This window comes from Lagenorhynchus albirostris, chromosome 16, assembly GCF_949774975.1.
Source record: "Lagenorhynchus albirostris chromosome 16, mLagAlb1.1, whole genome shotgun sequence".
NCBI lineage: Eukaryota > Metazoa > Chordata > Mammalia > Artiodactyla > Delphinidae > Lagenorhynchus > Lagenorhynchus albirostris.
Genome location: NC_083110.1, coordinates 49,261,284 through 49,333,372, shown reverse-complemented (window position 1 = coordinate 49,333,372; position 72,089 = coordinate 49,261,284). Strand labels below are relative to the sequence as shown.

General features: G+C 41.2%; 1 long non-coding RNA gene across 1 annotated transcript; it reads right to left on the bottom strand.

Moving 5' to 3' along the window:
• Positions 1–22,560: 22,560 nt before the first annotated feature.
• LOC132506746 (uncharacterized) lies at positions 22,561–37,534 on the bottom strand. The gene is made up of 4 exons (XR_009535949.1): positions 37,438–37,534; positions 36,084–36,186; positions 35,597–35,718; positions 22,561–22,728 (listed from the first exon to the last, which is right to left on the bottom strand). It is a non-coding gene; the product is annotated as an uncharacterized LOC132506746 (long non-coding RNA).
• Positions 37,535–72,089: the final 34,555 nt, after the last annotated feature.

The following is a 72,089-nucleotide window of genomic DNA, read 5'->3' as shown; positions in this document are numbered from 1 at the left end:
TAATTCACATCTACCTTTTCTCCATTAAAAAAAAACCCCAGTGTATAAATGAGAAAGTGTTTATAGTCAGTTTGAAAACAGAGATGCCCCCTGACAATCAACAATGAGGGGATCTCAGTAGCAACAAATAGGCCAGAAATACATTTCTTCCCTCTCATCATCTAAAACAAGCAAGTTAACTTTATTCGTATGTAACACAATTATGGAGAATTAACTCAAACCACTGTAATGAACCTTTTATGGCTAAAGGGGAAAACTATTTGTAGTTTTGTAGGCATTGATAATCTCATAAGAAAACACTTCCATAACAATATCTAACGCTTATATTCCACTTACTGTGTGCACACTCTCTTTCAAGTGCCTTATTATAGTGACTTATTTATTCCTAAGGATCCCCCTAAGAGGAGGAGGGTACTCTTACCTCACAGGCTGGGCTCTCTAGGAAGCAGACTCTGTGAGGGTGATGAGAATTGCAAAATGTTTCTCAGAGAAGGGTCTTGGGATCCACTCTTGGGGAAGGGAGGAGAAGGAAGCAGGATTGGGCAGGGTGAGATGTTGAGGTTGAAGCCCAGTGAAGCCTTCAGTCAACCCCACATGGAGCTCTGGAGCTGGGAAGGCTCTTCCAGCTGCCCTGAATTGGGGTGAAGGTTCAGGCCTTTATACTCTTTTTTGCTCAGTCATTGGATGTGGGCTGCACGTGGAAGGGGGTGTGACCTTAGGAGAGACCGTTTTCCTCAGCCATGGCAATGCCCAAAGAGGGCTAATAGGTGAATGCCATCTTCTGGTAACACTCCAGCAGCTGAGAAGGGGAATCTGGGGAAGGGAAGGGGCAGGCACTACAGGGTCTACTGTATATCATCCCCCTATTTTACAGATGATATAACTAAGGCACAGGGAAGTTACAGAACTTGCAAGCTATACCACCAGTGAGTGGCGGAGTGGCAGGTTTTTGGGCTCAACAGTCTACGCCCTTGGCCGCAATACCATAGTCCCTCCAATAGTTACCCTCCTATAGTCCCCAGGTGCCCTGTGCACTGTTCCTTTAAGAAAAGAAAAGAAAAAGAAATCACTATGATATCTCTAACTACGTGCACATTTGGTCAGAGTTTCCTTTCCTAAACCTGAAGGACATGCGCACGGTTTCATTTATTTTCCTCATGAAAGATGCCGTATTTACACGGGTGATGACAATTGTAAAATGGTTCACCCATGGATGCCCACCATTGTTCACACTCAGGAACAAATTTAATACATCACTTTTCTTTGTGACTTCTATAACTGCTTGTTTTAAGGATGGAGCCATCTGTCCTATATATTAGTCTCAGCTCAGTAACTTTTCCAGGTGAGATACGCTCCCTGTCTTTATTTTGAATCATTGGGGCACCTGGTTGGTCTAACATAGTTTGAGTGTTCCTAAACTTCATTATTTTTCCAAAACGTAAGTTCCTGAAAAATATAAATACACTCTCACACACACACACACACACACACACCCTGAAATAACGAAGGTCTAATGTCTCTAATGTATCCAGAACAGAATTCTTGATTTTTTTTCCCCAAGAATACTGTTCCTCCATCACTCTTCCAAGGTAATTGGCACCAGAATCCCTCCAAGTTGCACAAGAAAACAAGGAATCCTAGATTCCTTGCCTTCTCTCACCTCCCACATTCAATTCATCTGCAAAATTTAGTCAGCTCCACCTTCAACACAATCTATCTGGAATCATTCACTGCTTTCCACTTTCAGTGACCACCCTAATCAAGCCACCAACCTCCTTCTCTAGACTGTTGAAGTTGCCTCCAACAGGCTTCCCTCTTTCCATTCTTGTCTACCTGTTGGTCATTTTCCACAAAAAATGAAACACCATTTTTAAGAATGTCAGTCACATGTCCAACCCCTCTTAAAACCTTCCAGTGGTTTCATTTTTTACATAAAACACAAACTCTTTACCCGGGCCTACCTACCATGGATGATGTCTATGCTCTAGTCTAACCTGGTCACGTTCTACCCTGGCTAGTCTAGCCTTTCTCTTCCTGGCATTCTTCATATTTGCTTCTGCCCCAGGGCCTTTGCTTTGCTTTTCCATGTCTAGAATACCCCTTCCATATCTTCACAAAGTTGGTTTTTTGGGTCAGTCAGATCTCATTCAAATAACACTTCCAGAAAAGAGTTTTCCTGGCTACCTAATCTAAAGTAGCTCACCCAATCCGTTTCTACTTTTAGCCTGTTTTATTTTCTACATAGTATTTAGCACCAGCTGAAATTATCCTGTATATTTCTATTTACAAGAGAGTCTGGTGATTTTTCTGTCTTGTTGATTACCATACCACCAATATCTAGAATAGTACCTGGCATGTCAACACATTATTTGCTGCTGTTAACAGTTTTTTATATACTCTTCCCTCTTTAAAAAAAAAAAAAAAATATATATATATGTATATATATATATATATAAATAAATGTGATCACATTACCCTTGGCCTAACTTTCTTATTTAAAAAGACTTTTATCTTGAAATAATTTTAGACTTAGAAAAAAGTTACAAAAATAGTACACAGAGTTTCCATATAATCCTTCACCCAGCTTCTACAAATGTTGAGAACTTATTTATATAGAACAATTATTGAAACCTAAAATTAACATTGATTTACTACTTTTTACTATTAACTAATCTACGGATCTTATTAAAAATTTACTAATTGTTCCACTAATGTCCTTTTTCTGTTCTAGAATCCAAGGATTCCACATTTCATTTAATTGTCATGTATCCTTTATTTCCTCCAATCTTGTAAAGTAGTTCAATTTTTTTTTTGTTGTTGTTGTTTCGTCTTTCATGACCTTAACACTTCTAGGTACCGGCCAGTTTGTTGTTGTTGTTGTTTTAACCAGAATGTTCCACAATTTAGATTACTCTGACATTTTCTCATGCATAGATTGAGGTTATGCATTTTTTTTATTATGAATGTCATATCTGTGACGTTGTTTGGCTAAACTTTTATGCTGAAAAAATTAAGGTAAAGTTCTCATTTTTAAAATGTCACTGTGGAATTTCCAACCACCTTGTACTACTTTTGACCAGCATTTTTATATTTTTATGTATGTTTTTGTGCACACACACACACAATTGAATATATGTATTCTAATCCTTCCACCCCTCCTCTGTAGAAGGTGACTAGGAAGCTCTGAATTTCATTCATTATCCTATCACCTTCCTTCAAGTTCATGGGATGACACTTGAATGCTGTGTTATCTCACTGTATCAGTTACCTATTTCTACCAAAAAAAAAAAAAAAAATTCCTGCAAACAACCTCAAAACACAGTGGCTTAAAACAAAAATATCGAGTTTGTAAGTTTGAAGGTTGACCACTAGGGTTGGGCTTGACTGGGTGGTTTTTCTGGTCATGACTGGGCTCATGTCTGGGAGTTGGCTGGCTTTTGGCTAATCTAGGATGACCTTGGGATGATTAAAGAGAATCTGCTCTGCACCACATGTCTCTCTTCTCCTATCTAAGCATGTTCTCGTGGCAATGGCAGTGAAGCAAATGTCAAATGGAAACATGCAAGTGTTCTTGAGTCCCAGGCTCAGCACTGGCAAAAAGTCATTTCCCTGCATTCTATGAGAAATAGCAATTCATAAGGTGAACCCAGATTTGATGGGTGGGGAAATGACTCTTTCATTTCCCCACCCATCACAGGAAAGTCACATGGCAAAGGGCATGGACACAGAGAGGTGTGAAGTATTCAGGCTGTTTGAGCACTCAAGAAACCAACATCTACTGTGACTTTTTTCCTAACAGTTTCATTGAGATAGAATTCACATACCATACAGCTCACCCGTTTAAAATGTACAATTCAATGGTTTTAACTATATTCACAAGGTTGTGCAACCACCACCAGGATCAGTTTTAGAACATTTTCATCACCCCGTAAAGAAACCCCATGATCACAGAACTCTATTACAATTTCTTTTTTTGGAGCCAAAGACTGTCTCTTAATCATTTTTACATCCCTAGTGTCTAGCACGGGGTTTGATCCACAGTAGATGCTCAATATATGTCTGCCAAAAAGAATCGAAGAGCTATGAGGTTTTGCCTGCTAAACCCCGCAGTTTGCCTGTAAATATTACTCAGCCTTCTAGCGTCAGCCAAAAGTATTTGTTTGTTTTGGTGCAACTTTCTGCAACTTTCTCCACCTGGCAAGGGTTGGGCAATTGTTCCCTTTGATGAATCATTTCCAGTTACTGCTGCTGAGCGTTCTTTTCTTTTCATAAAGGTCTTTATCAAATAGGATGACAAACTGTTGAAAGTTAAATTATGGGTAATTATGAAGTAATTGGGTGGCGTGGTTTGGTTCATCACTTTCTTAAAATTTGGTACATACTGCCCCTGGGCACCTCCCTTGTCCCTTCCGTTTGGTAATAACAGTAATGGGTACATTTGCTCTGTGCCAGGCACTTTGCATGCATTATCATTTATGCTTTCTTATCAGGGCCAAATGAAACATTTTCAGACAGCTTTATATTAAGCCCAGACATCTATCTGTGCCACTTCAAACTAGCAGCTTTTTGAGAGCAGAGGCTGTGCTTTCTTTCTTTTTCAGCATCTCCTATGGCTGCATGTGTATTGAATAAGATCTTGAGTAAAATATAAAAGCTAAAAACCATCTTCTCCTTTCTTATTAAAAAATTTAGAGTGAAGGAAGGAGTCAAACACAATAAATCCGTCTGATTCAGCTTTGATGCATTTCATAATGCTAAAGTTCACATGTGGCAGTATACTTTCTAGGTGAGAAAATTTTTGCCTTTTGGGAGTTCTCGAAAGGTTTTGATAGTATACACTTTAAAAGTGGAAGATTGTCAAGATTGTCAAGATTGTCAAGACTTTCACATATGTTATGTGAATGTGAAAATCGCATTTCAGTGTGGTAAGTTTTGTTCTTGGATTTGTCACTGACTAGCTGTAGGAACTTGGGCAAGTTGCTTCACCTATCCAAGTTTCCTTGTAGCTTATAATTCTATAAGTGTTAAATTGACAGATATTTGCAAAACTTTTATATGTATGTTATTGGAAAGAGTATATAGACTTACACATTTATAAATATTATATACTTATAAAAAGCAAAATTTTCAAAACAGGAATAGGAATTTATATATGGGAGAAATCTGAATCCTGTTACGGCTATATTTTCTTTTAAGAAAATAGTTTAAGAAAATTGGTGTATTACTTATCTATTTCTATTTAGCAATATTACCTCAAATATACTTAAAATGACACATTTATTATGTGTCAGGATCAGGAATCTGAGCTCAGCTTAGCTGCCTTAGGGTATCAAAAAGCCACAGTCAAGGTGTTGACTGGGGCTGCTGTCTTATCTGAGGCTCGACTGGGGAAGGATCTGATTCCAAACTCATGTAGTTATTGGCAGCATTTAATTCATTTCAGGTTGTTGGACTAAGGGCCTCAGTTTCTTGCTGGCTCTTAATCAGAGACTGCCCTTAGTTGCTGCCATTTGGCTCTCTTCATAGGCTAGCTCATAATAAATAGCTTGCTTCTCCAAAGCCAACCAGAGAGAGAGTTTCCTAGAAAAAAATGGGTTACAATATTATGTAATGGAGCCATGAATATGTGTTCATGTACATTCTGTCACATTTGCTGTTTTCCATTGGTTAGAAGCAAATCATGGGTATCAATACTCAAGGGGAGAAGATGACACAAAGCATGAGTACCAGCAAGTTGGGATCATGGGGACCACCCTAGAGTCTACTGGCCACAACTGAAAAATTACAAAATATATGTGAGCAGTAGATTAGGATTAAATTCTAGGAGCCACTCCATCCCCCAAGTATGCACACATATAAATCTTGCAACAAGGGAAGCATCCTGCTTCTCTCTTATTCTCCGTTTCAGAAAATGCTGCCATCCATAGCTCAGTCCTCAAACCTAGGAGCTATCTTTGACACTTTGCTCTCTCTAGCCAGCCCAACCCTCAATTCAACCCACGAATAAGATATCAAACAAACATGATCCTTTCTGTCTGTTTCCATTGTTTCCCCATCATCTTCAGTTACCACTGTCTTTTCCCTAACATTGACCACACCTCTCAACTGGCCTTCTGGATCCCACTCTTGCCCTCCTTTGTGATCCACCCTTCATATGGCAGCCAGAGCGCTTTTCCTCTCTTTTCTTTTCTTTTTTTCATTTTTGGCTGCGTTGGGTCTTCGTTGCTGCGTGGGCTTTCTCTAGTTGCGGTGAGCGGGGGCTACTCTTCACTGTGGTGCGTGGGCTTCTCATTGTGGTGGCTTCTCTTGCTGCGGAGCACGGGCTCTAGGCATGTGGGCTTCAGTAGTTGCAGCACGTTGGCTCAGTAGTTGTGGCTTACGGTCTCTAGAGCACAGGTTCAGTAGTTGTGGTTCAGGGGCTTAGCTGTTCCGCAGCATGTGGGATCTTCCCAGACCAGGGATTGAACCCACGTCCCCTGCATTGGCAGGCGGATTCTTAACCACTGCACCACCAGGGAAGTCCAGAGTGCTTTTCTTAAAACATAAATCAGATCATGTTATTCTCCTGCTTAAAGTCTTCCATTGGCTTCCTACAGAATATGAGTCAAATCCAAAGTCCTTTATCTGACCCACAGGACCAACATAAACTGACCTCTGCCTGTTTCTCTAACCTCTTCTCTTCTATGACATTTCTCTTTATACACATATGCATTGTTTAATTTGTGATAATGACATATATTTTAGATTTCATAACGTAAAAATAATTTAAAGTAAATAAAATTAGTATTTTTAAATAATCTAACAAAGAATATAACAGGGTAAAGTAAGTTTTAATAAAGCTAAGCATTTGAGGCTAAATATTTTTTGAATGAAAGAAACATTATTTAGCAATGGTGGCTTTATGGGTGATCCATTGCATCGTGTATCAGATAATTTGATCCAAAATGAGATATCCTAAATTAGATGAACTTCTGAGATAATATAAAATCCCAATTTAATCTACTAATATACACTGAAGCTAAAATAAGAGAGCAGGTTTATCTAAAAAGTGGTGAGTTTTATTTTTTGGGGAGAGGGGCAAGCAAAATTTATTATATAGGCAGCTTATTAATTGACCTTAATCAAAATAGGAAGTTATAAAATCATGTCCATAATAAAATCTAAAAGTAGGATTACACATTTATACAAGGTAATTTTCTTACATTTCTTATTAGTTAAAACCAGGAAAATTCACTTTCTAATTATGTGGGTCCAAATTATTCATTTATCATAGACTACCAAGCCACCTGGGTATGTTCACCCAGATAAGATACAGTGGGAGAGCATAGCCTTTAGAGATAGACTGACTGGAATTGAATCTGAATTCTACAGCTTGGTAGCTGAATGACCTCATTCAGTACATTCAAACTTTCTGAGCCTCAGTTTCATCATAAGTCAATGGATATAACAATACCCCCCTTGCAGAGTTATTTTAAGGATTAAGTAAACTTATTTATTGGCACATTGTAGGTACTCAGTACATGGTATTTTCTTTCTTTCTTTCTTTCTTTTTCATCACTTCTTGGCTAACAAACCCAAAAATACTATAAATTGATCCACTTTTTATTTCTATTCTCATTATGTTAGACCTAGGATCAACTTGGGCAGAAGAAAAGAATTAGAAAAGTATCATAAAGGCAGACTCTTAAGACTTGTCTGACATAGAGGAAGAATGAGGCAGAAGCCACATGTGAGACTAAGATTTCAGTTGGAAGTGAAAAGTTATCAATACATAGGAATGCTGAAGGAATTTGTGTTTGTGGCTGGGTAAATCATGGAAAATTACAGGACACTTTTTGGTAACTGATATTATTTACTTATTAAATAAGCTATGCTGCTGTCCCCTCCCCCACATTTTGAATGCAATACATATTAATTTGAAATAGAAAATCTGTGTGGCTGTTCAGGGTATTTTAGAAAAATTAATTGTAGAGTCTTGAATGTAATACAAATTCATGACTTATACTTCTCACCAGAAGTAGTTGTTTTATTAGACGACTATTCTTTCACTATCATTTCATTTCCAGAGCAACGGGGCCTTTGATTTTTTTCAGATTACTTTTGGGAGAGAAGACATTGCAGTGACTTGCAATTTAATGAAGGAAATTCTTTCATGGCTTCTCACTTTGGGATGCTGTTAGATTGTGTTGGCATAGTGTAGGGAGAATCTTATATTTATAAGTTCTGCAAACTCTTGGTGGTTTTAATGTTGTTACAGATTCTAAAATATCACTGTATCATTTGTATTATGGAGAGGCACTGTTTCATTAAGTTAGCTTGATTTGGTTAATAACCTACAAAACAAAACTCAATGAAAATGTTCACTTTCTTTGTTAATCCTAAATGCTACAGCTTATTCCTCAGTTAACCATGGTGGGAGATAACAGAAAATATGTATTGGTTTCTGCCCCCAGTTCCTGGCACAGAGTTTCTAAAACCTTTTGAATTCCCTTAGTAATTAGAGCATTAGGAGCATCTTTTATTCTAACGGGGTGACTCTGGGTGGCTCCTGGATGGCGGCTGGTCACCAGAAAGACCAAGCTATGATTAGAAGCTTGGAATTGTCAGCCCCACTCCTCATTCTCCAGAGAAGAAAGAGGGGCCGGAAATGGAATTAATGATTGATCATGCTTACATGAGGAAGCCTCCATAAAATCCCAATAGTATGGGGTTTGGGAAGCTTCCAGGTAGGTGAACACATCCACATTGGGAGGGTGATGCATCCCACCTCCATGAGCACAAAAGCTCCTGTGATCAGGATCCTCCCAGACCTCACCCTGTGTATCTCCTCATCTGGCTGTTCATCTGTATCCTTAAACATATCCTTTAATAAAAATACGTAAGTGTTTCCTGAGTTCCGTGAGCCACTCTAGCAACTTAAACCCAAAGAGAGTGTCATTGAAACCTCTGATCTATAGCCAGTGGTCAGAAGCACAGGTGATAACCTGACTTTTGACTGGCCTCTGAAGTGTGGGGGGTTTTGGGGGTGGGTGGGCAGTCTTGTGGGACTGAGCCCTTAACCTATGGGATCTGAGCCCTTAAACTATGGGATTCATACTGTCAGAATTGAGTTAAATTGTAGGACATCCACCTGGTATCAAAGAGAATTGTTTGGTGTGGGGGAAAACCTCCACACATTTGGTGACCACAAGTGAAGTGTTTTGTGTGAATAGTAAACAAAAATCACAGGGAAGAAACACACAGTACAAAGGCAGTAGACTAAACTGAATTTTTCAATACATGTGGACACTCATTCTTTCGCCCATTTGGGTTTATTGATAAGTAGGGTGACCAACTGTCCCAGTTTGCTCAGGACTGTACTGGTTTTAGCACTGAAAGTTCCATGTCCTCAGAATCCTCTCAGTCCCAGGCAAACCAGGACAGTTGGTCACTCTATCAGGTTTGCTAGGCAAAAATATTTATTGAGTACCTACTATGTGCCAGGCATTAGAGTTACAGTGATGAGCAAAACATACACTGTCCCTTCCCTCACGGATCTTAGAAACGTATAACTAATCCACCCACATCACATGGAAATAGTCAAGTCATCTCCATCAAGACTCCTATTTGCATGGGAGACTTGATTCCTGGGATAAATCTCGAAGCACCTTTGAAGCTGAGAGTCAGATTCTAGGATCCCTAAGTAGTACAGCTCAACAGAGAGGAGATAAAATTTCCCAACCTCTGGGATCAGTATGCCTCTAGGAAGGCAGAGAATTTACTGTGAGGAGAAAAAAATATACTTATGAGTGCTTAATGCATATGATGATGACTCTTAGGTCATCTCTCCCATCTCCATCTTCACTCTGCAGAACTTTCACCAAGTCCCTCTCCTGAGGGCTAAGCAAAAGAGGCCATTATAAGTGCTTAAAAATATTGGGTTGGCCAAAAGCTTCATTCATTTTTTTCCATAAGATGGCTCTAGTAGCACTTAGTTGTCTTTAACTTCATTCAAAACAATTTTGTTAGATTGTATGTGACAGCTGTCATATCAGTGTGCATTTAAAAAAAAGATATCAAAATTGGTGAATTTTTGTGTAGCCATTTTAATATTGAAGATGGAAGAAAAAAAGCAACATTTTCAGCATATTATGCTTTATTATTTCAAGAAAGGTAAAAATGCAACTGAAATGCAGAAAAAAAGATTTGTGCAGTGTATGGAGAAGGTGCTGTGATTGATCGACCGTGTCAAAAAGGGTTTGCAAAGTTTCGTGCTGGAGATTTCTCGCTGATGATGCTCCAGGGTCGTGTAGACCAGTTGAAGATGATAGCAATCAAATCGAGACATTCACTGAGAACAATCAACGTTATACCACGCAGGAGATAGCTGACATACTCAAAATATCCAAATCAAGCGTTGAAAATCATTTGCACCAGCTTGGTTATGTTAATTGCTTTGATGTTTGGGTTCCACATAGATTAAGCGAAAAATCCCTTCTTGACCGTATTTCTGCATGGGATTCTCTTCTTAAACGTAATGGAAACGTTCCATTTTTAAAACAAATTGTGACGGGCAATGAAAAGTGGATACTGTGTAATAATGTGGAATGGAAGAGATTGTGGGGCAAAGTGAAATGAACCACCACCAACCACACCAAAGGCTGGTCTTCACCAAAGAAAGTGATGTTGTATATATGGTGAGATTGGAAGGGGGTCCTCTATTATGAGCTCCTTCCAGAAAACCAAACAATTGATGCCAACAAGTACTGCTCCCAATTAGACCAACTGAAAGCAGCACTTGACAAAAAGCATCCAGAATTAGTCAACAGAAAACGCATAATCTTCCATCAGAATAATGCAAGACCACATGTTTCTTTGATGACCAGGCAAAAACTGTTACAGCTTGGCTGGGAAGTTCTGATTCATCCACCATATTCACCAGACACCGCACCTTCGGATTTCCATTTATTTCGGTTTTTATAAAATTCTCTTAATGGAAAAAATTTCAATTCCCTGGAAGACTGTAAAAGGCACCTGGAACAGTTCTTTGCTCAAAAAGATAAAAACTTTTGGGAAGATGAAATTATGAAGTTGCCTGAAAAATGGCAGAAGGTAGTGGAACAAAAGGGTGAATATGTTGTTCAATAAAGTTCTTGGTGAAAATGTGTCTTTTATTTTTACTTAAAAAACGAAGGCACTTTTTGGCCCACCCAGTAACTGTAATTGACTACTTTCTCAGACCTCAAAGACTGGATTAAAATATTTTCCCAGCTTCTAGAACTCCTTTAGTGATTGCAGTAAGGGCAGTAGAGCCCAGCACCAAAGGCACTGGAAGGCATGGTCGCAGTGTTGGGGTACAGTGGGCTTCTGGGCATGCATTAGAAGACGCAGTGTGGAATGACAACAGCCAAAGAACCCACCGGAAGGGTGTACATGGGGAAGTACAGGATGTCAAATATGGCCTCTTGAGGTGGATAGACACAAATGCCCTTGTACTTATCACCTGAGCCTCTTAGATGCAAAGATGGGTATAGTTCAGGGAAGCAAGGTCTACACAAGAGGTTAATAGAGACCTTGAAGGCATAGTCACCTCCGGTAATGCAGCAATGGCACCACAGTTCCTGTCGCCCTCCTTTGTGCTCCCAAAGCACTTTGTAAATGCCAACTGGAGTTGCTCATGTCAGCCTTGGTCTCCTGCATTAGAATGGACTCTTGGAAGGTCAGAGACCATGGTGTGCCTAGGCTTTTATATCATCTTTGATATGTGTCCCCATAGCACTTATACCAGTGTGTGTTCAACACACATTTATTGGATCGAATGATGAGCATGAGCTGGTATTTTGTAATAAGAAGGGAAGCTACAAAACTAGACCAAATCATATAGCCAGGGACCGAGCCTCAAAGAAGGATTTATACAAATTGTAGCAATTCTTCCTGAATCAGGACCAGATAAAGAAATAAAGAGTTTGGGATAACACAGATTCTTTCTTTAAAAAGTTAGTCTTTAAATCCACAGGAAAGAAACATATTGTATTTTGTCCTGAGTGGTGATTAGGAATAGCTACAGGAAGTAGCTGTGGGTAAACTGTTACATAACAGTGACAACATGATTGAATTCAGGATCTAGAGGGAGAGGAAAAGGAAGGAAAAAAATCCATTAAGTTGCTTAATTTTAAAAAGGAAATAAGATTAAATTGTTAGATTGAAATAAATACCTGTAGTTCATTTTCTAAATAATACAAAGAGTTTAAAAATACCTTCTTAAGAAATGAATGTCACCAATTGTACAAATTAGATGTTGGAGGAAAAATCCTATGCTGTTCACTAGAGCAGTAAACAAAATCACTAGAGAGAGGTAAAGAGTTTCACAGGAGAAGGGAGACATTCCACAAATGACAGAAATAGGAAAGCATATAACTTCTATCAGATCAAATTCACATCAAAAATTAGTCAGAAATTCAAGGATCATGTAGAACGAGGAACACCATTTTCATATGAGCTATCTCTGAGTGACTAGGACTCTGAAATAAATCACTCAAGCTAAGAGATCGAGCAATACTGAGTCAAGCATAAACTCTCTGGGGAAATTGTTTTATAAGGAGAAATCATGCCTGAAAAATGCCCTAGGAACCCCCAGAGGGGTCACATATGTCTACTGAGAATGGGGTCTCCATGGATGTAGTCTATATCGACAATGATCAGCCTTTCACTAGATTGCACACCACAGACAATCCTGATGTTAAGATTTCATGAAACTGAGGGCAACGTTTAGTCAAAGGCACATGTCTTTGAGACAGAAAACATATAAAGCTAAGTGGGTTCCTTTCAAAGGTAATAAGTATACAGGGATATTCTACTCAATGTCTTTATGAATGACCTGGAAAGGCAAAACCTCCAAATTTTCAAGTAACTCTAAGCTCCTCTGAGAAATGGATTGAAGACGTTCTTCAATCATACCTGTGAGCCATCATAAATGCCACCATAAACACCACTCAGGAGCCTCAGTGTAGGCCAGGGTCAGATCAGACACACGGATAAAAAATATCTGGGGCTTCCCTGGTGGCGCAGTGGCTAAGAATCTGCCTGCCAATGCAGGGGACAAGGGTTCGAGCCCTGGTCTGGGAAGATCCCACATGCCGCGCAGCAACCAAGCCCATGAGCCATGGCCGCTGAGCCTGTGCATCTGGAGCCTGTGCTCCACAATGGGAGAGGCCATGACAGTGAGAGGCCCGTGCACCGCGATGAAGAGTGGCCCCCGCTAGCCGCAACTGGAGAAAGCCCTCGCACAGTAATGAAGAACCAACACAGCCAAAAATAAATAAATAAATAAATAAAATAAATAATCTGGTTTATACTTTAAAGATGTTGGGTGTATACGTTAAAGACGTTATGCCCTGCTCGTAAGTTATGATCAAAGAAGACCTATAAATTGAGTTATCCTAGACCAGTGGTTCTCAAAAATTTGGGTCCCAGGACCAAGAAATTAAAATTTATTGAGGACTCCAAAGAGCTATTTGTTAGTTTATTTTAAAATTACAATAAATCCATTACATGTTAATATAAATAAAAAATTTTAATTAACTATTTTTTCCAAATTAAAAAGTTAGTGAGAAGAATGGAATTTTTTTATTTTTAGAAATCTCTTTAATATATGACTTAGGAGAAAAGAGTGGTTGATTATATTTGCTTCTGTATTCAATTGTTGCAATGCTGTTTTGATTGAAGTAGATGAAGAAAATGTGGCCTCACACAGTAGTATATTTAGAATAGGAGTATATTTTCATAGCCTTTTTTAGGTAATTGTGGGTATTCTTCTTTGATACTACACTAAAACTCACCAAGTGGTGGTTTTTTAGAGCTTAGTTGTAATGTGGAATCTGAAACCATATTAACTATCTTATGATGTTCTGTTATATTAAAATCCATTGGTTTACCTTGCACTTTGAATTCTTAAAAAAATTTAAATCCATGAGTAATTTGTGTAACATAGTGGATTATTTATTTAGAAATTATTGATTGAGTTCTGTAGATCCTCCAAATGTTGATATTTTATTCTACAATATAAAAACCCACATTTGTTAATATCGCCACGGATCTCATCAGAAAAGCCTTTAGGCATCGAAAAGTTGTCCAGTTCTTGGTAAAGGATATATGTTTTCCAAAATTCTAATTTTTGCTTGTAAATGCCAATTTTATCATTGGCAACAAATACCGTCAGTTTTATTTCTTTGAAGTGACAGGCTCACCTCATTCATTTTGGAGAAAGTATCTGCCAGATACTGTAGCCATATTTGGTCACGCATCCTTCAAGTAAAACCGGTATTCCATGAAAAAGCACCAAGTGTAGCTCATAATTCGAATGCCTGAGTGCTTTTCCTCAAGACAACCTTCATATTTATAATGCAGCAGAAGTTATGTAGTTAGCATTTTGCCACACAAGTTAAGTGTTCTCAAGGGTTAAAACTTAATACAATTAATAATTTTTACTGCATTATCAAGGACATTCTTAAGTGAAATTGGCTTTTTTTTTTTAACCAGGAGTGCATGGTGGTGAAGAACACAATGACCACCAGAGCTAAGGCGATGACACCATCGCCTGGTGCCATTGCTATGACTACCATTGCTTTTGCACCATCAGTGCCAATCCAGCACAGTAACAAATGCAAATAATTTCTCATTATTATTATGAAAATAGTTTTTGCTTTGCTGACCCTCTGGGAGGGTCTCAGGGACACCAGGGACTTTGAGAACCACATGCTTAGGCTGATCCCTGAATACACTGTCTCATCTTAGATGGTCAAGAAGATGCTCTGTCTCATCAGCCTAATTTTGGAATTTAAATACAAAGTATTTCATAAAAAAATACCTGTGTCTCTAAAAACATGACTCTTCTGTAGCTGAAACACTTTTCTTTGCACATAAGGGAGATTATTTGGAGATTAGTAACTATCATTATTCAAGATTGGCGGAACCACATATAAGAGAAGAAATACTAAAATAATCAGGATCTTACTTTGGAAAGAGAGGGAGTTTGTCTAAAGTGTAAAAAGTCACAATTCAATTTGATTGGTGTTTATCAAGCACCTGTAGAGTTTTGTGTGTCATACAAGGAGGTATATATACAGATCCCTGCTCTTAGAAGAATTAGAGTGTAGCTGGCAAGGTAGGATATATAACTGTAATAAGGGAAATGAGAATTCAAGAACTAAACGAGTTTGCAAGACAATAACAGAATCGCCGTGAGGCAACATGTGATCCAAAGCTAAGTAAGCAGTTCAAATGGTCAAGGCTCTGCAGTCTTGGGTGTATCTCACTGTCCTACCACCCAGAGCCTATCCCCCAACCCCACTGCCCAGTTCTGACACCAATGAGATCTCAGTACAGCAGGATAGAGGAAGATTTTTCCTGACTGGTGTGGCAGAGAGATACATGGAGCTCTTAACCAGTGTTTGTTCCTTGGTGTTCCTGTCCTCCACGGTGTTTATGGGACTGTACTTCAGAAGCTGCTTGAGGTGACACTCTTTTCCTTGTTTATGTGAAAACATGAACATTTAAATTGAGAGGAGTATGCCAAGTGGCATGGGTAGTGCTCTAGATTGAATGTTTGTGTCTCCCTAAAATTCATATGTGGAGCCCTAACTCTCAATGTGATAGTATTTGGAGGTGGGGCTTCGAGGGGTGATTAGGCTATGAGGGTGGGGCCTTGGTGAATGGGATTAGTGCCCTTATAAAATAGACCCCCAGAGAGCTCCCATGGCAGAGTTCTGTTCTGCCATGTGGGGACACAGGAAAAAGATGGCCATCTATGAACCAGAAGGCATGCTCTCTGCTGGTGCCTTGATCTTGGACTTCTTAGCTTCCAGAACTATCAAAAATAAATGTTTTTTAAGTCACCCAGCTTATGGTATCTGTTAAAGTATTACAAATGGACTAAGACAGGTGGGAAGTGATTCTTGAAGATGGGGATGGGGCTGAAGTTGGTGAGGAAGAGCCAGGGAGGTGGTGAGACACCAGGGGGCTGGTTGTGGGGCACCTTGGGAGGTTTCTTTGGGCTTTTAATTGACTAACATTTTTGTAGCTACCACTACATGCCAGACACTCTATAGAGAAAACCTTAGCAACAAGGGCATAGTTCCTGCCCTGAGGACCTTCTTGAACTGTTTCTAAATTCTGTTATTTAACTTCCTCACTACACGTCTTTTTTAAAAAAATTACAACTCGCTAGAAACCTCCCTGTTAATACCCTACATACTCCACAGTGCTTATACCAATGTTCTCCACCTAGATGGCAATCCCCATGTTGCTTTCTGAAATAGCTTAGGTTCATAGAGAGAGTCGATGAGCATTTAGAATTAGAGGAAAAGAACCGAAGACTCCTCCAAGGTGATCCTGAAGGTCAGCCGGGGAGGTTCAGAGGAGATACAGTCTAATGCTCCTAGTGTTGAACACAAAGGAGAAAATAAACAAAACGTATATGCACACAGGTACTTTCCCAAGTGGAATGCTCTGAAAAGGCCCAAGTCACGACAGATCTTCAGGTTGTGGAACAGCAAGCATGTCAAAACTCGATTGAAAGTTCCCACCAAAGTTTTCGTTGAACACTTGGTATATTTGTCAATGTGATGAGAAAATGTCTTAGGCCAGGCTGCCCTGCATTTGCCATGATCTGTAAAGAGCACCACCCTAATGGGAAGAGAAGAAAGGTCATGAGGACAGAAGGAGAGAAGGGCAGAGGGAAAGAGGAGGGAAAACAACTGAGACTGAAGTGTCAGGGAGAGAGGTGGTTTTCCAATGTGTGTATGGAAGTGAACCTGAACCCCGCCTTTTACTCCATCCCTCTAGCTCCCTGCAGGTTGTGTGTCTGCTAATCACCCTCACTGTGGAGCTGGAAGCTTCTCATTCTATCAGTTGACTCCATTCACTAACTCCATTCCTGGACTGTTTGGCCCATCCATGAGGATTCATATCTTTCTGGGCATGTTTGGGAATGGGTGAGCCTACTGGGAGTCTATTTACGTGAGTGTGTCTAGTCTGATAGAAAGGAATTTTTCCCAAGAAAGAGAGTTGAGATGCACAAACTTAGTTCCAGGATGAGGGCTGGAGGTCAAATTTATATTCATTTTGAATATAATGAGAGGTATACCAGGGTGATTTTAGGGAAACTTAAGGTGGCGAGTGTAGAAAAATGAGTCACTAACTAGGAGAAGACATTTTCAATACATACAAGTAACAAAGGACAGTATCCTGAGTATATAAATACTTCTCTCTCTTTTTTTTCCTTTTTAGTTTCACAAATAGCTGCATACCATATGCAAAGCCTCTGTGTGCATGGTGGGGAGGGGCAAGATAAAGGTTGGATTTGAGGATTAAAAATAAAAGTGGACAATATACCATGAAATGGAAAGGAGAAAGGGGCAGTGGTGTGACACCTAGGGTGTCACAGCAGTGTGGGCAGTGGGCCTACTTTGGGGCAGCACTAAGGAGCAGAGACTGTTCAGGGGAATTGTTTCCATGAACCCATGAGGGGCCTCGTCCTCTGACTTCCTGACCTCAGGGGGAGAGAGCTGAAAGGGAAGTAACATGTGAGGCCTGAGGACTGCCAGGACCCAGCTGGGCATGTGGTGAGGACCTCATCGTGGGAGAACCCTGGAAAGTCAGGAGGATGGATGTAAACAGGTGGTGAGTATTACGGAGCCAGATATGTAGAGCAATGTGAGTGTTTATCAGTCAGCGACTCAGCAGGAGACACAGGGCACACTCAAGTGGGGTCATTAAGAAGAGCCTAAGAACACAGATGAACTTATCTACGCAACAGAAACAGACTCACAGACATAGAGAACAGACTTGTGGTTGCCAAGGGGGAGGGATGGGGGGGGAGGGATGGAGTGGGAGTTTGGGATTAACAGATGCAAACTACTATCTATAGAATGGATAAACAACAAGGTCCTGCTGTATAGCACAGGGAACTATATTCAATACCCTGGGATAAGCCATAATGGAAAAGAATTTAAAAAAAGAAGAAGAAGAAGAAGAAGAGTCTAAGAAAAGGTTGATTTCAACCTTTTAGGGAACTTAACAAGGAATGGTGCAGGACTCTGGAGCGGTCATCGTGGGGAGCCTTTATCACTCCCAGGCCTGCAGGGACAGGCAGACCTATTGCCAGGGCTTAGGAGAGAAGTTAACAGAGAGAGTTGCCTGGTGGGAACTGGGGAGCTGTGGTTTTTTTGCAGATCCTGCCGCCCTCAATTTCCCTGCCTTGGGGTTGGCCAGATCAGCTGATGCCAGAGGGCAAAGGAGCCTGGTGAGTACGGATCTATACAGATTAGTCCACAGAGCAGTGTAGAGGAGAGAGTGGATCTGGAGAAACGAATGGAAGATCTCAGCACAGAGCACCAGTACGGATCTATACAGATTAGTCCACAGAGCAGTGTAGAGGAGAGAGTGGATCCGGAGAAACGAATGGAAGATCTCAGCACAGAGCACAAGTACGGATCTATACAGATTAGTCCACAGAGCAGTGTAGAGGAGAGAGTGGATCTGGAGAAACGAATGGAAGATCTCAGCACAGAGCACATTTCTAAGCTGATCCATACACCTTTGCATCTTCCTCCAACAATGAGGCTCCACCTCCAACATAGAAGGACAGAGAAAAGACAGTGTGGGAGGCTGAGGCTCAGAGCTGGTACCTAACGTGGTCATTGTTTATTTTTTTGCAAAAGAATACCGTGGGGGAGGAAAAATAATTTTCCTTCTACCCTCTGAATTCTTAGCCAAGACCCCGTCATAAAAGACAGATTAACAAGAGAAAGACAAACAGAAGTTTATTAACATGTACACCTTGCTAATAGACAGGAGGTACTCAAAAAAATTGGGTAACTCCCTGAGGTGGCTTAGAATTCAGGCTTAAATACCATCTTAATAGGGAAAGGGAAGGGGAGTAAATGATTTCTAGTAAAGATGAATGGGTCCTTAGAGGAACAGATGGGAGGTATGATAGTTTGTGAAAAAGTTTGTCTGGGGTGTGGTGTCAACTTCTAGACTCCTCTCCTATGTTAAGAGTCAATTTTCCCTGGTCGATGAATCTCCTGGGGAGAGGACTGATGATAACTCAGTTCTTTTTGGAGGATCTATCTTTAGGCAGATAAGGGGAGTTCAGAGAAAGCCTTTCACTGCATTTGCTGTTTTTCAAGTGCCTACAATTCAAAATAATCAATATACCAAAGAGGCTTATTTTGGGGTGGTATGTCATGAACTCTTACAGTCATATTTTGGGGTTGCAGATTCTGATCCCCTTCAATAGTTTTCTTTTTAATCTTAGAAAAAAATAATGTTTACTGTTTATTATTTAAAAAGAAATACATGTGTATTGAAGAAAATCTATAAAATACTGAAAGACATAAACAAGGAAACAAACCATGATGGTAAGCCCATCACCTAGAGATAATAACCATTTGCATTTTGGTGTACACCTTTCTAGTGTTTTCTTTTTTCTGTGTGTATGTATGTGTGTGCATGTGCAAAGTGTATGTGTGTGTTATATATCTGCAGGTTGATTAAAAAATAATTGAACAAATTACAACATTCATTATACCGTACAACTTCTACCTGTAGGCATATGTCAAAAAGTTTTATGTTTGTACTACTTTAATTCATAACCTTAAGGAACTGAAGTAATAAATCCCGACGGTCACTTTAACTGTGGATGGTAATGCCAGGATGAGTTAGACTGTAGAACTGATGGGGGCAGTGTGGCATGAGGAGCACATATTCATGGTTTGTAGGAGTAGAAATAGATTTTGATTATATGTTCATATAGAACTTAATTTCTACATGATTTATTTTTGTAAGTATCCATTTCTTTTCAAACAGTTTTGTATTTTTAAAATTAAGGTCTATCATATGTACAGTTTATATCCTCCTCTTTTCACTTGTCATGATATCATGACTGTTTTCCTGTGTCACGAAACAGTGTATGAAAAGTACTGTTTCCCTATCCACAACCCCTGGAAGGGACAGCCCTGATTACCACATGACCTTGCTCACCTCTCAACCCTTTCAGTTGTCGTTGATTGGACCAGAAGTAGGCATCTGACACATAGGGGAAAACCCATACATTCAGCTATAGCAATTAATTAATCTCTCTCAAGAATTTAGTCTGAGGGACCAGGCTGTGATGAACATCTTGTTCATAAACTTGTGTGTGTGTGTGTGATGACTTCCTTAGGGCACATTCCTAGAAGGTCAATTACCTAGTCAAAAGGATCCGCAACATTAACCATCTTTCGATAGATATTGCCAAGTCACTTCCAGGGAATTTGTGTGTACACGTTCGTGCATTGTTAAATGCCTGCTGCTGGCTCCTTTCAATCTGCATGAGGACAGAAATAATAATTTATAGGAGAGGTCTTCCATGAACAGGGTTCCCATAAAAAGGTGGTAACGAAAGCCCACAAAAGGAGCTTACTCAAGCTGTGTGCTTCCCTTTATCGATCTGTGTACATTAAAAAAAAAACTTTATTGGAGCCCGTGTTGCTTGAAAGGTCAGCTTCAAGTAGTTACCATAGGATCTAGGTTGGGGAAGGAAGAAAGAAATGGAGTGTGAAGATGCCCTAGTGAGGAAGAGGCAGATTTTGACAGATAATGCTGGGAGAGTAAGGAAAAGTGGCCACTGGCTTTCCAGAAGTTTACTCTTTGTCTCTCTACCAGGGTTGGAAATACCAAAGGGCAGTCTGTTTCTCTTGCAACATTTAGCACAGTGGGGACGCTTAGCAAAGATTTTTTTTTCCCATTATATAGCTGAGAAGAAATGATGAGATATTCAAGGAGGAAGAGAATGCTCCTGGTGACGTGGTCTGAGGCCTGAGCACCCCTGCTCATGACCACCGTGGATGGAGGCGAAGGTGTTCTGAACGCTGCGGTCCACAAAAAATGACCCACAGACTGTGAGCCACGAATGGTTTCTGTGTTTTTAAACAGTTGAAAATATAAAAGAAGAAGTATGTTATAGGAGATGTGAAAGTTTTATGACAGTCAAATTTCAGTGTCCATAAATGAAGTAATTGGGCAGTTGACTAGCTGTGACGGAGTGTGAATGGCCCACAAAGCCTAAAATATTTGCTCTCTGGCCCTTTACAGAGGAAGTTTTCCTATCCCTGAGAGAGAAGAATCACTTCTACTTCTTGAACACTTACTGTGTGCAAGTACTATAGAAATAATTTTACATGCGTTTCCTCACTTAATTTTCACAACTCTTCCTATTGTTAAAAGTTAAACAGGCATATTTAAAGATTTTAAGTTTATTTGAGCAAAAATTGATTCAAATCTTACAACATCTAATCTAGAAGATACAAAGGAGCTCTTAGGAGCTGTACAAAATGAAATACTTTTAAAGGCAGAAGGAACAGGAACAAGGAAGTTATACTAGGCAAAAAAGTGAGTTAGTTATTCAAGGTTACTCTCCTTTAGGGGCTGGCAGGGATACATCAGGCAGAGTACTTAACTAGTGTTGATCAGGCAATTCCTGACTGACTGGTTTAAAATTCCATTTCTGGGAGAGCCCAAACTGTAATTAAGTTAAATCTTGGTTTGGTGACACGGGGCTTAACATAAGGAACTCCATTTTGGGCTTGTTGTTCTCTTTTTAACACTATGAAATAATGGATATGTTATTTATCCATATTTTACATCTAGGAAAACAAGTTTTAAGAAGTTAGAACTTTTACCCGGTAAAATGGTGGAGCTGGCTTTCAAAGCCAGGTACCTGACTAGAGAATCTGAAAGTTTGATTGTGGGCTCTGAAGAGTGGTCAGTGGACATCTCTCTACAATGTTCTTTAGGTTTTCCTGTCTTCTTTGATCACTGTATCATGCTGAAACTGCCACTGGTGTGGAACAGGAAAGAACATGGAAAATGCCTGGTGTAGTCCCTGTCCTGAGCAGGCGTTAAATAAATTTCAGCTAATATTAATATGAAAATATAACATAATGATGAAGTGTGCAAATGACTTATTTTGTCCCACACTTGATAAATTGTAATTAGTTAACTTATCCTTAGGTCAAATTCTCATTGTCTATTTCACACACACACACACTCAGACACCAATTTATATATGCGTGCCTGTATCTTCAAGGGCTTTATCTTGTGATAAAGCATTTTCCACTATTTCCCCCTCCCAAACTGCACAGTGGTACTGTTTTTTCCTCTCCTTTCAGGGTATCTGTTCCTTTTGATTTCTACTGTAGCTCTAATTTCTTCCAGCTGTTGTTGCCACGCCTCCCCTCCCTTTTCCCTCCACCACTTCCCTGGTCCATCTCATTTCTAATCTCTCTGTAAAACTCAAAATGCTTTCTGTCCCAGGAAAGAGGAAGGCTTTCAGCATCAAGAGGTCTGACATGCCCATGCTGCAGTAGGTGTGGCAATATAATGACACCATTACTTTTTCGACATTTAGATGCCTTTTATGAGCCATCTAGCCTTGTGAACTCTGTTTTCTGTAATCATAGATTCTTTTATTTTTTTTTTTATAATCAGGACATTCCATCTTTTTAAAAAAAATTAATTTATTTATTTATTTTTGGCTGTGTTGGGTCTTCCTTTCTGTGCGAGGGCTTTCTCTAGTTGCAGCGAGCGGGAACCACTCTTCATCAGGGTGAGCGGGCCTCTCACTATCGCGGCCTCTCTTGTTGCGGAGCACAGGCTCCAGACACGCAGGCTCAGTAGCTGTGGTTCACGGGCCTAGTTGCTCCGCGTCTGTAATCAAAGGTTCTTAAAGGTGAAAGAGAGTTTATAAATCATTTACATCAACCTCGTGACTATTGACAGACTCTCTTCTAGTACGTCTTTGACAGATGAGTACCCAGGTTCACTTGGACTCTTTTGGTGACAAAGGGCTATCTCCCGAGATAATCTCTTCCCCTGTGAGAAACCCAGTTGCTAGAAAGTTCTTCCTTATCCTGAACCGAGTCTGCTACTCTGTCACATCTATCCAGTGGTGTCAGGAGTCCTTCTTTCATGGGATAGCCAGTCACACGTTTGCAGAGAGTTATTATGTCTCCCTAAACCCCCTATTTCACCCTTCAGCATTAATGTCAACACTGCAGTCCAGATGGCTGTCCTTGGAAGCTGTTCACTGTGCTGTCACGCTCTTTTTTTTTTCTTTTTTTTTTTGCGGTATGCGGACCTCTCACTGTTGCGGCCTCTCCTGTTGCGGAGCACAGGCTCCGGGTGCGCAGGCTCAGCGGCCACGGCTCACGGGCCCAGCCGCTCCGCAGCATGTGGGATCTTCCCGGACCGGGGCACGAACCCGTGTCCCCTGCATCGGCAGGCGGACTCTCAACCACTGCGCCACCAGGGAAGCCCTGTCACGCTCTTTTAAATCACCTGGAGCAGCACTGGACAGAAGACACCTGACATGGTCTCTGCTCAGCACCAAATCTGGTGATTTTGGACCATCGGTGTGGCCCTGTAGGTTGGGATGAAAGGTAAGGCAAAACCTAGAGAGATATCCAGAATCTAACTATATATATTATTACAAATTAATTGCAAGAGTTGTGTGATCCTAAGGCAATCACAAATGCATGAAAAACATCAGAATATTCCACTAAGTATAAGACCTTTTAGAATTAGAAGAAAAACACACTTCTCTTAAGACACAAAAAATGCAAAATTGGGCCAAATGGTTAATTTGGGTAGGAATTGCAGACATCTGTGAGAAGAATGAAAATTAGGTAATATATAAAACTTGAGTCCAGGGAAATGGGTTACTTGTCCTCTCTTCTCCCCCTTCTTCTACCCCATAAACACTTTGAAGTTATGGAGTCATTTCCATAAAAGCTAACTGAGTTCAAAGCATTCCATCAAGCTTTCCAAAGAAGAAAATGCAGACAGCCCCCCACTGAAATCTTGGATCATTTTGTAAAAATCTCATGCAGAGAAGGCCATTCCCCACAGTATCGCAGAAGGTAATCCCCCAAATTGTATAATAATGTAGTTAACTTAAGGGTTAAACTCATTCCATTCCTGGAAAGATTTAGAATTGTATAACATGTTTTAAGAAAATCAAACCAAGGATATTAATACTTTTATATCAATGAATTGACACATATATAAGTGTTATACAGTATTAGAATATTTACGAGAATTTGGGTCATCACATTTATAAATACCATTTATTATTTTTTAAATATATATCTATTTAAAAAATATAACACGCTGTATTACATTTATAAACATAGTTTAAATATTTTTAAGGTCTTTAAATTTATAATTGGAGCCAAATATTATTCAAAGCCCCTTTCAAAATGATTGTGAAATTTACTGGAATTGAATGATAGATTTTGCAAGTTTAACTTAAAAGCTTAAGAACTAGATTTTTGAAATAGATATTGTAAAGCACTGTATGTCAAAAATTTAAACCAAAATTAACCCTGAATAGTCTTTTCAAAAGTCACTTCAAGGGCAACAGAAAAACCTCACATTGAACAATGATCTTCCTGATCCTGTGATAGCCTCCTGGGCTGCGTTAGGAATTTCAACTCAGGCTGGAAAAATCTTACTCATATTGAACTTACCATCCAATCAACTGGTCCCTAATTTCCCTCTTCCTGGATTTTTCGCATGAACTGCCATCAGTTTAAGGTCACCTACTCCTGAATTTGTGCAGTTGACATGTTGAACGTGCACACAGGACAGTTGCCATCTTGTTGGCTTGGTACCCTTTCCCCTTCTCATTAAAATTCAGTGTGGGTTGGCTGAGCTCCTGTCCTCTCTCTCACCAACCTAGTCTTCTATACTAACTCTTCTTCTTCCCTTGATGCTCTGGCCGTGGGTAAAATTCTCAGCCCTCTCCACATTTATCCAAACTGAATCCTCCTTGACGTCATTGTCAGTTCCTTAACCTCAGCTCTTACTGTTCTTCCCTTTTCTGACTTCCTGTAGCAAGTATGGTCTACCAACCATTTTGCCCATTAACTGCATGATACCTGCATTGACTTAACCTTCCCTTCCAAGGTTTAGCTCCTGAAGGGCAAGGGCTTTGACTTATCTGTTCTTCAACAGCTAGCACAGAACTAGTGGGTGATCAATATACATTTGTTGAATGAAAGAATTTTCTTAGAAGCAACAGTGCCTACAGGTTTCATTACCACCTGTGTGCAGACACCTCCTCAACCATACAGATAAGACTCACTTCTCAAGCTCTTCTAGGCCATCTCTCTCATTATAGTAGTAAGAGTAGTTAATATTTATTAAACACTTAACGTAGGCACCAGACACTGTTTTAAGTGCTTTACTTGCACTAACTCATTTATTATTCACAACATCTCTATGAAAGAGGTACTATTATTATTTCCATTTAGTCAAGGAACAGATGAGTAACATGCCCAAGGTCACATAGGGGGTCAGTGATAAAACACACCGGCATCTGAATGTCAGTCAACTGGCTTCAGGATCTGCACTTTACAGGATGCCCAGATAGAAGCTTAACTGCAGATTACATACATGGAATCTTATCATCAGAAAAGACTCCAAGTATCCTCTAGTCCCAGTGATCTTTAATCTGGAGGATTTGTATTTCTAGGGCAATGAGAAGATTTTTCATTGGATATTTGAAGAGAATCTGCTTTCACATCCTTAGCTTCTATATCATCATTATTAAATTTGATCTGCCTGAGAAGTGGCCCGTTTTCCCACTTTACAAAAGACATAGTCCTTGTTTATCTAAAGTCTTCTTTTGGTGTCTTGCTCCAAGGGGTAAAACCTCCTGGGCACCAAGCCAAAGGGAAGCCTTCATCCACCAGGGCACCATGAAGCCCAGGACAGCCAATCTCTGGGGGAACATTTCTATGTAAGCATTTCTGGCTAATTGCCAGAAAAAGATAAAAATCTAAGAGGCTTACCCATGATCCCAAACTAGTTAATGAGTTGAGAGGAAAGTTAGGTCTCTAGTCATGGAAGTAAATTTCAAACTAAGGATTTATAGGGACAGGATAAGTTTTGACAGAAAGGAGTGGAGAGGAAATTTCAGTCGAAAGAGTGGTACAGGGGGAGTTTAGAGGCTGAGATGAGCAAGCCCTATGTTAGAGAACTATAGATTTGCTAGTCTAGGTCTGACCTTGGGAAGAATGAGAAAATAGGTTAGTTGGAGGATGGTGAAGGGATTTGGCACCTATCCTTGAAGAGACATAAAGCTGCAGTAAGTTCCTAAACAGAAGAATCCGAAATGTTTTAGCAGGGGACTGGGTGGGATGGAGATCTTAAAGAAAGATGTTCAAGAGACTGTTGCAATAATTTAGGGGTGTCTTGATTTGATAGAGGCTACAGAACTGGGAAAGAAAGGACAGGTCTGAACAAGGGTGTAGCGAAAAAATCAACAGGACTTGGGAGTAAGTCCTAGAGGAGGAGAAAACATGGCACCTGAGTTCTGAGTCTGGTTGTTTAAGAGCATGTTCCGACTCTGCTAAGGAACTGGTAGAGAGGCAAAAATATGCATTCACTCATTCATTCACTTTTAAATCCATTCAACAAGTATTTATTGGGCAAACACCATGTGCTAGTCACTGTACTAGGTGGTGAATAAAACAGTTTTTGTTTCGCAACCTCACAGAGCTTGGATAATAAGTAACACAAATAGACAAGTTGTAGCTAAGCACCATCAAGAAAAAAAAATACTGAGGTAACAGAGAATGACAAGGGGAAGTGTTTCTACTTAGAGTAAGTGGTGAGGTGATATGCTCCATTTAGGTGATCTATAAGATGAGACTTAAGGATGAGCCAAATTCCTGATTTTCTGTCCTAAGAGGAACAAAGAAGGGGGTAACATTTGTTGAGCACTGAAGAATACCAAAAGGTGTATACCACATTACTAATCCCCATTTTACAGAAGAGGAAAACTGAGGCTCATGAGGCTGTAGAACCTGACAAAAGTCACATAGGATTCAACCCCATGAGCTCAAAGCACATGCTCATGTCAATCAATAACTTGTAAGTATTCCTAAGGAGAATGAATCATCAAAGAAAATAATCTGCAAAGAACTTGGATTGACACTGGAAGGATGATAGCAAACACCATAAAGAAAGAAGGCATGTAGCTATTTTCAGATGAGTAAAGGTGTCTGAATTGAACAAATCCTAGACACTGAACAAGATTGCGGTTGTAAAGAGGAGCCACTGTCAGAAACCTCTGAGGAAGCATGGGGAACACATTAGAGATGAATAACTGTACCCTCTTTTAAAAAATAGGAGTGGGGGGCAGCAGCACTGGGAAATAATAGATCTATAGAATTGACATTGATCTCCCAGCAAAATTCTGGGCAAGTACGCCAGCAGAGAGGTTAAGAACCTCAGCTCTAGCATCACATAGACTTTGAAGGAGCAAATCTCAGTTCCTCCACTTTGTAGCTATGAGCATATCACTTACCCTCCCGGAGCCTCGGGTTCTTCATCTGCAAACAGGAGACAATAAGGACCCCTTCCCAGGGCTGTGGCAATGATTTAATAAACTCATGTACGTAAAGCATTCAGTAGAGTACACAATAGATGGAAAGCATTCAATAAGCTATAATAATTAGAGTTACAATTTCTCAAATACATTATTAATCAGTTGACTGGTGAGAGCTTAGAAGAGGAAAGGGTGATAGTCAATCCATCATTCATTCTACACATATTTATTTTTATTTTTATTTCTTTACATCTTTATTGGAGTATAATTGCTTTACAATGGTGTGTTAGTTTCTGCTTTATAACAAAGTGAATCACTTATACATATACATATGTTCCCATATCTCTTCCCTCTTGCGTCTCCCTCCCTCCCACCCTCCCTATCCCACCCCTCTAGGTGGTCACAAAGCACGGAGTTGATCTCCCTGTGCTATGCGGCTGCTTCTCACTAGCTATCTATTTTACGTCTGGTAGTGTATATATGTCCATGCCACTCTCTCGCTTTGTCACAGCTTACCCTTCCCCCTCCCCATATCCTCAAGTCCATTCTCTAGTAGGTCTGTGTCTTTACTCCTGTCTTACCCCTAGGTTCTTCATGACTTTTTTTTTCTTAAATTCCATATATATGTGTTAGCATACGGTATTTGTCTTTCTCTTTCTGACTTACTTCACTCTGTATGACAGACTCTAGGTCCATCCACCTCATTACAAATAGCTCAATTTCGTTTCTTTTTATGGCTGAGTAATATTCCATTGTATATATGTGCCACATCTTCTTTATCCATTCATCTGTCGGTGGACACTTAGGTTGTTTCCATCTCCGGGCTATTGTAAATAGAGTTGCAATGAACATTTTGGTACATGACTCTTTTTGAATTATGGTTTTCTCAGGGTATTTGCCCAGTAGTGGGATTGCTGGGTCATATGGTAGTTCTATTTGTAGGTTTTTAAGGAACCTCCATACTGTCCTCCACAGTGGCTGTATCAATTTACATTCCCACCAGTAGTGCAAGAGTGTTCCCTTTTCTCCACACCCTCTCCAGCATTTATTGTTTCTAGATTTTTTGATGATGGCCATTCTGACTGGTCATTCTACAAATATTTACAGGATCTTTTCCAGGGAGAAAAGAGAAGATACAAAAAGGAATTGTGATTTATGTTCTAACTGAAAGAGAAAGATTTGGCTTATTCATTAACTCTCCCAAGTTTCCATTACTGGTTACACTGTATACAGTTTTTTCTGCTTGATCTGGCCGGGAGGTTGTAATTCTGCATTTTTTGTGTGTGGTATTGCAATCTATCTGTTGCCATGGAGAGATAAAGTGAAAAAAAAGGCAAACCCTGGTTTCAATACAAACAGTGTCAAAGAACAAATATAGAAAAAAAGTAATGAAAACAAATGGAAAAAGCAAAATGGCTTTCTGCTTGAATGTGTATATGACAGCACGAAATCTCTCCTGTCATGAGGTAAAACAGGAAACAGAATCAATACCCCATATTTTAAGTATTGGCTTGAATTCATATTTTTAAATACATTAAACTAGCCATGAAGATTTCATAAGCAGAATGGAGAATATATTAATTGTAAATTACTTCTGTACTTTATTTTCCTAGATGGTTAGAGCTAATTTTATAGCCATATTTTATCCTGGGAACTCGACACCTGCAGAAATGATATAAGGATATGTGATTCTTTCTCCTTTAGACTTGCAAAAAACGATTTAAGAAAGCTTTGTTGTGGCATTTAATTTCACATTCTCTTGCCTCAAACACACAACCTCAGGGGACTTCCCTGGTGGTGCAGTGGTTAGGAATCAGCCTGCCAATGCAGGGGACATGGTTTTGAGCCCTGGTCCAGGAAGATCCCACAGGCCGCGGAGCAAATAAGCCTCTGTGCCGCAACTACTGAGCCCGCATGCCACAACTACTGAAGCCCGCACGCCTAGAGCCTGTGCTCCGCAACAAGAGAAGCCACCAAAATGAGAAGCCTGTGCACTGAGAGGAAGAGTAGCCCCTGCTCGCCACAACTAGAGAAAGCCTGTGCGCAGCAATAAAGACCCAACGCAACCAAACCAATTAATTAATTAATTAATTAAAAACAAACAAACAACACACATCCTCATGTAGAAAGGCAGAGTCCAAGGGAAGGCGTTAGAGACGATAAGGCAATCAATGTCTATTAAGCACCTACCACATTTTATACATTTTCAATACGTTATTTCACTTAATGCACACAACGCACCCAAGGGACACATATTGGACCAAGAAACTAGGTTCAGAGAAGCTGTATGATTTGCCCAAGATCTTACTGCCCCTAAGATGTAGGTCAAGGGTTTGTAACTTGAATCTTCGGACTCTAAGCTTGAGCTCTGACCACTTACTTCACAATGTCACATCCTATCAGACAAAGTGGTTTTAGAGACCAGAACGCAGGCTGGGAATGAGACCTGGCTCTCATCCCTAATGTTAAAAGCGATGGGATAACTTTACTCCTCTGGGGTCGTTTTCTTATTCGGAAAAGAAAAATAAAGGGCTAGAATACTTGGGGTCAGCCTCTAATCCCATCCACAGTCCTGCAACTTATGGTCAGAGGTGGATTTACTGTGAAACTAATAAATCCGGAGCTTCAGAGCCCCTCGCTTGTATGGTTCCTGTAAGTGCTAGTTGTTATGGGGAGCTATAGAATGTTCTAGGTAGAGAGGAAAAGCCAGGAAGCATGTCTTCGTAAGCATCTCTGGTAAATTGCCTGAAGAGGTTTCAGGGGAAAGGTCCTGAATTTTTCCGCTTCCTGAAATTTGAAGTCTAAATAAATATTCACTTTTCTACCTAATTTGTGTTCACAGTTTTTTACCCTGTTTCCTAACGAAGGCTCACATATTGTATAAGTGCCAGGATGTGTCTCTCTGTGGTCCAGTGTAGGAAAAGGGGACAGAATAAGAAGGGAAACTAAGGCAGGGGCTTCAGAAGTCTCCGTAAGCTGCCAGGTGCCAACAAGGCTGCTGACCCGCTTTGTACTTCCAGTCCTGCCTGGAGGTGGTGGGCACCATGCACCCCCTCATTCCCCCTCAGACACACGACTACTTGGGACAGCTGCTATCCCACCTTAGAAGTACCTGAGATGTCACCCATGCCCATCGAACCTGAGTGCAGAGCCTCCCTGAATGGAAGTCTTTGATGAAAAACACCTTGTAAAAAAGCTGGCGATCCCCACTCATCAGCTCCGCACTTGGGAACCTCCCGGAGACAGTGGCAAAGAGAGGCCCCATAGGCAGGAGGCCCTGGAAAGGAAAGAATGTCTTTGAGAACCGGAGTTTCCGCAGCCTTTCAAACCTAACCTCTAAAGAACCAGTTGATGGCCAAGACCCCCTTCTGTACATTCTGCCACCTGCCCGACCCATGATTGCCAGCCCCTCTTTTTTGCTGTCTTTTCCATTCCCACCTGCTATGGTTCTCATGTCACAGTGGGGAGAAATCACAAGCAAGGGTGGGCAACACATTCTCAGACTGTGTCTGCATAAGAATCAAAGCCATAATCTGGATAATTCATGGCAGAAAACTTACTTCTGTATCAACAAGGCTGATAACTTATTTCGGACATTTTTCTCTTTGAAATGGCCTGATAATTGCTCCCAATTTCCACTTCACTATAAAAGGCAAGAAATAACCTCGGAGTTCCTTTCCCAAGCAGTTCAGTTATAAGGGGTAGTGCAGAGGTACCTCTGGCTGAGGTAGAATGAGTCTTTCCAAAGCATGCTACCATGTTTCTTGGAAACCTATCTTGACCTTAAAGCAGACTAGAGCTTGCAGAATTTAGATGCAGGGCCTGTGTCTGTCCCCTTTCTCCTTCCCACCATCCTGACCACCACCTCAGCCTCTGCCCTGACATCCACTTTTAATGGCCTTAAATCTCTGGGGCTCAGCTTCTTCTACAGCCGAGGCCTCGAGGCTCAGGAAGGGCTGGAATGAGGGTATCCGAGTCATGATGTGCTTATCTTCTAGAGACCAGCACTGCCCAGTAGAATTTCCTGTGTCGGAACTGTTCCATGGCCATGCTGTCTGATGTAGCAGCCACTAGTCCCATCTGGCAGCTGGGCATTTGAAATATGGCTAATATGGCTGAGGCAACTGAATTTTCAATTTTATTTAATTTTAATTAACTTAAATTGAATAGGCTCATGTGGCTAGTAGCCATCATGTTGGAGAACACAACCCTAGATCCTCAGATCGCATATGCCCTGAGCCTGTGGATCCGCTTCTGTTCCTGGATTTCAGAACAAATGTCATGAAGTGGGTGTCTTAGTTCTGTGAGTGAGGAGGAGCTGGTGGTGTTGGACTTTCTGTAAACATCTGAAATGCGTCGCTTTGCCCTTATTGTTCTGTAATTGATATTAAAGTGAGAAGGAAACTCATATTTATTGAGTGCCCGCCAGACACTCAATATCTATTTATAATACATCATATATATATTATGTGTGTGTGTGAGTGTGTGACAAAAATATCTTGCCACCTTCTGCCTCCCCAGGCCCTTGGCAACATCTGGTAGGCTGATAGGAGTAAAGATGAGGGATGCTAGATTAAAGAAACAAGAGAAGTAGAGAAAGGGGTACACCACATTGCCTATGAAAGAGCGGGAGCCTCTGGGGACAGGGCAATGGGTCGAAGATGTCTGAGAGGCAGGTGGAGGCTTTAGCCAGGCAGACACGAGTATTAAGGAGAAGAAGAGATGAGAGACTGGGGCAGCTGCTACCCAGTGTGGCGCCTTAGGGACTTACTAACTTGGGTCAAAGGTTTTAAGGCTGTTTTGCTCTGTGTAACAGGCTGCAATAATAGCTACCATGGCAAACACTTTCTAGACTATTCCCAGGTGCTCTTCTTTACATCTAGTCATACATTTAATCCTAGACTCTAGGCCTTGGCTGTAGGAGAAGCAGAGCCCCCAGAGGTTCAGCACCACTGGAAGCGGATGTTAGGGCAGAGGCGGGGGGGTGGTGAGGGCCGTAGGAAAGAAAAAGGGGCCTTGCATCTAAATTCTGCAAGCTCTGTCTAGTGTGCCTACGGTCAAGATAGGTTTCCAAGAAACAAGACAGTAGGCCTCGAAAGGATTCCTTCTGCTACGGTTGTTCTACTTCTTGGAGACTCCAGTTCTGAGGCAAGCACCTTCGTTTCACAGATGAAGAGACCGAGGCATGGAAATGACCTGAAAACTTGCCCAAGGACATACAACCGAGAAGTGAGGGAGTCAAAATTTGAATTTAGGCAGTTTGGTCCGTGGCTTATTCATACGAGTCCTGCCATTTGGAAGCCGTGCTTGTCATATTTAAAGAGACCTCCATATAGATAGACATTGCTTTTCAAGATATTTTGGAACTGATTTGTTTCTTTTGAGCCTGACGCTCTGCCTAGGCAGGGTGGGAAGAAGAAAGTTATTTTGAGTTTTGTTTGAGGCCCATATATGACTCCCAATAGCTCTGAGCGGTATCTGTGATTATCCCTATTTTATAGATTCTGAGGAAGTGAATGATGTAGCCAAAATCACATCACGAGGATTTGAAGAAAAGTCTGTTGACTTTCCATGTTCCTTCAATTACACAGATGTGTTTTGCCTCCACACGTACACCTACAGACCTCTCTTAGCTTCTGAAACAAAGTCATTGAGGTTTTTTACCTAAACACTGAATGAGTAAGAAGTTATTGAGAAGGTTTGACAGGAAGGAAACAGGCTACAGGTTCTGTCATTCTGTCTCCTGAAGCTGGCGGGCTCTTCCAGGGCAACTCCACGTTAATTATGACGGATAAGTCCCAAAGGGAGCCACGGCAAAATGAAGACGGTTTGCAGAAAATGAGATTTGTAAGCTGAAGCCAAAGGCATTGGATTCATGGAATCTATGCAGGTTTCACAACTCTTCCTCCCTGAAGATGACTTGGAAAGCTTTAAAAAGGAAGATGCCCAGCGTCCAAGCCAAGGGTCCCAAACAGTAGGCCTGGGAAGTGGCCCCTGAGCCCTGGCCTAGGGACAAGGATGAGAGAAGGGACCGGTGTGCCTGTGACTGAGGGGCTTACCCTTCCACGGCGGCTCCACAGCACACAGCAAAGCGGCTGTGGCTAGCTGGGCACTGGAGGCTCTAGACCTGTGTGCAAATCCTGATTCTGGACCTTAGAATTGTGTGACTTGGACCATGTCAATTGATTTTCCCAAACTTTAGTTTTATCATCTGGAAAATGTTGGTATTTTGTGACTTTACTACTACGTGTTGTGTGGAATCGGTTTTGAGGATTATTTAAAATAATAATTGCCAGATTAAACTGGCATACAGCAGGTGTTTACTGGCTTTCAATAAATCTATTTAAGGATAAATTAAAAAGAAGAATGGAAATGAAACTGTCTGTCAGATATAGGACTATACCACCAGGAGAAATAATGAATTTTCCTCTGGAGATTTTAAATAATTTGTGATTTTTCCAAACACTGAGTACTGCCTTATCCTTTAAAGTTTCCTTATAATTAAAGAAATTTGCCATGCCATTATTTTTTGACTAAGAGAAAAATCAATTATAAGTCATACTTTTAATTTTTAACGGAATTTTCATCAACAGTACCCTTTTATCAATGAGTAATTATATTTCTTAATTGCACAAATGTCTATCAAACATGATTCCTTTCAGATGCTACAAAGCACTGAACATTTCCTGAAAAGTCTGTTATCTGTTAAACGGCTGCCATGGAAGTTCTTTTAAAGGCTGAGTAAAAAAAACAGACCTGCATTAAAGCGCTTTAGAAGTATCAACAGAAGAGCTAATGAATTCTCTTCAAAGACATTAAAATAGTTTAGTTATGACTGTAACATTGAAGGAACGAATGGCTGTTGTTCTAACAAATAATTACTCCCCATACAAGCGAAGAGTCAAGTTATAGAGTGCTAATCCTTCCAACTTTACAGCAGAAGTACCAAAGTCTGCAAGTGGGCACATGCATTCTTGGGTTTCGTCCCCTGAAGAAGAAAAGATGCCCTAATATGGAGTAATTGTTTGTCCTGCTCATTCAGACTGTGGTCAGCCAATGTCCAGGGGTGACCACTAGGAAATTCGCCTGTTTTATCCTGAGTTTTTACAAGAAACGGAAGGCACCCTTTTCCCAAGGAGAAGTTGAATTTAATGGCGCCTGAGTGTGCTAGCCCAGGATTCCCTGGAGCCCATCTTAGGGCTGGTACAGTTGCCAGTCAGCTCCAGCCGGTTGAGATGTTATCCCAATTGATGATCATATCTGCCTACTTTTCTATATACTGAGAAGGCCAAGTTGCTTCTGCCCTTTAATAAGCCGGCTCAGCTGTTTCAGTTTGCCTGGGGTGCTTAAGAGAAGGCTCTTCAGTAGAGGCTGAAGTTGACCTTCGGGGGGGGCCTCCATCAGAGACATTCACACCAAGTGCTGGTGATGGGCCCATGGTAACGGTGGGTGCTTTCTTTTACGGTCTACATCACATGATCAGTATTGCTACACATGTCTCCTGCCTGCGCCAGGTCAAGGTCTATTTCATCGACATCATTAATTTGGAAAGAGCTTGATTTTGATGTCAAAGAGACAGGAGTGGAGCTGCCGATTCCCAGCTGTGTGACCTTGGGAAGGTTAATGAACCTCTCTAAGCCCAGGGTTTTTTTCTACCTATACAATGAGAGTGATAAATCAATTTAATGTAAGGATTAAATGAGATGGTGCATACAGCTCACAGCACATAAGAGGCCGACCTTAGGTCAGAAATAATAATTTAAAAAAATTAATTCTTTTCGTTCCTGGCCCACCTATAGTCACTTGTGTGGTAAATGATGCATTAAATTACAAAAAGTTAGAGTGTCGTACAGGGAAACCTGTATCTCTGGAAGATGATTGAACTATACCAAAGGTGTAATAATCAATTCCTTAGAAAAGCAGGTTATTAAACTGCCTGTACTTCTCATGCTTGTTATAAAAACACATACATGACATACATAATCATATTAATGGGAAAAATCTTGGAGAATATGCAATCAGAGATTATCAATGGTTCCCATATGTGTGGTGAGATTTTTATCTTTTGCATAAATAGATTTTCTAATTTTTCTTCAATGAATATGCATTACTTATGAAGTTAAAATCCACTTCTAAAACCATTTTGTAGTACTTAAATGGCATTGTTCATTTAAAATATACCTTTTTCCCTGTTCCTTCTTTCGTATTAGGACATCGCGGCTCCTGGTGTCCTAGAAGCTGTCCTCCCTGCATAGCAGCACAGGGGTGGCAGGTGCCCATGCCTGGCTCCTAAGGTCCTGGGTCTGAGAGACAAGAGAGAGGACCTAGTGAAGGGCCAAGGAGGAATGCCTCTTTATTATTCTGCTGCTGGGGAATTGCACTGACGGATTGAGCACTGACAGTGTGTTCAGGAAGCAAAACAAAGGAATTGTTCCTGAATAGCATTAGGCAGGAAGAGGAAAGGCCAACTCAAGGAATGGTCTTGCAGGCAGGAAACCTGTGTGGAAGCAGTGCTTATAAAGCATGCACAGGCAAGTCTGTTACTCCTAGTTTTCTCCCGGTATCTCTACCTACCTACTCTGTCCTAATAGGACTGCCGCATCCCATGCATCTATACCATTCCATACCCCCAGACTCCCCCCGGCCCCTGCCCACACACAGGCATTACCAGGCAGTTCAAATCGTATTCACAGAAGATGGGCAGACCCACAAGGTAGGAGGACCTCCTTCCAGCCAGGTTGGATTGGGTGGGGGAATCTTCCTGGGGAACTCTAGAGGCAACACAGAAAGAGAGAGAAGCCTAAACTTGGTGGAGAAGAAAAGCAAAGGTCTGAGTCAGGGAAGAGATGCCCTGGCGCTCCGTTCAGTGGGCCAGCCGAGGCTGAAACAGAAACTGCAGGTGCCAGGCCAGAAGTGGGCAAGATTGGGAGCCTGATCGGAAGGAAACCAAGTGGGTGAGCGGGTCAGTACAGCACAAGCACTTGAAGTCCTGAGAACCTGGATTCATCTGTCCTTCACCACTTCCTAGTTGCGACCTTGGGAGAGTCACTTCCCCTCCCTAAGCCCCAGTTCCTCATCTGAAAAAGTGAGCATGATTCCAGGACCTTGCGGGTTGCTGGGAGGATTCAATCAGATGGGATGTGAGTTAGCGAGGTCTGGTTTAATAGGCTCATTCTGTGTGGCTCTGGGAGGGCCATGGAGCTTCAGTGGAGGTAGGGGAGCAATGACACTTCAAGGTAGAGGAGGGTGGGTGGGCTGCCCTGGGTGCAGGCGATAAGAGGGCACCCTTTCTGTAGAGGATTTACAGGCACTAATAAAACGGAATAGAAAGCACTGTTGCCAACACCGAATTAGTGAGTACCGAGTTGTGCCGGAGATTCTGAACAATATCAGTGATGAAACGTTCCCTGCCAGGGAGCTCTGCTCCACCTCTCACCTGTCCCACCCCAACGCCACCCTGCAGGACACTCTGGCCTGGAGAATTAGCAGATGAAACTGCACCCCTCCCACCACGAGGCCACCCTGCCTGCGAGCTCCTGGGTCAATTATCAGCCACTCCAACCCCCATCACACTCCTGCCCCAGTGGTTTTGAACAAGGAAGGGTAATTCAGGAGCAGACTCTAGTTCCATTTCTCGGTACAATGAACAGTGAGGCAATTCTAGACTGGGTGCCCGGGTGTGTTAACCATAACTTAGGGAAGGCAAAGAAGAAAGAGGTAACTGAAATAATCTCCTTTTTGGTCAGAGCCACTCTGCCAAAGTTCTCTCTGCCATTCCCCCAGTATTTCTGTCTGTGGCTTCTTCCCAGAAGCTTGCCGTTCCCCAGGGACCCAGGAACGTCTCCCCTGATATATCTCTGGTGTGGTTCCACTCTGCAGTGATGCTCGGCCACCGGGATACAGGCAAGGCCTGGAGGCTCATCCTGGAGGGTGGGAGGGAAGCTGCAGGCAGAACAGAGGAACTGGACCAGGAGGCCGGGGGTGCTGAGGCCCCAGAAACACGTAAATCAAGGGTCACAAACTTGGTCACGTGAATTCAATGAATGAAGCTGGCTGCTGTCAGAGCAAAAACACTGTGTAGCCTTGTCTGCTTGTTTCGAAGTTCTGGTTTTTTCAATGTACTATTCATTTTCCCACTTTGGCTGGGAATAAATATTTCTTCGACCTGCATCAGAAAAACAAAACACTCGGCTCTGTGATGAGGAGAAAATCGGGAGGGCCGGGGCAGTGTAGATGGAAGCTGGCTTGTCCCTTGTGAAGGGGGTGGCCACTGCACTCTAGTCACTGCAGGAATGCGGGTGAATTCAAGCCAGGGCTCCTGATTTGACAAGAGAACCCGGAAGTCTGGACCGTGCCATGAACTCTTCTAAAATGAATGTTGGTTCCATAACAAATGACAACAATAGCCCTGGAGGACCAGAGAAAGTACAGCAGATATGGCCCTCAGGCCACTCATTTTTGATGCCGCAACAAAGTTTGTTCTTTGTTCCCCAAGGGAGGTAAGGTAACGATTTCCTGTGGAGGCCAGGCCTTCCTAGAGTGGGTGCCGATGTCTCTTCCTGCCTGGGACTGGTCATATCTTGCAGCTGTGCTAGCTCACTTGCTGGTGAGATAATGACACCTTGCAGTCCCCGGGGGCTCAGTCCCTGGGGAGGATTCCAAGGTGGCAGATGGTGGTGCTGTTTTCTGCATCCTTTCTACTCCTCCCTGTGTTGAAAACTCTTCTTGTCCTGAAGGCCACGGCCAAAGACAGCTCCAGAATGTCTCTTCAGAAGGGATTTAGGGTTACCCAGCTTGTTGGAAGGAAGGGAGGACTTGAAACTGCCTTTGCATAGCGCTTTATTATATTAAGATTGAGAAGAGGCTGTGAACTGTCCTTATCAAATTTTGAAGCAAGGGCTGCCTGAGGCCATCATAATGTTTCCATCTCCCCAGCAAAAGCATTCTTAGGATAGGATTGGATACAGCTCGTCACACAAAGGACGTTGATACACGAGGAGGTTTTACTGTGGTATCTGTCCCAGGAATAGCTGTGTGCTGGCAATGCTTTTAAGCCAAAGGAATTAATCTTTATTAGTGAAATGCCGCGATCATGGCACCCTCTGTTTAAAATCCTTCTAGGATTAGGTACAAAGACCCAGATCACTTGCAAAGCCCACTTTGATCTGGCCTCTCCTTGCCTCACTGCCCTTATCTCCCACAACTCCTCCCCATACTGGGTAGTTTTTGCTTCCTTGAGTATGTCACACTCTCTTTGGCATGTCTTTATTTGGCTGACATCTACCCATCCTTCAGGCCACCTGAGATGTCACTGCCTCCGGAAAGCCCTCCCACTCCCCCGAGACTGGGCTAAGTATCCTTCCTATATACTCTCCCCAGGAAAACAATTTAGTTGTATTCTATCACGCTGTTGCAGGTTGGGGTCTCCAGAAAGCAAACGCAGCATTGTAGTCAGGAGTGGAAAAGGCTGGGGAGTGTCAGTTGTGGAAAGAAAAGGAGAGTGTGTTTGTTTCCTGTGGCTGCCGCACGAATTATTACAAACGTGGGTGGCTTTATTCTCTCACAGTCCTCTAGGCCAGAAGTCCAAAAGCAAGGAGTCAGCAGGGCTGCACTCCCTCTGAAGGCTCCAGGGGAGAATTGGTTACTTTTCTCCGCCAGCTTCTGGGGACTCTGGACATCCTTAGCTGTGGCTGCGTACGTCCAGTCTCCGCCTCCTCTGCCTTCTCTGTGTCTCTCTCTTCTGTGTGCCTCTCAGGAGGTTACAGTTAAGGCCCATCCAGATAATCTTATGATCTCTTCATCGTCAGATCCTTGACTTATTCAGATAGGCAAAGACTCTTTTTCCAAATAAGGTAATGTTCACAGATTCTAGGAACTAGGAGGTGGATATATATCGGGTTGGCCAAAAAGTTCGTTTGCGTTTTTCTGTAACATCTTACGGGAAAACCCGAACAAACTTTTGGCCAACCGTGTGTGTGTGTGTGTGTGTGTGTGTGTGTGTGTGTGTGTGTGTGTGTGTGTGTGTGCGTGTGTGTGTGTGTGTGTGTGCGTGTGTGTGTGTGTGTACGTGTACCCAGTGGCCACCATTCAGCCCAGAAGAGGGAAGAAACATCCCCGTTGCCATCGGTGAGCCAAGTTTTGTGATGGATCCTTCTATCGTCAGCCCTGGCCCAGGAGTGCCACCACTGAACCGCTTAGTGACGCTGGCCACTCCCTTCTCTCCGGCACATTCTCGGTGGCCTTGGGAGACAGTGTGTCCTCTGATGGGCCTTCTGGGCTCACTAACACAACCACCCCTGCAAGCCCACTTCCCTGCGCCTTTTCATTCTTCGTCTGTGTCTGCATGTGCACCGTTCAGTATGGGCCATTGTTTTCTCCAGGCTTCTAGAAGCCGCCCTAGCAGCAAGTTTGTATTGTTTCCTGGGGTGTTTCCTGTATCTTAAGAGAGTGACCAAAGTTTAAAAAAAAAAAAACCACTCTCCTTTATCTAGGCATGTGTTCCAGTCCCCTTGATCCACCACCCGATCCCATCTTGCAGTTCCTTTGGGGTTGTGGCCCCTTTCTTCCCTTATCAGGCACAGCATATCCCTGGCTGGGTTATGCTGTGACTTAACCCTGATGATAGGCCCAATGTCTAGGAGAGGAAGAGGGAGCCATGTGCTGTCTTTTCACGGTAAGCCCTCTGTACGGTCTACATGCGCAGAAGCGTGCTAGTTCTTACCTGAGAGTGGTGAGCTGCGCCGACAGGCTCAGAAGGTTCAGAGGCGTCTGGGGAGCATCCACCCAAATGCTCCAGTCCCATATGTCATGGTCCCAGGTTTTGCCAACTAGGCCGTGCCTTTGGCATAACAGCCCCGCTTTGGTTGAACAGTCAATGGTTTCTGATGTTCTGTGACACGATTAAATCCTGTGTTCCATCTTCAGCTTTTCTGCTCACCCACAGTAGGAGGGCTTCTTTGTAGAGATTCCTTTCACACTTAGTTTCAACGGCTAACTGTTCTCAGTTTTTCATTATCTTCCTGTAGGGCATCAAGGAACTTAATGATAATCATCTAATTCCATCATCCTTATACTTACAGATCCCAATGTTCATTTCAAATGCTTGAATCGGTACATTCCCCCCTGCCTACATGCCATCCCAGCTCACTCTTGATGAAACTTCTGACAACTGGACCACCATCTAATGCCAAGGGCTATCTGCACACTACCTACCACCAGGGATGTGGGTCTTCATAACCATCTGGGTGGTGAGTGATCCAGTCCCCAGACCTTTGTTTCGTCACTTGCTTTCTCAGGTCATTCTTGATACCAACTGTCGAAGTTGAGTTCTCTGAGAAGCAGATGCTGAAATGGAGTTAGAATTGTGGAAAATTTATTGGAGAGTAACACCTGTGGAAGGGAAAGGAGACAAATCAGGATTGTGTAGAGAGCCATAGACCAGGATAAAGACATGACAAAGTTTTGGCCAACCCAACAAGAGCTCTGGAGGAAAGATTGCTAATACCATCTGAGATTGACTGTACGACTGCTTTGCTCAGCCATGGACTGGGGAGTAAGTTTCCCACATCAGAGGAGGCTCAGTTAAATCTGCCTTGCCGATAAATAATTTTTTAAATATAAGCACATCCCATGCAATATTTGGTACATACTTAAACCAAAAAATATTCACTGCTAATCTGCAATGCAAATTTAACTGGGTGTCCTGTGTTTTTATTTGCTAAATCTGGCAACTCTAGCTGGGGATCACCCCAAGAAGTGCATGCTCTCAGCTACCGCTGCTTTGCTCAGCCATCGTCTGGGAGCTGCTGTGAGAATAGTGACCTTGGCTTATAAGCTGAGGTAGACCTGAAGGTGCTAAGGGCTGGAGGCTGTTAGCTAACCACACTTTAAAAAAATTTTAAAAAAATTTATTTATTTATTTTCGCCTGCGTTGGGTCTTCATTGTGGTATGCGGGCTTCTCATTGCAGTGGCTTCTCTTGTTGTAGAGCGTGACTGCTAGGTGCGCGGGCTTCAGTAGTTGTGGCACGAGGGCTCAGTAGCTGTGGCTCGTGGGCTCTAGAGTGCAGGTCCAGTAGTTGCGGTGCACGGGCTTAGTTGCTCCGTGGCATGTGGGGTCTTCCCGGACCAGGGATCAAACCCGTGTCCCCTGCATTGGCAGGCAGATTCCTAACCACTGTGCCACCAGGGAAGTCCCTAACCACGCTATTTACAGCTGGGCAACGAGTCCTTTCCTGAAGGGAGAACTGAACCGAAGATCTTTGTATCCACCACATTTCTTTGCTGTTTAACTATTGTCTTCCTTGCTGGATGGAAGCCCCGTGAGGGCTAGAACACTTTTCCTCTTGTTTATTGTTGTAACCCTCGTGCCTAACACAGGGCTTGAGCCATGCCAGCTGCTCAATTATTACTTGTTAAGTTGAATTGTACTTAAGGCTTCAGGGATCTGGGGGCATTTAGGGAGGACAGAGAGAAGTTATCTGTCCTGTCCCCAGCATCACACTCTGTGTTTGGCTGCCCCTTCGATGGCTCTCCATGCCATACGCGCAGGAAGCAGAGGGAACAGGTAGAAGGTTGGCTTCCAGGTGTGGAGTCTGTGTTCACCGCCACTGAATTCTACAGCAGAGCTAATTTTTTATGGAATTAATTAAATACTTTCTAAGTAAGTAAAGAAGGTTCTAATTGAGGAAATTCAAGAGAGGTCTTGTACATGAAGGTCGGTGTTTGATGCTAACGTGTCGTGTCTGTTTATCTCCACGTCTACGTCTCACAGAGGGCCCAAACTCAACAGACCCTGAACAGAACTTAGGAGCTTTGCTTCCAGTACTGACCCTTCTCTTCTGTCATATAAGCCAGAAATCCTTGCTCCACCCAACTCTGGCGTGTGGTTTCCCAGCATGGAGGAAGTTTTTCAGATTCCACCTCATTTACTCTCTGAAAGCCATCTTTTCCTCTCCATGCGCATTGCTGCTTTTGTAGATTAGATCTTCATCACCTCTTAGCAGGATAAGAGTATGCCAGTTGGCCTCTCTGCCTTTGGAATGACCCTCTCTCTAATCTGTCTTCCACACTATTGTCAGGCATTGAGCTTTAAGAATTGAAACTAAATGGCATGGCATCGAATCAATCAAATAATTGTACTCTCTTCCCTTAACTCTCTCCGTGGCTCCCCTCTTATCAGGATCATGTCCAAACTTCATCTATTGCTCTGCTTGCCAGAAAGGTTTCTTACTCTGCTTTTAAGCATGCAATCTGATGTTGTCACACTCTTAATTTACGTACTTTATTGACTCCCGCTGCCCATAGGGTAAATCCCAGCTCTCCCCACATGGATTATAAGGCCTTCTGTGGGCTGGACCAGCCTTCATTCCTGCCACAGCTTCCCTCAAACCCTCTGCTGTGGCTTATAGTCTCACAGATCACGTGCTATCATATCTGCCAGCCTTCATTCAAACTCTTCCCTCTGCCTGAAATTCCTCTCCCTCTGCCCTTCCTGTTGCCTAGATCAGCACTTCTCAGAGTTTCCCACGGCATCACCTTGGGATCATGTTAAAATTCCAATGCTGATTCATTAGGCCTCGAGATGGGCCACAGGTTCTGTATTTCTAGACATTGACGCTGCTGGTCTCTGGACCACACTTTGAACAGCAAAGTCCTGGACGACACTTGACTTTCAAATGTCAGCAAAGGGTCATTATCTCTCTGAAGCCTTTCCTGAAACTTCCAGGAAGAATCGACTACTTGTTTTCTTCCCACACCTATAGTTCCCCATGACCTTTATTGAAACACAGGTGACATTTGATTGCATTTTAACTCAGTGTCCATCTTCCTCTTCTAGACTGTAAGCTCCTTTCTGGCAGGGACCATGTCTTATCCATCCTTGGATTGCCAGCCCTTAGCATAGTGTATGGCATGGAGTCAGCATTCAGTTCAAGCATGTTGAATGAACGAGTGTAGAGTCATCCTCAGCAATGTGAAAAGTATATTTACATTTAGAATTCTCTTTCTCCTCAACTTTCTGATGGAAGACTTGAGTACACTAAAATAGAACTCCTTTGGCTGCAAATACCCAACTCTAATTACTTTCTCAAACTGGCTCAGGTAGCTGGGAGGAAGGGATTCTAAGAAGCTTGCAGAATTGAAGAAAGAGATGAACAACCAGGCCTCAGGAGGGCAGGGCCCAGAGACCTCAGACGCAGGGACTCAATGGCCTTTTCCTTAAGAGGCCTGAGTTGTCTTCTGCACATGCATTTTTCATTTCTGCTGGTCTCTGTTTCTTTTTGTGTTGGTCTTTGAATCCCCTACTGCAGACAGGCCTATTCCAAGTGGTTCGTGTGTGTGCACGTGTGTGTGGTGGGGTTGCAGTGGGGGACTGAGCAACAAGGTCTGTTAACAGGAGAAATGAGATGCAAATCTTGCTACTTTAAGAAGAACAGCTACTCTAGTCAACTCAATTGACAGTTCAGAAAAACTGTCATTAACATAGAGCTGGGAAAGGGGAGGGAGCCGGATCGGCAGAAAGGAGGCTGGATGCAGCGAGGCTATATTCATCTTCTCCCTTCTGCCTCCTGCTAGTGGCAAGTACTGTGCATCTGTTTGGAGTATCTGAACCAAATTTCCATCAGGGAGGGTAATTCGTCATGCTGCATGCAGCATTCACCAGTGGCATGCTAGAAGCCTCACAGTAGCAAAGCATGACTTTTGAACCACTGACCGGTTTTGGTTTTCTCATCTATGAAATATGACTAATACTAATACCCACCTCACAGAGGTGTTGGGAGGCTTAAACAGAACTAAGCATGCAAAGCACTAACATTTATTGAGCTAAAAGCAAGCATGCAAAGCAGGGACCACTGTTCCTGTTTAGAGGTTCTGAGAGGTTCAGTAATTTGCCCTAGGTCACACAGCTTGTGATTATAGAGTGGGGTTTTAAACTCAGTCTGTCTGATTTCTGGGGCTTGTCCTCTTTTCACTAGAGCCATAAAGAGAAGTCTCCTCATACTGGGGTTCGAGGTAGAAAGGAGAAATGTCTCCCTACTTGCCATGACCTGTTATTACCGAGGAGCACAGTTTGACTACGGCTCCCCTGAGAGTCCCTGAGAGGGAGGAGGGAGGTGTTTGCCAAGACCACACTCAGCAATTCTGTCTTTGCCATGATGCCTTTGCCTCTAAAAGAAACTACAAATGAGGGCAAACTCCTGGGAGTACATTTTTGTAATAGTAGAAATAGTTTACCTAAAAGAAATGCTTCTCCATGAAAAGAAAATGATCTAGCAATAGTCCACATTTAAATACTGAATTATTTGCCTTGCAGTTGTTCTGTTGCCAGTTTTAAAACTCTGAACCAACTCCTTTCTCATGTCGCTATCTTGTACCAATTGCCTGGCTGGCTCAGGAAATAATAACAGCTAATGTTAGCCTAAGCAAAAACATGGCTAGCACAATTAACTGGTTGCTAAAAAGAAATAACATGATATACACTTAAGCCAATGAAGAAAACTTGGGGGATTATCCATCAGTTTATATTAGTCCCTTCAGGGCTTTCTTCAGATACACATCATCTGTAGAGAAGTCATATGCCATTTTTACCTACCTCAATTATTATCTATGTCTTTCAAGGACCTTTGGAGTAATCCACTCTAGTCATTACTCTATCACTCTTATTCTTGTAACTAACTTTGAGATAAAAACAAACAAAACAAAACCCACCCAGAAACAACAAGATAAAGGGGGGGGAAAAACCAACCCAGAAGTATTTCCTTTCTTTCTTGAACGCTTTTCTATGATTATTTTTACACATTTGAGAACAATTTTGTCTTTATCATGATCTTAATCTCAGTAGCCATCAAGAAAAAATAGTGACAATGAACACATATACATCTCCTCTGAATTTCTTTAGTCACTCTGAAATTGTTTCTGGAAAAATCTAAGTTGAGTGGTTTGTCAGTATGACTGTCAACTGAAAATTCAGACTCTCGAGTGTCTGAAGAGATACCAAGAGCAACTGCCACATCCTGGGCATACACAGGTGCCAGGCAGAAGCCAGGACCTTTATAGGTTTCGACTCATTCGCTCCTAACAGCTACACGATCAGGTAGGGCTTTTCCTTATGACCATTTTACAGATGAGGAAATCAAGGCTTACGTCATCTTGCCTAAGGTCATCCAACTGGTAAATGAGGAGCTGTGATTTCAACCCACAACAATGATAAAATAATAATTAACATTTATTAAGTGTTTATCATCTTCCAGGAACTCTTCTAAATGCTTTACCCATATTAACTCAAGCATTAACTCATTAAGGATGTTGCCTTATTAAAATTGCCGTTGCTGGGGCAGTTTTCTGCTTGGAGAAGTGAAGGAGGCCACACTCCATGCATGGGGTCGGGTCAAAGGATCTCCAAAGTCATTTCCAAGTGGAAAATCAGTATGTCTAGGAGGAGCAGGGGCCTATGGCCCCAGGAAGCCCGGTCAATCGTGGGGCAGTACAGGCACTTCTTTGGCTGCTACCGGATGTCATTGAGCCTTGTCAAATGTTAAAGGCCAGTGCATACCAGTGCCGGTTATATTTACACAGTGAGCTAAAATTAGATGGCATGCTCTCCTGGCAACCGGGAAGGTACAGGCTCTCATTTATCTAGCAATGCTAATTTTGGCAAAACCAAAAATGGTCCTTCTGCTGTTCTCAGCGGATAGGCATTCAACAACAATAACATCCTTTTCCTTCCTCTTCCTCTTCTCTACATTTCAGGAAATTTCAAATATAAATCCAGGCTGACTTTGGTTCAGGACAAATACTTATAGACGTGGAAACCTGATGGGGATCCTGTAGGCAGAAGGGTTTAGGGACTCCTCTGGATTAGAAGTAGAACAAAAATAAAATAAAAAATGTTACTGTTGGGCTTCCCTGGTGGCGCAGTGGTTGAGAGTCCGCCTGCCGATGCAGGGGACACGGGTTTGTGCCCCGGTCCAGGAGGATCCCACATGCCGCAGAGCGGCTGGGCCCATGAGCCATGGCCACTGGACCTGTGCATCCGGAGCCTGTGCTCCGCAATGGGTGAGGCCACAACAGTGAGAGTCCTGCGTACTGCCAAAAAAAAAAAAAGTTACTGTTTTTCATCAACACAGGAAGATCAATGAACTTAGAAGGGCACCAATTGGAGCACTGGCCTTGTGAGTGCAACTGGAACATTTAGGGGAGGGCTGAATGAAGGCCCCGAACTCCATGGTAAATGCCACCCAGGGTGGAAGCTGACCTAGATCCATCCGGGGCAGGGTCTGTGAATGTCACCATGTCTTTGAAGTGCTGCAGTCTGTCTTGAAAAAGAGTAATGTTTTATGGGTTCAACATGAAAGAGTGATGTGATCAATTAGTGATTTCTACTAAGGAGTAATAGCAGGAGATGTGGCAGGTATTTGTGATACATCCAACAGACCTACTGACTGGGAATGAGAAGAACCCATATTGAGAAGTTAAATAGACTTGGGTTTAAGCTAATGATGCATCTGGGTAGCCTCTGAAGGTAGAAGAGAGTCAACTTGAATTTACTGCTTAACCCTAGACTTGTCCTTAAAGGATGCTATGGTATGAATGTTTGTATTCTCCTCAAATTTATATGTTGAAATCCTAATGCCTGATATGATGGTGCTAGAAGGTGGGGCCTTTGGGAGGTGCTTAGGGCCTGAAGGTGGAGCTCTTATGAATGGGATTAGTGCCCTTATAAAAGATTCCCCAGAGAGCTTACTGGTGCCTTCCACCATGTGAGGACACAGGGATAAGGTGCCAGACACAGACCAGGAAGAGGGCCCTCACCAGAAGGTAACCATCCCGGCACCCTGATCTTGGACTTCTCAACCTCCAGAACTGTCAGCAGTTAATGTCTGCTCTTTATAAGTCACCCAGTCTGTGGTATTTTGTTATAGCAACCCAAACAGATTAAGACATGGGTTATCAGGGAAGCCAGCCATGGTGACATTTGTATTGAGTACTTGGTATCTTAGGATGGCTAAATAAATAAACAGAGAAGATATAGAAAGAACATCTGGAAAATTAGTGAAGTTTTCAATAAAGTGTAACAATGATAATATTAGAGGTGTTAGAAGGATAGAAGACTGGAAAATGAAAGAAAATCATCTTAAATCAGGGGGTTTTAAAACACATATCTGAAAAATAAAACTTTGTTCATTTTTCCATTCTTGTCCCTCTTTTGATTTGTACTTGTATTATTATGTTAAGCTTTTGTTGAAATATGATACCCACCCCGCCCCTGCACTTTGTCATTTATATTTTGGCTTTTTGGTGGTGTCTCTTGACATGTAAATGTGTATTATGTGTGCACGTGCATGTCTTTAAAGAGTTAAATTTATCAACCTACACTTTATGGCTGAATTTGTGTCAAACTTAGAGAGTTCTCTTTTTCTAATACTTTTATGGGTTACTTTCTCATTCAAATCTTTGATCTACCTAGAATTTATTTTGATGTATGGTATGCTCCATGGATTCAATTTTATTCTTCTCCAGCTGGCTACCCATTTGTCTGAGCATTATTTGTTGAATAATACTTTTTTCTTACTAACTTGAAGTGTCCTTTTAAAAATTTACTAAATTTCTCCATTTATTTGGATCTGACCTGGTTTTTTATTCTGATCCACTTATTTGCTAATTCATTTACCACATTGCTTAAATTATTGTAGCTTCATAACACGTATTACTACCCACTCCTATTACTTTTCTTTTTTCAGAATATCTTTGGCTAAATTTCTTCCCATGTGAAATTTAGAACTAGGTTGTCTAGTTTCAAATAATTCCTATTAGCAATTTTATTGCATAGTGTTTAAAGATGATAGGCCAAGTTTGGGAGAACTGACATTTTTATGACCTGATGTTTCCTATCGAAGAACAAAGCATACTTCTCTATTTGTTTGAGTCTTTTGTGTCCTCTGTCATATGTTTCTCATAAACAATATACACTTGGATTTATCTTTTATAAATAAAAATATTTTGTGTGGTAAAATACACATAATATAATAATATAAAGTTTACAATCTTAACCATTTTCAAGTGTTCAGTGGTATTAAAGACATTTATCATGTTAAGCAATCATCACCACCATCCATCTTCATAACTCTTTTAAAACTGAATTTAGTCTTATCTTTTAACAGATGATTTTAACCCATTTACAATTGTTGATATGACTGATATGTTAGAAATTAGGTCCTTCATGTTATTTTATATTATATGTGGTAGGAATAATAAGGACCTTATGCTTTCTGTTTTAGAGCTTAAATAAAATCACTGTGTGATTTGTGTTTGCTTTGCTCAATTTGTCTTTGTGTTAGTGGCACACTATTTTGATTACTTTAACTTATGAGTAAGTCTTCATGTCTGGTAATATAAGTCCTCCAATTTGCTGTATTCTTTTCATATTTTTATTAAATATCTAGTGAACTGCATTTTAGTTCAAGTGATAGATACAAATATGCATGCATGTACCCATACATACATACATAAATGGTGTTCTGGACCCCTTCTCACAAGTTTGCTGCATTGGTTTTGGGCATTCAGGTAGGTTAGGACATTTTGTGGGAACTTGGTTTATACTGATTTCTACACCTCATTCCTTATCCCTGATCAAAATAACCTACAGTCAAAGACAAAACAGGAATTCCTCCTCCCCAAGGGCTGGACTTCTGAGAGTTGGAGGGATAGAAGAATAGCAAAGGGGACAGGAGAGCTGTCATAATTGTTAAAGGGAATCAGCCTCTCAGAAATTTCCCAGATCAGGTACAATCTAAAGAGGGGTCAGACAGAGAAAGACAAATATCATATGATATTGCTTATATGTGGAATCTAAAAAAAAGGGTACAAATGAACTTATCTACAAAACAGAAATAGAGTTACAGATATAGAAAACAAACTTATGGTTACCAGGGGGTAAAGGATGGGGAGGGATAAATTGGAAGATTGGTGTTGACATATACATACTACTATACATAAAATAGATAACTAATAAGGACCTACTGTATAGCACAGGGAATGCTAATCAATACTCTGTAATGGCCTGTATGGGAAAAGAATCTAAAAAAGAGTCGATATAATATTTGTATAATAGATTCACTTTGCTGTACACCTGAAACTAATACAACATTATAAATCAACTATACTCCAATAAAAATTTAAAAAATAAATAAATAAAGAGGGGTCAGAATTTCAAAGCTCACCTGAGACAGCGGCCATTCCCACTAGCTTAACTACTTATGGGTAATTAAATGATTTGTAATCAGAACACCTGGGCTTAAATCCCAGCTCTTCCACTTACTATGTAATGTTGGGTAAATCATTCAACCTCACTAAGTTTTGTTATCCATAGATGGGGATATTATTATTTTCTTTGCATATATCATAGGATAATTTTAATATAGTCACAAATGACAGGGAACAAGGAAGAGGAACATGGCTGTGGAGAGAATGTATGTGACGTAGGCAAGATTCAGAGCTACAGTCAAAATTCCCAGTGGTAAAGGGTCAGAACTGGAGCTCATGGCAGGCAGCCAAAGCTCAAGATTGGCCACAAAACTGGGTCAGCATGACGGAGGTTGGGAGGAGGTTTAGCCCAGTGATCATGTAGTGGAAAGCAGGGTGCATAGGGATAGTAGAGTATGCATGTATATCACAAAGAATGACCTGGTAGTCAGGGAGAGACAATGATGCAAAAGAAAAAGCCAAATCATAGGCAAGATGAGAAGGAGAGAAAGGAGGGTCAATATTTTTTCATTTGAACCAGGAGGCAGGAAGCAGCAGTTAGGGGCAGATGTAGTAAGATGCTAAAAATGCTCATGGGAAGATCAGAGAGCTCCTACCCAATGTTTGCTATTTTTCCCAATGTAAAATGAGATAAAGTCATCTGTTGAATGTAGGAGTGGAGGAGTATTGAGAAGAGAGGAAAGATGTAGTGGCTAACTTTTTTTTTGTATAATCCAAGCTTAGGGAAAGGGGAAGGGCTTTATCATTTAAATATGGTAAAGTGTAGACATATCAAATACCTCCCTCATGATTGACCTTCTGTCACCGTAATTTCCCTTGCTTTCTTCCTACACCCCATCTTTACCCTCCCATCCTTCCCAGTATCCATTTCCCATTCTCAGTCAATTCCTCTCTTTCTCACAGCCTTCTGCTCCTCTGCCATTTCTCATGTCCTTCAAATTGCTCCCTTAAACTTCACTGAGATTTGTTTTTAATATCTTAGACAATATAGCTTGGGGAGGAATTGAATTTTTTATAATTTAATCTTATTTTCTTTGTTGGCTTCTTAGTTTTAACTCTTTGTTTTGTCATTTTATTGATTACTTTAGGAGTTAGAGAATTCATCGTTAACTAATCAGACTCTATGTTCAAGTGATAATATGCCACTTCATGTGTGGTATAAGAACCGTACGACAATATACTCTTACTTCTCCCTTCTCAGATTTTATAGTACAGTTGTCATACATTTTACAAACATGTATGTGTGTGTACATGCATGCATGCACACACTCACTATAAATCCCATACTACATCATTATACTTTCTGTTTAAATAATTATCCTTAAAAAGAGTTTAAATAATAATAAAAAAAAACCTTATTTTTTTTAACATCTTTATTGGAGTATAATTGCTTTACAATGGTGTGTTAGTTTCTGCTTTATAACAAAGTGAATCAGCTATACATATACATATACCTCCATATCTCCTCCCTCTTGCATCTCTCTCCCACCTTCCCTATCTCACCCTTCTAGATGGTCAAAAAGCACTGAGATGATCTCCCTGTGCTATGCGGCTGCTTCCTACTAGCTATCTATTTTATATTTGGTAGTATATATAAGCCCATGCCACTGTCTCACTTTGTCCCAGCATACCCGTCCCCCTCCCTGTGTCCTCAAGTCCATTCTCTACGTCTGCGTCTTTATTCCTGTCTTGCCCCTAGGTTCTTCATAACCTTTTTTTGTTTTCGATTCCATATATATGTGTTAGCGTATGGTATTTGTCTTCCCCTTTCTGACTTACTCCACTCTGTATGACAGTCTCCAGGTCCATCCACCTCACTACAAATAACTCAGTTTCATTTCTTTTTATGGCTGAGTAATATTCCATTGTATATATGTGCCACATCTTCTTTACCCATTCCTCTGTCGATGGACACTTAGGTTGCTTCCATGTCTTGGTTATTGTAAATAGAGCTGCAGTGGACATTGTGGTACATGACTCTTTTTGAATTATGGTTTTCTCAGGGTATATGCCCAGTAGTGGGATTGCTGGGTCATATGGTAGTTTTATTTTTAGTTTTTTAAGGAACCTCTATACTGTTCTCCATAGTGGCTACATCAATTTACATTCCCACCAATAGTGCAGATTTTTGACGATGGCCAGTCTGACTGGTGTGAGATGATATCTCATTGTAGTTCTGTAGTTCTGCATTTCTCTAATGATTAATGATGTTAAGTATTCTTTCATGTGTTTGTTGGCAATCTGTATATATTCTTTGGAGAAATGTCTATTTAGATCTTCTGCCGATTTTTGGATTGGGTTGTTTGTTTTTTTGATATTGAGCTGAATGAGATACTCATCAATTTTGGAGATTAATCCTTTGTCACTTGCTTCATTTACAAATATTTTATCCAGTCTGAGGGTTGTCTTTTTGTCTTGTTTATGGTTTCCTTTGCTGTGCAAAAGCTTTTAAGTTTCATTAGATCTCATTTGTTTCTTTTTGTTTTTATTTCCATTTCTGTAGGAGGTGGGTCAAAAACGATCTTCCTGTGATTTATGTCATAGAGGGTTCTGCCTATGTTTTCCTCTAAGAGTTTTATAGTGTCTGACCTTACATTTAGGTCTTTATTCCATTTTGAGTTTACTTTTCTGTATGGTGTTATGGAGTGTTCTAATTTCATTCTTTTACAGGTAGCTGTCCAGTTTTCCCAGCACCACTTATTGAAGAGATGTTTCTCCATTGTAAACCCCTGCCTCCTTTGTCATAGATTAGTTGACCATAGGTGCATGGGTTTATCCCTGGGCTTTCTATCCAGTTCCATTGATCTATATTTCTGTTTTTGTGCCAGTACCATATTGTCTTGATTACCGTAGCTTTGTAGTATAGTCTGAAGTCCAGGAGCCTGATTCCTCCAGCTCCGTTTTTCATTCCCAGGATTGCTTTGGCTATTCGGGGTCTTTTGTGTTTCCATACAAATTGTGAAATTTTTTGTTCTAGTTCTGTGAAAAATGCCAGTGGTAGTTTGATAGGGATTGCATTGAATCTGTAGATTGCTTTGGGTACTATAGCCATTTACACAATGTTGATTCTTCCAATCCAAGAACATGGTATATCTCTCCATCTGTTGGTATCATCTTTAATTTCTTTCATCAGTGTCTTATAGTTTTGTGCATACAGGTCTTTTGTCTCCTTAGGTAGGTTTATTCCGAGGTATTTTATTCTTTTTGTTGCAGTGGTAAAAGGGAGTGTTTCTTTCATTTCTCTTTCAGAGTTTTCATCATTAGTGTATAGGAATGCCAGAGATTTCTGTGCATTAACTTTGTATCCTGCTACTTTACCAAATTCATTGATTAGCTCTAATAGTTTTCTGGTAGTGTCTTTAGGATCCTCTATGTATAGGATCATGTATCTGCAAACAGTGAGAGCTTTACTTGTTCTTTTCCAATTTGTATTCCTTTTATTTCTTTTTCTTCTCTGATTGCTGTGGCTAAAACTTCCAAAACTATGTTGAAGAATAGTGGTGAGAGTGGACACCCTTGTCTTGTTTCTGATCTTAGAGGAAATGGTTTCAGTTTTTCACCATTGAGAACGATGTTGGCTGTAGGTTTGTCATATATGGCCTTTATTATATTGAGGTAAGTTCCCTCTTATGCCTACTTTCTGCAGGGTTTTTATCATAAATGGGTGTTGAATTTTGCAAATGCATTTTCTGCATCTATTGAGATGGTCATATGGTTTTTCTCCTTTAATTTGTTAATATGGTTTATCACCTTGATTGATTTGTGTATATTGAAGAATCCTTGCATTCCTGGAATAAACCCCACTTGATCATGGTGTACAATCCTTTTAATGTGCTGTTGGATTCTGTTTGCTAGTATTTCGTTGAAGATTTTTGCATCTGTGTTCATCAGTGATACTGGCCTGTAGTTTTCTATGTTTATGATGTGTTTGTCTGGTTTTGGTATCAGGGTGATGGTGGCCTTGTAGAATGAGTTTGGGAGTGTTCCTCCCTCTGCTATGTTTTGGAAGAGTTTGAGAAGGATAGGTGTTAGCTCTTCTCTAAAGGTTTGATTGAATTCGACTGTGAAGTCATCTGGTTCTGGGCTTTTGTTTGTTGGAAGATTTTAAATGACAGTCTCAATTGCAGTGCCTGTGATTGGTCTGTTTATATTTTCTCTTTCTTCCCGGTTCAGTCTCAGAAGGTTGTGCTTTTCTAAGAATTTGTCCATTTCTTCCAGGTTGTCCATTTTATTGGCATATAGTTGCTTGTAGTAATCTCTCATGATCCTTTGTATTTCTGCAGTGTCAGTTGTTTCTTCTCCTTTTTCATTTCTATTGATTTGAGTCTTTTCCCTTTTTTTCTTGATGAGTCTGGCTAATGATTTATCAATTTTGTTTATCTTCTCAAAGAACCAGCTTTTAGTTTTATTGATCTTTGCTATCATTTCCTTCATTTCCTTTTCATTTATTTCTGATCTGATCTTTATGATTCCTTTCCTTTTGCTAAGTTAGGTTGTTTATTTGAGATGTTTCTTGCTTCTTGAAGTAGGATTGTATTGTTATAAACTTCCCTCTTAGAACTGCTTTTGCTGCATCCCATAGGTTTTGGGTCGTCGTGTTTTCATTGTCATCTGTTTCTAGGTATTTTTTGATTTCCTCTTTGATTTCTTCAGTGATCTCTTGGTTATTAAGTAGTGTATTGTTTAGCCCCCATGTGTTTGTATTTTTTACAGATCTTTTCCTGTAATTGATATCTAGTCTCATAGCATTGTGGTCAGAAAAGGTACTTGATATGATTTTCTTAAATTCACCAAGGCTTGATTTGTGACCCAAGATATGATCTATCCTGGAGAATGTTCCATGAGCACTTGAGAAGAAAGTGCATTCGGTTGTTTTCGGATGGAATGTCCTATAAATCTCAATTAAATCCATCTTGTTTAATGTATCATTTAAAGCTTGTGTTTCCTTATTTATTTTCATTTTGGATGATCTGTCCATTGGTGAAAGTGGGGTGTAAAAGTTCCCTACTATGATTGTGTTACTGTCGATTTCCCCTTTTATGGCTGTTAGCATTTGCCTTATGTATTGAGGTGCTCCTGTGTTGGGTGCATAAATATTTACAATTGTTATATCTTCTTCTTGGATTGATCCCTTGATCATTATGTAGTTTCCTTCTTTGTCTCTTGTAATAGTCTTTATTTTAAAGTCTATTTTTTCTTATATGAGAATTGCTACCCCAGCTTTCTTTTGATTTCCATTTGCATGCAGTGTCTTTTTCCATCCTCTCACTTTCAGTCTGTATGTGTCCCTAGGTCTGAATTGTGTCTTTTGTAGACAGGATATATACACAGGTCTTGTTTTTGTGTCCATTCAGCCAGTCTATGTCTTTTGGTTGGAGCATTTAATCCATTTACATTTAAGGTAATTATCAATATGTATGTTCCTATTACCATTTCCTTAATTGTTTTGGGTTTGTTATTGTAGGTCTTTTCCTTCTCTTGTGTTTCCTGCCTGGAGAAGTTCCTTCAGCATTTGTTGTAAAGCTGGTTTGGTGGTTCTGAATTCTCTTAACTTTTGCTTGTATGTAAAGGTTTTAATTTCTCTGTCTAGTCTGAATGAGCTCCTTGCTGTGTAGAGTAATCTTGGTTGTAGGTTTTTCCCTTTCCTCACTTTAAATATGTCCTGCCACTCCCTTCTGGCTTGCAGAGTTTCCGCTGATAGATCAGCTGTTAACCTTATGGGGATTCCCTTGTATATTATTTGTTGCTTTTCCCTTGCTTCTTTTAATATTTTTTCTTTGTATTTAATTTTTGATAGTTTGATTATTATGTGTCTTGGCGTGTTTCTCCTTGGATTTATCCTGTATGGGACTCTCTGTGCTTCCTGGACTTGATTATATATTTCCTTTCCCGTATTAGGGAAGTTTTCAGCTGTAATCTCTTCAAATATTTTCTCAGTCCCTTTCTTATTTCTCTTCTTCTTCTGGAACCCCTATAGTTCGAATTTTGGTGTGTTTAATGTTGTCCCAGAAGTCTCTGAGACTGTCCTAATTTCTTTTCATTCTTTTTTCTTTATTCTGCTCTGCAGTAGTTATTTCCACTATTTTATCTTTCAGGTCACTTATCCGTTCTTCTGCCTCAGTTATTCTGCTGTTGATTCCTTCTAGAGAATTTTAAATTTCATTTATTGTGTTGTTCATCACTTTTTGTTTGCTCTTTAGTTCTTCTAGGTCCTTGTTAAACGTTTCTTGTATTTTCTCCATTCTATTTCCAAGATCTTGGATCATCTTTACTAACATTACTCTGAATTATTTTTCAGGTAGACTGCCTATTTTCTCTTCATTTGTTAGGTCTGGTGGGTTTTTATCTTGCTCCTTCATCTGCTGTGTATTTCTCTGTCTTCTTATTTTGCTTCACTTACTGTGTTTGGGGGTCTCACAGCTATGAACCTTCGTAGCTCCTGTTGTTTTCGGTGTCTGCCCCCAGTGGCTAAGGCTGGTTCAGTGGGTTGTGTAGGCTTCCTGGTGGAGCGCACTGGTGCCTGTGTTTTGGTGGATGAGGCTGGATCTTGTCTTTTTGGTGGGCAGGACCGCATCTGGTGGTGTGCTTTGGGGTGTCTGTGAACTTATTATGATTTTAGGCAGTCTCTCTGCTAATGGGTGGGGTTGTGTTCCTGTCTTGCTAGTTGTTTGGCATAGAGTATCCAGCACTGTAGCTTGCTGGTCATTGGGTGGATGTGGGTCATAGCATTGAGATGGAGGTTTCTGGGAGAGCTTTTGCCATTTGATATTACATGGAGCTGGGAGGTGTCTGGTGGACCAATGTCCTGAACTCGGCTCTCCCACCTCAGAGGCACAGGCCTGACACCCGGCTGGAGCACCAAGGCTCTGTCAGCCACATGGCTCAGAAGAAAAGGGAGAAAAAAGAAAGAAACAAATAAAATAAAAGTTATTAAAATAAAAAATAATTATTAAAAATTAAAAAGTAATTAAACAGAGAAAAAAAGAAAGAAAGAAAGAAGAGAGCAACCAAACGAAAAAACAAATCCACCAATGATAACAAGTGCTAAAAACTATACTAAAGCAAACAAACAAGTAAGAAAAAATGGACAGACAGAACCCTAGGACAAATGGTAAAAGCAAAGCTATACAGACAAAATCACACAAAGAAGTATACACATACACACTCATATAAAGAGGAAAAGGAACAATATATGTATATCGTTGCTCCCAAAGTCCACTGCCTCAATTTTGGGATGATTCATCGTCTATTCAGGTATTCCAGAGATGCAGGGTACATCAGGTTGATTATGGAGATTTAATCTGGTGCTCCTGAGGCTACTGGGAGAGATTTCCCTTTCTCTTCTTTTTTTGCACATCTGCTGGGGTTAAGCATTGGATTTGGACCCGCCTCTGTGTGTAGGTCGCCTAAGGGCGTCTGTTCCAGCCCAGACAAGATGGGGTTAAAGTAGCAGCTGATTGGAGGCTCTGGCTCACTCAGGCCAGGGAGAGGGAGGGGTACAGAATGCGGGGCGAGCCCGCAGCAGCAGAGGCCAATGTGATGTTGCAACAGCCTGAGGCATGCCGTGTGCTCTCCCTGGGAAGTTGTCCCTGGATCATGGGACCCTGGCAGTGGCTGGCTGCCCAGGCTCCCAGGACGGGAGGTGTGGAGAGTGACCTGTGCTCGCACACAGGCTTCCTGGTGGCTGCAGCTGCAGCCTTAGCGTCTCATGCCCGTCTCTGGGGTCTGCACTGATAGCCGCGGCTCACGCCGGTCTCTGGAGCTCATTTAGGTGGTGCTCTGAATCCCTTCTCCTCACGCAACAGGAAACAATGGTCTCTTGCCTCTTAGGCAGGTCCAGAGTTTTTCCCAGACTCCCTCCTGGCTAGCTGTGGTGCACTAGCCCCCTTCAGGCTGTGTTCACGCAGCCAACCCCAGTCCTCTCCCTGGGGTCTGACCTCCGAAGCCCGAGCCTCAGCTCCCAGCCCCCTCCTGTCCCGGTGGGTGAGCAGACAAGCCTCTCAGGCTGGTGAGTGCTGGTCAGCACCGATCCTCTGTGTGGGAATCTCTCTGCTTTGCCCTCTGCACCCCTGTTGCTGCGCTCTCCCCCGTGGCTCCGAAGCTTCCTCCCACACCACCCCACCACCTCCCATCTCTTCCAATGAAGGGGCTTTCCAGTGTGTGGAAACTTTTCCTCCCTCATAGCTTCCTCCCAGTGGTGCAGGTCCCGTCCTTATTTGTCTGTTTTTTCTCTTTTCTTTTGCCCTACCCATGTATGTGGGGAGTTTCTTATCTTTTGAGAAGTCTGAGGTCTTCTGCCAGCATTCAGTAGGTGTTCTGTAGGAGTTGTTCCACATGTAGGTCTATTTCTGATGTATTTGGGGGAAGAAGTTCATCTGTACGTCTTACTCTTCCGGCATCTTGAAGTTCTCCCCCCAAATCTTATTTATTTACCCATCTAGTTACCATTTCCAAAGCTCTCCTTTGTATACACCCATGTTTCCATCTGGTATAATTTTCCTTGATTTTTCTTGTAGTGTGGGTGCACTGGTGATGAATTCCTTCAGCTTCTTTATTTCTGAAAACAGTTTTATTTCACTTTTGTTTTTGAAAGGTATTTTCTCTGGGTATAGAATTCTAGGTTGATGGTTTTTTCAGGTAATTTAAAGACGTTTCTCCATTGTCTTTTCACTCACACTATTTCTGAGGAGAAATCTACTGTTATCTTTTCCTTTGTCCCCCTGATTTTCTCTGCATCAGTGATATTGAACAGTTTGATTTCATGACCCTTGGTGTACTTTTTAAAAATATTTTTTGTGCTTAGGGTTTGATGATGTTCTTGGATTTGTGGATTTATAATTTCCATCAAATTTGGAAATTTTGGGTCATTATCCTCAAATATTTTTCTGTCCCACCCATCCTTTGGGGACTCCAATTACACTTATATTAACTTATATTTGAATATATATATATTACACTTATATTTGAAGTTTCCCACAGCTCATTGAGGCTCTGTTCATTTTAAAATTCTCTTTTTGTTCTGTTTCATATTGAATAGTTTCTATTGTTCTGTCTTCAAATTCACTAATTTTTTCTTCTGCAACATCTAAACTGCCATTATTTCCAACCAAAGTATTTTTCATCTCACACATTGTAGTTTTCATCTTTAGAAGCTGAACTGGAGTTTTAAAAAATATATATTTTCTAAGCCTTTATTTAACTTTTTGAACATATGGAATGTAGTTAAAATAGCTGTTTTAATGTCCTTGTCTGCTAATTCTAACATCTGTGTCAGCTCTAGGTTGATTTTAATTAATTGTTTTTTCTCCTCATTAAGAGCCATATTTTCCTGCTTCTTTTCATGCTTGGTAGTTTTTCACTGGATGCCAGACACTGTGAGTTTTACTTTATTGGGTGCTGAATATTTTTGTATTCCTATAAATATTCTTGACCTTTTTTCCTGAGACCCAGTTATTTAGAAATATTTTGATCCTTTTGAGTCTTGCTTTTAAGATTTGGCAGGACTGGAGCAGAGACCAGTTGAGGGCTAATTTTTCCCCGCTACAGAAATAAGTCCTTTCTGGGTACTTTACCCAATGTTCCATGAATAATGAGGTTGTCCAGTCTGGCTTGTGGGAACAGGTACTATTCCTAGCTGTATGTGATTGTTGGGCAGTATTACCTCTAATTCTTTTGGGTGTTTCTCTCCTAGCCTCATGCAGTTTTTTCACATGCATGCACTGATCATTACTCAGCTGAATACTCAGAGGGGACTCTCTGAAGATGTTCAGAGTGCTCTCTGCATGCTGCTTCCTCCTCCCCAGTAAGCACTCCTGCAAACTCCAGTTGCCTTCGTCTCTCAGACTCTCAGCCACATCCCTCAACTCAAGGATGTGAGTTGAGGGATGTGTTTCCTCACCACTGCACTGCAACCTGTGAAATTGCTCAACTCAGTGAGCCAAGGCAATCCTAGTGTTCATCTTGTTTGTTTCCCACCTCTCACAAATCCCTTACTGCCTGGTGTTTAGTGTCTTGAAAACTGTTATCTCATATACTCTGTCCAGTTTTTGTTTAATGTGGGAGAGTAAATCTGGTCCCTGTTACTCCATCTTGACTAGAATCAGAAGTGCCAATCTAATCTTAAAATATTTCCAAGACACAGTTATGAGGGAGTATGCATGACTATGAATTTTCCAATGTAAAGGTCTCAAGGAGCCCTTGGCAGTCTTCTGTGGGGGTGACAACTAATGATGATTCCAAACCTTACTCCCAGAGGACTCAGTTTCCCCATATAAGGCATCACTCTTTTGTGCTCATTCTGAGCTGGGCCTGGATGAAAGTGGTGCCCCAGCTGAGCTGCTGCTTTATTTAGAAAAGGCAAATTACTGTAGATTTACTCTCTACTACCCACCTTGGGAATTTAAAGGGAATGATCATATCCAAAACTATCAGACAACTTTGATCAGCAAAGTTCCAAGTCATCCTGATGTATTGAACTATAAGGATCGGAAATTCATAGGCTTCTGAGCCAAAATGAGATTCACATTTGATATAAATAAGAATTAGCCTGTGATTCTGCAGTTTTGTTTACTGACCTGGTGCCTCCTGCAAAAATAGAAATGTCAGTGCCTGGCAGTGGTGGAGCATATGCCAACTGGAATTGTGACCCAAAGGACCAATAAGGCACTGGCTGCACAGCCAGCTGGCAGACTGCCATTACCAATGGGAAAATCATTCCTCTGTGATAAGACAGCGACAAATGCTTTCCCTGTGGCTGTGATTAAAGCGGGCTCTGCATTATGACAACAGTGCTTCAAGCTTCACATAGCAGTCATTTTTGCTAAATATTCATATGCTTATTTATACTCTCCCAGGCCTTGTCTGAAATCAGGGAGTTTAAAATTTCAGGCACAAACTATTTCCCTTTTGGGGAAGAAAAATTAGTGGACACAGGAATAGAAGGGTACATTTAGGAGCTGAGAAAGCGGCGGGGGGGGGGGGAATAGAATCATAGATGATTCTGTAATCAGTCTGGAGAAGAACTGTGTATTTCCTCTGCATGCTTGGTAGAAGGGAGTTGCTAGTTGTGGAGGGCATGTAAAAATGTAAGCTCCAATTCCAGGGGGACTGTATTTTTCCTAACCCAGTAACTCATAAATGTGTTTTGAAAGAATGCATAAATGAATGAATAATCTATAAAAATGGTGCAATGTCCTCTGGGCAGAGACTAAATATTGTCTTTGTAACCATAGTATCTAAGAAGAGTTCTTGGCACATAGAAGGAACTCAAATACATGTTTTTGGATTAGTTAATGAGTGATAAAATGAAGGGAGGAAGGGAGAGAGGGAGGAAGGGAAGGAGGAAGGAAAGAAGGAAGGAAGGAAGGAAGGAAGGAAGGAAGCAAGGAAGGAAGGAAGGAAGGAAGGAAGGAAGTGGTTTGAGAACAGACAGCTGGCCTGGCCATCCCACTTCCCAGGACAAGTGCGCCTGGCTGCCAGGAAGCAGCTTTGTTTGTCTTCTACAGGTGTTTATTATACCTGCTTTGGGGCCATTAAATTTCAGACCCTTATGGTGAGCCTCTCCACAATTTGTTAGCCCTTCATAACTTACAAAACATCTGAAGGGTTTGTAGGTGGTACTGGTCACTAGGAAAATTCAGTATTTTACCTTGGGAGGGACCTCTACCCTCTGAGCTGGCCTTCTGATTCTGTCACCCCAGCCCCTCTTGTACCCTCCCCTAGATGGGGATGGGGTGTATGTGTATTAGAGGGAGAGGGAAAGAGGGAGGGAGGGAGGGAAGAAGAGAGAGAGAAAAGAGAGAGAGAGGTGTGTGATGCTGGAAGACAGCATCCCTGTGTGTCCTCTGGCCTCCCACCTGTCAGCATCTTTGGCCTCCACATGCCCTTTCACATTCACATGGAGCTCTGTTCCTGCTTATGTCAACATAAGAGCTTATGGGCTTAAGGCTTCATGGGTTGAAATGAATACTGAAAGTTTATGTATGGCACCTTGGCAGGATTATGGAAGGGGAATATGGGAATTTAATCCCCCATTAAATGGTCCCCAATAAAATAAATGGAAAAAAATCCCTCTAGGTCCTTCCTGTGTGTAATAAACTAGGGACTAGTCTGAAAATCAAGAGCGTTGGTGCCCATCTCATCTCTGCCTCCAGCTCACTGTGTAGATGTGGGCAAGTCTCTCCTCTCTTGGCCCCGATTGGTCATCTGGGTGATGGGAAGTTTGAGCTATAGGGTCTCCAGAGTCCTTCCTGGCTGTGGCACTCCCTTAATTCTAAGCATGCCCTGACCATGCCCTCACTGCTCCAAGAGGAGCTTGAGATGGAGGACACTGGGTAGCCACTGTGCCCAAGTTATGCCTGTTTGTTTTTGTCAAGCTTGGCACTTTAGGGAGAGAAAAGGATAACTTGGTGGATGTCAGAGGCACAAGAACTATGGAATAGAGTACTCAGCCCTGGAGCCACAGCCCTTTGAGACCACAAGAGTGCATCCTGCCTGATGAACCCCAGTCCCTCCCACTGTGGACACTAATAATCTTTACTCTGCACATCAGCCTTAGTCAGTCCCTAAGCCAAGGTGGGGATTACCCTGGTATAGATACAACATCTGGTGTGACTCTTGGATAATAATTAAAATGATGATGTATCCATTTGAATCCACATCCACAAACTTAGGAATGCCAGAAATATCACATTTCTGTATTTTATTTAAAATAATATTAAATCTAACTCAAAGTCCACATCTTACAAACTAATGGGAAATCTTAGTTGTTACAGAGCCTCCATCCTGATTGCCTTTGGCTAAAATGTTCCTGGGTCTTCCAATGGCAGAGCATCAGCATAACCTGTCTGCTAACTGATTGACTGGTTACTGCTAAGAGCTTCTTTGTCCCAGTCCAAATGGTCCCCCATATCTGGCATATCTGTGGCCAACCATGGTAATCTATGATGAGATTGGAGTCAGTCTGCTAGGGCCCAGCCTCCCTAGGGCACCGTGCAGTCATTCCCCCTAATAATTGCCACCTCTTGGGATTCTGCCAGAGAGCAGAATAAGGGTTGCCACTCTTCACAAGTCCTGAAGATCTCAATCCTCTTCTCTGGAAGAAAGCTCTCTTTTCTCTTATCCTCAAGTCATTCCCCACTCTCTCCTTCCCTCCCAGGAACATCTATTTAATGAGTTTAGGTACTTAAAACTAGGAGACACTTTAAACTATTTCTGCTTTAGATACAACAAACTAGTGAATATAACAACAACAACAACAAAAAAAACAGACTCACAGATATAGAGGACAAACTAGTGGTTACCAGTCAGGAGAGGGAAAGAGGGAAGGGCAAGATTGGAGAAGGGGATTAAGAGGTACAAACTATTATGTGTAAAATAAGCTACAAAGATATATTATACAATACAAAGAATATAGCCAATATTCTATAATAACTATAAATGGAGCATAAACTTTAAAATGGTGAATTACTATATTGTACACATATAACTTCTACAATATCATATATGAACTATACTTCAATTAAAAAAATATATATATATATTTATTTTAAAAATCCTTTTTCTGCTTTAGGCCTTCAGAAAAAAAAAAAAGCCTGGGTGCTAGGAAATAGCATGTGTTTTAGTTAGGGCGTGGGCTCAGTTACTATGACAAGAGACCCAAATGTATGATGACTCGAATAGCAGCCTGGAGATGAGCAGTAGGGTGGATGGGGCTTATCTCTTCCATGTGGTCTTGTAGGGATGGAGGCTCCTTCCACTTGTCCCCAGGGGGTTGTCCTTATCTACATGCCCAAGGCTAGGTCACCTCCAAGTCAGTGACCCAGCCTGCAGAGAGGGGAAAGAGTAGAAGACCAAGACCTGTAACTTGTCTTTAAGGAGATGATCTAGAAGTTCTCAGGTCAATTTAATTCCCAAACCGCTGACTGAACTAATTCATAAAACCACACCTGGCTGCAAAAGAAATACAGGACTGGAGGGAATTCTAATAGCAAGAAGAAGAGAATATAAATCAGAGAAAATTAGGGCTATCTGTTTGAAATATAAAGGAAAATATAAGGAAAAGAAACCATAAATTAATATTTTAACAAATTATTATTATCAACAGCATTATCATTCCCTTCTCATTATTAGGGACCAGTTGTATGCCTGCCACTCTGTCGGATTTAACCTGTGTTATCTGTTGCAAGGAAATGATAGCTCTTGTGCTCTCTAGGGCTCTGTGGTGGCTTTTCACTGTGTACATTGAGAGAAGTGAAAGGACTTCTCTGTATGATTTGGGATTAGGATTGGCCACACAAGAAATGTGGATGAGATTTGGAAGACAAGTAAAGCAGCCACCATTTCTCCGCCAGGCACGGTGGCAGCTCCTGCACATTGTCACTGGTCTGCTGGCTACCCTAGTTGGCCTGGGGCAGCAGCCGGGCTCCAGCCCGTGCATCTCACACTGCACTTGCTCCTTCAGCTTCTCTGCAGCCTGGGCCTCACTGTGTGTGCATCTCCATGGTAGAGGACACCGGCTTTTCCTGCAGGTCCCTTGTGTGATCAAGGTTGGGTTAGTTCTTATGCTTTTTGGTTTGTCCTCACAGGTTCCATTCGTCTTCACGGGTTCTAGTGGGTCCTTGCTCTCGCCCACTTCCTGTGTAGCTTGCTCTCACAGCCTGTTCCCCGGGAAACCAGCCTGAGACACCTTCATCTTCTAGTGCTCCTCCTTTGGCTTCCGTGATTTTACTTTTTCTTGGTTTTTCTCCCACTTCTGCATCAGTCCCTATCTGCTTCTTCTCAGGCTTCCACTCTTCTCGCTGCCTTTTCTAAACAGGAGTTTCTCAGTTTGATTGCCAGATGAATTTTCCATTTCTGTTTTCAAATGCTATCTCTGTGTTCATGACCCCCCAATTTATGTATCTAGCCTAGTCTCCTCTTTAGGGTTCTGGTCTCTGAGGTCCAATTTCCTCCTTGACATCTGCAATTAGATGACTTATAAGCATCCCAAGCTTCATGTTTCCAAAACTAGACTATATTCTTCCCTCTAAAACCTATTTCTCTGCCAGGGTTTTCCAACCCAGTAGATTATGTTCATCCCTAAGGTTCAAGTCAGACACCTGGCTCCATCCATGACTCTTTCTATCCTTCACTCCACACAGCCAAAAGTTGAGCAAGTACCCTCTATACGTCTAGTCAGAGCCATGCAGCTGGTACAAAGGCTCCAGAATTTCTTTAGGCTTCCTGTTCCCCAGTTCCACTATAGAAACAGTATGGTCAGAAGTCTTAAGGCAGGCAGGTGCTGATCACCTGGGCACATACAGTCATGGGCAGCCTGGGTTAGCTCTCAAAGTGTCCTTTGAGGGCAACTGAGTTACTAACAGAGGCACAGAGAAATGCAATAGGTCTGAGGATCCTTAGTGCATTATTATCATTTTGATGATAAAACTATATTCTTTATATCATTTTCATTAACTGAACACAGCCATATCTCTATCTATCTATCTCTCTATCTATCCATCCTTTGTATTAATATAAATAATGTACATTTCTCTTGGGGAAGGGGAAGGAGGAGCTTTGTTTCGCTGACAATCCTTAATCCCTGGGAATCAAGAATAATTAAATAGAAGGCTAAGCGCAGCTAAGAGTCTGATGTGACTGACTGCAGGAGGCTCCACAACCCATTGATACTGAAACGTCCCCCTCAAACATCTGTGTGGCTGAGAGGGTCTTCAGGCTCTGGCTGGATGTCAGGCCTATGCCTCTGAGGTGGGAGAGCCAAGTTCAGAACATTGGTCCACCACAGACCTCCCAGCTCCACATAATATGAAACGGTGAAAGCTCTCCCAGAGATCTCCATCTCAACGCTAAGACCCAGCTCCACTCAATGACCAGCAAGCTAGAGTGCTGGACACCCTATTGCCAAACAACTAGCAAGACAGGAACACAACCCCACCCATTAACAGAGAGGCTGCCTAAAATCATAATAAGTTCACAGACACACCAAAACATACCACCGGATGCAGTCCTGTCTACCAGAAAGGCAAGTCCAGCCTCATCCACCAGAACACAGGCACCAGTCTGCTCCACCAGGAAGCCTACACAACCCACTGAACCAACCTTAGCCACTGTGGGCAGACACCAAAAACAAGAACTACGAACCTGCAGCCTGTGAAAAGGAGACCACAAACACAGTAAGTGAAGCAAAATAAGAAGACAGAGAAACATACAGCAGATGAAGGAGCAAGGTAAAAACCAAGCAGACTAAACAAATGAAGAAGAAATACACAGTCTACCTGAAAAAGAATTCGGAGTAACGATAGTAAAGAAGATCCAAAATCTTGGAAATACAATGGAGAAAATACAAGAAACATTTGACAAGGACCTAGAAGAACTAAAGAGCAAACAAACAATGATGAATAACACAATAAGTGAAATTAAAAATTCTCTAGAAGGAATCAATAGCAGAATAACTGAGGCAGAAGAACAGATAAGTGACCTGGAAGAAAAAATGGTGGAAATAATTACTGCAGAGCAGAATAAAGAAAAAAGAACGGAAATAATTGAGGACAGCCTCAGAAAACTCTGGGACAACATTAAATGCACCAACATTCGAACTATAGGGGTCCCAGAGGAAGAAGAGAAAAAAGAAAGGGACTGAGAAAATATTTGAAGAAATTATAGTTGAAAACTTCCCTAATACGGGAAAGGAAATAGTTAAGTCCAGGAAGCGCAGAGAGTCCCATACAGGATAAATCCAAGGAGAAACACGCCAAGACACATAATAATCAAACCATCAAAAATTAAACATAAAGAAAAAATATTAAAAGAAGCAAGGGAAAAACAACAAATAACATACAAGGGAATCCCCATAAGGTTAACAGCTGATCTATCAGCAGAAACTCTGAAAGCCAGAAGGGAGTGGCAAGACATATTTAAAGTGATGAAAGGGAAAAACCTACAACCAAGATTACTCTACACAGCAAGGATCTCATTCAAATTAGACAGAGAAATTAAAAACATTAAAGACAAGCAAAATTTAAGAGAATTCAGCACCACCAAACCAGCTTTACAACAAAGGCTAAAGGAACTTCTTTAGGCAGGAAACACAGGACAAGGAAAAAGACCTACAATAACAAACCCAAAACAATTAAGGAAATGGTAATAGGAACATACATATTGATAATTACCTTAAATGTAAATGGATTAAATGCTCCAACCAAAAGACATAGACTGGCTGAATGGACACAAAAACAAGACCTGTATATATATCCTGTCTACAAAAGACACAATTCAGACCTAGGGACACATACAGACTGAAAGTGAGAGGATGGAAAAAGACACTGCATGCAAATGGAAATCAAAAGAAAGCTGGAGTAGCAATTCTCATATAAGAAAAAATAGACTTTAAAATAAAGACTATTACAAGAGACAAAGAAGGAAACTACATAATGATCAAGGGATCAATCCAAGAAGAAGATATAACAATTGTAAATATTTATGCATCCAACATAGGAGCACCTCAATACATAAGGCAAATGCTAACAGCCATAAAAGGGGAAATCGACAGTAACACAATCATAGTAGGGAACTTTTACACCCCACTTTCACCAATGGACAGATCATCCAAAATGAAAATAAATAAGGAAACACAAGCTTTAAATGATACATTAAACAAGATGGACTTAATTGAGATTTATAGGACATTCCATCCGAAAACAACCGAATACACTTTCTTCTCAAGTGCTCATGGAACATTCTCCAGGATAGATCATATCTTGGGTCACAAATCAAGCCTTGGTAAATTTAAGAAAATTGAAATCATACCAAGTATCTTTTCTGACCACAATGCTATGAGACTAGATATCAACTACAGGAAAAAATCTGTAAGAAATACAAAAACATGGAGGCTAAACAACACACTACTTAATAACCAAGACATCACTGAAGAAATCAAAGAGGAAATCAAAAAATACCTAGAAACAAATGACAGTGAAAACACGACAACCCAAAACCTATGGGATGCAGCAAAAGCAGTTCTAAGAGGGAAGTTTATAACAATACAATCCTACTTCAAGAAACAAGAAACATCTCAAATAAACAACCTAACTTAGCAGAAGGAAAGGAATCATAAAGATCAGATCAGAAATAAATGAAAAAGAAATGAAGGAAACAATAGCAAAGATCAATAAAACTAAAAGCTGGTTCTTTGAGAAGATAAACAAAATTGATAAACCATTAGCCAGACTCATCAAGAAAAAAAGGGAGAAGACTCAAATCAATAGAATTAGAAATGAAAAAGGAAAAGAAACAACTGACACTGCAGAAATAGAAGGATCATGAGAGATTACTACAAGCAACTATATGCCAATAAAATGGACAACCTGGAAGAAATGGACAACTTCTTAGAAAAGCACAACCTTCTGAGACTGAACCGGGAAGAAAGAGAAAATATAAACAGACCAATCACAGGCACTGTAATTGAGACTGTCATTTAAAATCTTCCAACAAACAAAAGCCCAGAACCAAATGGCTTCACAGGCGAATTCAATCAAACCTTTAGAGAAGAGCTAACACCTATCCTTCTCAAACTCTTCCAAAACATAGCAGAGGGAGGAACACTCCCAAACTCATTCTACGAGGCCACCATCACCCTGATACCAAAACCAGACAAAGACATCATAATCATAGAAAACTACAGGCCAATATCACTGATGAACACAGATGCAAAAATCTTCAACGAAATACTAGCAAACAGAATCCAACAGCACATTAAAAGGATTGTACACCATGATCAAGTGGGGTTTACTCCAGGAATGCAAGGATTCTTCAATATACACAAATCAATCAACGTGATAAACCATATTAACAAATTAAAGGAGAAAAACCATATGACCATCTTAATAGATGCAGAAAATGCATTTGCAAAATTCAACACCCATTTATGATAAAAACCCTCCAGAAAGTAGACACAGAGGGAACTTACCTCAACATAATGAAGGCCATATATGACAAACCTACGGCCAACATCGTTCTCAATGGTGAAAAACTGAAACCATTTCCTCTAAGATCAGAAACAAGACAAGGGTGTCCACTCTCACCACTATTCTTCAACATAGTTTTGGAAGTTTTAGCCACAGCAATCAGAGAAGAAAAAGAAATAAAAGGATTACAAATCGGAAAAGAAGACAGTAAGGCTGTCACTGTTTGCAGACGACATGATCCTATACATAAAGGATCCTAAAGATGCTACCAGAAAGCTACTAGAGCTAATCAATGAATTTGGTAAAGTAGCAGGATACAAAATTAATGCACAGAAATCTCTGGCATTCCTATACACTAATGATGAAAACTCTGAAAGAGAAATGAAGGAAACACTCCCTTTTACCACTGCAACATAAAGAATAAAATACCTAGGAATAAACCTACCTAAGGAGACAAAAGACCTGTATGCAGAAAACTATAAGACACTGATGAAAGAAATTAAAGATGATACCAACAGATGGAGAGATATACCATGTTCTTGGATTGGAAGAATCAACATTGTGAAAATGACTCTACTACCCAAAGCAATCTACAGATTCAATGCAATCCCTATCAAACTACCACTGGCATTTTTCACAGAACTAGAACAAAAAATTTCACAATTTGTATGGAAACACAAAAGACCCCGAATAGCCAAAGCAATCCTGAGAAAGAAAAACGGAGCTGGACGAATCAGGCTCCCGGACTTCATAGTATACTACAAACCTACGGTAATCAAGACAGTATGGTACTGGCACAAAAACAGAAATATAGATCAATGGAACAGGATAGAAAGCCCAGAGATAAACCCACGCACCTATGGTCAACTCATCTATGACAAAGGAGGCAAGGATATATAGTGGAGAAAAGACATTCTCTTCAATAAGTTGTGCTGGGAAAACTGGACAGCTACATGTAAAAGAATGAAATTAGAACACTCCCTGACACCATACAGAACAATAAACTCAAAATGGATTAAGGACCTAAATGTAATGCCAGACACTTTAAAACTCTTAGAGGAAAACATAGGCAGAACCCTCTATGCCATAAATCATAGCAAGATCCTTTTTGACCCACCTCCTAGGGTAATGGAAATAAAGACAAAAATAAACAAATGAGACCTAATGAAACTTAAAAGCTTTTGCACAGCAAAGGAAACCATAAAGGACGAAAAGACAACCCTCAGACTGGAGAAAATATTTGCAAATGAAGCAACTGACAAAGGATTAATCTCCAAAATTTACAAGCAGCTCGTGCAGCTCAATAGCAAACAAACAAACAACCCAATCCAAAAATTGGCAGAAGACCTAAATAGACTTTTCTCCAGAGAAGATATATAGATTGCCAACAAACACATGGAAGGATACTCAACATCACTAATCATTAGAGAAATGCAAATCAAAACTACAATGAGGTATCACCTCACACCTGTCAGAATGGCCATCATCAAATAATCTACAAACAATAAATGTTGGAGAGGGTGTGGAAAAAAGAGAACCCTCTTGCACTATTGGTGGGAATGTAAATTGATGCAGCCACTATGGAGAACAGTACGGAGGTTCCTTAAAAAACTAAAAATAGAACTACCACATGACCCAGCAATCCCACTACTGGGCATATACCCTGAGAAATCCATAATTCAAAAAGAGTCATGTACCACAGTGTTTATTGCAGCTCTATTTACAATAGCCAGGACATGGAAGCAACCTAAGTGTCCATCAACAGAGGAATGGATGAAGAAGATGTGGCACATATATACAATGGAATATTACTCAGCCATAAGAAAATGAAATTGAGTTATCTGTAATGAGGTGGATGGACCTAGAGACTGTCATACAGAGTGAAGTAAGTTAGAAAAAGAAAAATAAATACCGTATGCTAACATATATGGAATCTAAGGGAAAAAAAAAGTTCTAAAGAACCTAGGGGCAGGACAGGAATAAAGACATAGACGTAGAGAATGGACTTGAGGACACAGGGAGGGGGAAGGGTAAACTGGGATGAAATGAGAGAGTGGCATGGACTTATATATACTGCCAAATGTAAAACAGAGAGCTAGTGGGAAGCATCCACATAGCACAGGGAGGTCAGCTCGGTGCTTTGTGACCACCTAGAGGGGTGGGATAGGGAGTGTGGGAGGGAGATGCAAGAGGGAGGAGATATGGGGATATATGTATATGTATAGCTGATTCACTTTGTTATAAAGCAGAAACTAACACACCATTATAAAGCAAGTATACGCCAACAAAGATGTTAAAAAAAAAGAATAAGGAAATATTACAGAATTACAGCACCAAAGCAAGCCAACAAAGGTGCAGTGCAAACGTTTTCTATAAACAACGTAGTCAAGCAAATATTTACTGAACACTCACTTCATACAAGGCACTTCTGTTAAGTGTGTTGAAGGTGCTCACTGAGGAATAAGACTTGGCTCCTGTGTTTTCAGAAAATACTTCAGAAAACAAAGCACCGTATGTGAACAGTTAAGTAATAAGAAGGAATTACATACTGAGACTTTGTTTATACAAAGCAACACAGACAAAATATACATTAGGATTGCTTCTAAACAGTGCTTGGTGAGTAATTATAAGTGGAAGGACTGAGCAATAGGAAAAGATCCTTCAGCTGGTTTCAGTCCAGCTGAGTATGTATCTCACTGAACATCAGCATCTCAGCTATTCATTCCCATGGTAACTGGAAAGTCTAGGGGACTAATTACATTAATACTTATCAAGGTAATTCGAAGAATAATAGCACATGCTGAAGCTATATTTCAGACACAGGCAATACACTTTGCTAGTATAATCTCATTTAAATCTCACAACAACCCTAAGAGGTAGCGACTACCCTGAGGTTCGGAGTGGGTAAATGGTCTCACTTCAGGTAAGTGGAAAGAGCTGGGACTTGGACCCAGGTCTCCTTGGATACGGCTTATGCTTCAAAATCAGGATGGGAATGTGCCTCATCTCTTAGCACCTCCTTCCAAGAGGGAAGAATGAGGAAAGACTTAATGAAGAGAAGCAAGAATCTGTAGGAAAGAGAAATTCACAATTGGAAAGTAAATCACTTAAGCCAGTATACAGATTAAAAAAAAAAAAAGGGAATGAAAAAAGGCTTAAACTGAGTTATATGAAAGAGCAGGCTGGCTGGGGATGGAGGAAGCAGCATAAATTCTCTGCGTTACTTAGAAACTTAGGGGGAGAAAGAAGAGCCTGTGGGCTGCCACAACAGATTGCTAGCCAGTCAACTTTTCATCCCCACATGCTTCTGAATATGGGGCTGTCATGTGTCACATAAAGTGGATACAGAAAGGAACATGGAGGGTTGTTATTCTTGACCCTTGTTGGGAGAGTGTATGTAAGAGTAGTCTAAATTAAAAGATGAACTCACAAATTTAAGAAAGGATCCAGA